This window comes from Perognathus longimembris, chromosome 16 (genome assembly GCF_023159225.1).
Source record: "Perognathus longimembris pacificus isolate PPM17 chromosome 16, ASM2315922v1, whole genome shotgun sequence".
In the NCBI taxonomy this organism is placed as follows: Eukaryota; Metazoa; Chordata; class Mammalia; order Rodentia; family Heteromyidae; genus Perognathus; species Perognathus longimembris.
In genome coordinates this window covers 34,787,450-34,859,538 of record NC_063176.1, presented here as the reverse complement: position 1 = coordinate 34,859,538, position 72,089 = coordinate 34,787,450, and the positions used below count along the sequence as shown (strand labels likewise).

The following is a 72,089-nucleotide window of genomic DNA, read 5'->3' as shown; positions in this document are numbered from 1 at the left end:
GGTGTATGTTGTTGTTACTTGAACTTTTCCACTCAAACAAGAAATAGGGGTAGCTGGGCACTGGTGGCTCAAGCCTGAAATCCTAAACTCGGGAGGCTGAGATCTATGGACCAAGTGTCAAAGCAGCCCTGGCAGAAAAGTCCATGATACTCTTACCTCCAATTAACCACCAAAAAGCCAGAATGAAGAAGAGATGTGACTCAAGTGGTAGAGCACCAGCCTTGATGGACAAAAGCTGAGAGAGTGCCTTGGACCTAAGTTCAAGCCACAGTACCAGCAAACACACACACACACACACACACACACACACACACACACACACACACACACACACACACACACACACACTCTCTCTCTCTCTCTCTCTCACTCACTCAAATATGGTGGCTGGTTGATTGGTTGGCTTTGAGATTGGGATCTTCCTATGTTGCAGAATCTCTGCTGGTAGCCTCCAGCAGGTGTTAGATCCACAAAGTATGTGTGTATAATTCAGTTCAGTATGTGTAATTCTGGTGTGTTCCTTCCAATGCATTCTAGGTAATCATTAAATGTTTTTATTGGTAAACTCTTTTTCAGCATTTGGTAACATTGACGTCTCCTTTTGTATCTGAACGAAAACTGTTTTATCTTGCAGGACATTGTTTAATGAACTGAGGATTGTTGTTGAACACATAATAATGAAACCTGCCTGTCCACTATTCGTGAGAAGACTCTGTCTCCAGAGCATTGCCTTCATAAGCAGACTGGCACCAACAGTTGCGTAGTTGTTACATCTAGTTAAGCAGTGTAGCTCTGTACATAATATAAGCATTATTAGCAGCTGGTACTTCTGCTAGGGGTCACAAATTCCAGGTGGTTATACTGACCTCAGTGGAGTTTACAGAAATGCATCTCAATGGAAAAATAATTATTTTCCTGTTGTGTTAAATCACTCCTTTACGAAAGGGTCTAGGAAAAATTCTGCGTTCTTTTATTAATGATTAAGTTTGTATCTAGTGACAAATGTACCGAATCTTTTTAGATGCTGGTGTGCCTATATCATGAAGTATTTCACATTAATTTCTTTTAAAAAGAGTACTGAAATTTCTTTCAACCTGGGTTTTTGGCATGAGTTTGTGATAGAAGAAATAACATGTGAATTTAATATATTTTGAGACAGTATTCTTTTGGGCTCATGATTTTTTTTATTTTTTTCTCAATTATGGGGCTGAACTCAGGGCCTGGGAGCTGTCCCTGAGTTCTTTTTGCTCAAGGCTTGTGCTCTACAGCTTCGAGCCACTTCAAGCCACAGTTTCACTTCCAGTTTTCTGGTGATTAACTGGAGATAAGAGTCTTATGGCCTTTCTTGCCCAGGCTGGCTTTCAACTGCAACCCGCAGATCTCAGCCTCCAGAGTAACTAAGATTACAGGAGTGAGCCACCAGCTTGATGATTTGATTTTTGTTTTTGTTTTTGTTTTTTGCCAGTCCTGGGGCTTGAACTCAGGGCCTGAGCACTGTCCCTGGCTTCTTTTTGCTCAAGACTAGCACTCTTACCACTTGAACCACAGCGCCACTGAGCTTGATGATTTGAACAGAAGCATTCCCACTGCAGTTTTATTTTAAATTGTTATTAGTTTTGTGCTGTTTTGCGAGGGCAGAGTTTGGATGGACCATTACAAGAGGAATTGCTTGTATCTAATGCCTTGACCCTCTAAAATTTATTTCCAAAAGTACTTCTGTGATTTTGAATATTTTTAAAAGGTTAACTATAAGCCTGTTGGAAAATTGGATAAATATTTGGGATCATATTACTATTTCACTTCAAAGTAGTGACACAGCTTTTTTTTTTTTCTCCTAGAAAACCATTGAGTACCCTGAAAAAATAAAAATGCTTTTTACAAATGTGGAGAGATAGGTTTATTAGTATAACTGTAGTTGTAGAACTACTAGTTCAGATTTTTGACTCCAGTTTTCTTGATTTCTTAGGCTTGAATTTTCCTAGACAATTGCAGCAGTTCAGATGCCTTTTGAAAGGATTGTAATTGAAGATGAGCATATGACTATACTCGTATCTGATCTGAAATAATAATGAAGAATATCCTGTAGATTACATATTTATCCATCAAATCTGATTTGAAAGGTTAAATAGGAAGGTTTATAGGTAAGATGATTGGGAACGGGGCTGGGATAGTTGTGGGGGAATTTCAGGCTCATAATGCATAGATAAATTTGAGGGAATTGGATGCTTTATGCAACTGTGATTGGGTTGTATATTATGTTAAATTTTGTGTATTGAGCTCCTATCAACTCTAAAATTCATTCTGATCCTTACTACTATTGCATGATTGGAAATGTTTAAAACATTGCACAATTTTAGTCTGTAATGGTTTTTGTAACCAATTTTCTTCTGTCCGCATGTAATTTGGATTTATCAAATACATTCATTAATAACTTACACGAAACATCAATTTTCTTTGTTCAAGTTCAGTATAGAAAGGTGATATTACGAGGGTAAATTATCAAAATAATTTTACTTGATAGCTTAACTGTAACACTATTTTTGTATTTTGTCATACTTGTCCACTAAGTTGAAAAAGCAACCTCCTGATATGCAGTTGATTTTTTTTTTTATGTGTGTGGATAGCCTCCTTACCACTATCTGTGTAAACTGATGGTTTTGAAAACAACTTTGTAGAGCAATAAAGTTGACTGTTATGTTAAGTAAACATGCTGACTTCCAATGTTCTAAAATAGTGTCTTGAATTATGTCAAGAAATTTTGGCATCTGAAGGCATATTTATTTCAAAGGAGTTTCTTTTTCCTATAATTATTTTTTATTTTGAGCTATTTTTAGATTTACAGAACAGCTTCAAAAACAGTGCTGAAAGTTCCATTATACTCTTTACTCAGCTTCCTCTTATGTTAACATCTTTTATAAATGGTAAAACATTTATCCAAAGTAAGAAATTAACTAAAATACAAAATTTATGTATGTGCATTGCTTTCTCTTATGTTTAAGTCTGTGTGTCTTGAGTTTTTCCTTTATTTTAAATATTGCTATTGGTCAATAAGACACTAGAAGAAATAATATGTTGGTTTTAACAAAAATAATTTTAAGTTTAAAACTATAATTTAAGTTAACTTGATTTTTTTTTTTTTTTTGGCCAGTCCTGGGGCTTGGACTCAGGGCCTGAGCACTGTCCCTGGCTTCTTTTTGCTCAAGGCTAGCACTCTGCCACTTGAGCCACAGCGCCACTTCTGGCCATTTTCTGTATATGTGGTGCTGGGGAATCAAACCCAGGGCCTCATGTATATGAGGCAGGCACTCTTGCCACTAGGCCATATCCCCAACCCCAAGTTAACTTGATTTTAAGTTGAGGCTTTTAATTACGTAGCATAATTATTATGTTTGATTTGCTATATTTGAATGAAAATACAGATTTGTTCTTAAAGGAAGGCAGTTTATGAGAAAGTAAATTTTATAACGTGAGCATTAATAGATGTTTAATTTGCATATGGATATATATGTACAAGGAGCTGACCTGTTATCTGCCTTTATAGTGTTACATGCACGCCTGTCAAAATAAGAAAATATAATAGCAATGCCTAAAATGAGTTCAGTAGAAGTTATCTCTTACTGCATAACTGAACTTATTTTTTCTTACAGGTTTTAAAGGAGTTGATTTAACATCCAGAATATCTAATTCTTTAATAAATGGTATAGGACCATTGTTAATTAAGCCCTCTTGGGCAGGTGGAAATATCATAGAAAACTTACTTTATTCTAGCAAGCATTCCATATTCCTTTCTATACTTGATTCCTCATTAATTTCAGACACTTAACATCATTCAAAGACAAATTTTCTAAACACAGTCTGCATTTAAATTTCTTGAAATATGATTTACCAAGGTAGATGACCTGGAAGAAAGCAAGAAAACAAGGTAACTTTAGAAATTAAGTCTGGATTTAAGAATATCCCTTAAAGAAAGAGAACATCTAAACCAGAAGTTATGAAATATTAATGGTTCTATAAAGAAAGAATTGCAAATACTCCTTCCTTCCTAAATGCCATAGTAAAAAATTCATATTAGGTTTGTAAGTTTAGGACAAGAATAGTATCCTGGAAAGAAAAATGATTATGTACATGTAATAAAGCAAGTAGAACTAGATTCTGAGCTTTTAAAACATGTTTCAGATGATAACAAGTAAAATTAATTTTGAAGGATTGTGGTAAATATTCTTAACTGAAGTTCTTTGGAAGTCCAATTTAGCTATTCTACAGCTCCCTCCTCTGTCATGCTCAGATCTTAGGATCTGCTAGCCTCAAAGTTATAACCCAAGTTTTGATCAGACAGTTATGTTTCTAATCAGTAGGCGTCACTCTTTCCTAAGGTAACCCCACCCCTTGTCCACATGCCACTGGACCATTAAATGCCATAAGTGCTAACTCACCATAAAACTAAGGGCCTGAATTCCATGACCCTTTCTTTATATGCATTAATTCCATATTGAAAGAACAAGTATTTTCTATGAGTACTTTGTTGTTGCTTGCTGTCAGCCTCATGCAAAACCATTGGGTGGCACTCCCTATCTGAATACATTATTAAAATATTGAGTTGTTCAAAAGAAGTCCCCTATCAGTATGTGCTCTCTAGGAAATCTGTTAGAGGCTACAATTAGGAGTGACATACAGATCATGGTTGCTTGGTGTTTGTGTTTTTTCTTGTATTGCTGAACTCACGAAAACACATCAGTTACAATACTGTTCTTTTTCCTCCATATTCAGATACATAGAGATATAGTACTTAGTTTCATCATTTAGAAGCACACTAGAAACAGCTAGTTGAACCTCTTAGAATTCAGATTTTTTCATAATAATATAAAAACATATTGACTCCCAGTGCTAGTAGCTTATGCCTGTAATCCTAGCTGCTGAGAAGCTAAGATCTAATGAGACTCCAGATCACTAAGAAGCCAGAAGTAGAGGTGTAGCTTTGGAAAAAGCTACTGGACAGCACTCAGGCCCAGAGTTGAAGCCTTAGTAACACACACACACACACACACACACACAGTATTTCAGGTATGGTAGCAGGAATGTGGTACCTAGATTTGAAAGTAAATGTGGGTTATATTCAGCAACTCATCCTCATTGGAATTACTGGCATTAGGAAAATCTCATAGAGGCTACATGATAGTATAGGTCAGCAAGAGTTCTTTTCAGTCTGTTTTAATGAGTTCTTTTATGTTCTGGTAGAAACAGCATTTTGTTTTAAGAAGAAAGGAATTGCTGAAAGTCTGGGAGATTGTCTGGTATTAACCTAGGAAATAGGTATATTCTAAGGTGAGGCTTAGGTGGATTATTTAGAAGGAATGTTTTCTAGGAGGGATTCCATCCATAGAGTACTCTTGCCCCTTTTGCTGTACATAGAGGAAAATTGACCTACAATGAGTTTTGAATTAATGTGGCAAGAGAAAATCCAGTACTCTTTTTCTAAAGCAGATTCTTTTTCTTAGAAAATGGTAGGAAAAAAAATTGCTATTTTTGCTAGTGTCTATTAGTTCATTTAGGAGAAAGAAGGGCCCAATAATCATTTTGCTTTCTGTCATAACCTTCTAAATACTTGTCTGAAAAACTCAACATTTTGAAACCTTTGTTTCTTGGTTCATGATAGTTTAATTCTAAACTTTTAGTATTTTTCTTTGTAACTTTTAAGCATAATTCCTTTTTGACATTCTTTTGTAATTTGAGACAAAGTAAAATCTTGGGCATATAACATTTACAACATGCATCTATTGGAACAAATGTTAAGGGGTCACAGTAGAAAAAGTCATAAAAACAGCTTGATTTATAAATACATTGCTGCTCTATATAATGCAATATATTGAGCACAAATGTATATACAGTATGTCAGCACTTCTTAGTAACTTCTTTTGAATCCATTTTTAATATCTAATATTGTACACATTGGGGAGTTATACTCAGGCTAATATTATCCAGACTGTATAAACTTATAAAATAAATTGAAAAACTCATCATTCCCCTGTATTCAAGACCAAAACACATAATGCTAATGTAGGGCTCAGAAGGGAAATATAGTTCTCCTGCATATTTGAGAAAATGTGAAGTGCTTTGAAGAAAATCTAATAAACATAATAATCATAGCCTGCTGACACTAAGGAAAAAGGAGCCCATTCGCTCTTTCTTTTATGCAGCGATTTACTGGTCCCTACTGATTTCCAAATTGGATCACTGTAGTAAATTATCCATGCTGGTACCTGTGAAAGTAAGCCCTGGGATCCATATTTGTTTTGTGTTCTGCTTAAATCAGCAAGAATGATAAATTTGATGGTGTGAAATTGGAAGTATCAAGGGTTTTCTTTGGTGATTGAGCAAAGTAATGTCTCCCCTTGTAATTTATTGTGACCCTTTTTCATTCTATGTGTTTTGTGTGCCTAATATTTATTTCAATACAAATTAAATTGTTCCTTTATACTGTTTCATCTGAGATTTTATTGATGTAAAAATCAAATTGTATAATAAAAATCTCTGGATTTAAGCAGGTTTAAAAATGTTATGTTGCAAAAAGTACAGTTATGTTTGGAATTCAGCTTTCCTTTGAGCTTAATTGCCTTACTGTTAGAATAAGGTGAATTTGAACACTTCATTTGTCTCAGCCTATTACAAAACATAGAAAATGCTGTGATGTTGAAGTCTAACATGAATCTGGAAAAATGTGCTTGAAAGGTGAAACTGGGAAAAAAGAAAATTACATTGGATGTCTCAATTCCTCTCTACACCTTTTTTGTCTAGCGAATTTAAAACCAGTGGAATTATTTATAACCCTAAAATGATTCACAGTATCCCAAGTCATCAGTCAACAGAGAGTAACATACTGAGGTATGTGTTTTATAGTTGGTGTCTAACAGCAAGTGTTAAATAATACAGTGTACAACTTGTACAAATTTTGCCTACATGGAGATTGTAATTTAAAAGGAGGAAGGCATCGTAGAAATTAGTTATATAAAAGCATTCTGAGCCAGGCACCAGTGGTTCATGCCTATAAATCCAAGCTACTCAACTGAGACCTGAGGAAGATAGTTTGAAGCTAGCCAGGCCAAGAAAGGCCCCGAGACTCCAACCAACCACCAAAAAGTTGGAAGTAGAGCTGTGGTTCAAGTGTTAAGAGTGGTAGCTTTGAGCAAGAAAAGCCCAGGACAGCACCAAGGTCCTAATTTCAAGCCCCAGGACTGGCAAAAGAAAAAAAGCTGTTATGATAGGTGAAAACTAGAGTTGTGTATGTAAGCAAAAAAGAAAAAAGCCATAGCTCAAGCAATCAAAGATTAGGATGCTGTGGGTGTAGTTCAGAGGTAGAGGTGTAGAGTACTTGCTTGCCTAGAATGTGCGCACCCTGGATCTGATCATCTGGTACCAAAGAACACCTATTTGTGCTTCCCTGTGCCACTGGCAATGACAGGTGCAAACCACTGTGCCCACCCCACTGGTTGAGATGAACTCTGGGGATCTTTTTGCCTGGGATGGCAAAAAGAATCTCTGCCTCCTAATAAGTAGCTAAGATTACAAGTTTGAGCAATTGTACCCAGCTTCGGCTAATTCTTTGAGGCAGGGCCTTGCTTTTTTAGTCCATACTGGGTTTGAAAACTGATCCTCCTATCTCTGCCTCTCTTATCTCAGATTATAGAGATGAACAACCATGCCCATTTTTAAGTGATTATTATAGATTAGTAATCAGTTTTCAAAGTGCCTGATTTAATGTTTTCCACTATATATGTTAAGTTTGAGATCTGATCTCAGTTTAAGACTGAAACCTCAAATTCCAGACAGGTTAGCAGAATTCCTAACTTAATGTGAAAGAAAAACTTGTCAGAATACAATCATCATTTAGACCATATGCCCTGAGTTGAGTGCATTTTTCTTTTTTTCACACAAAATGCCAGCTTTAGTATAAACAACAGGCCCATGCAGTTTCTTTGGGAGACCTTATATTTAGAGTATTCACATGGTTACCCTTTTTAGAATTTGTAGAATACATAGTTGAGGGAATGGGATATTTGCTGTTTTTAGAATAGGGGTTTTACACATTTTTTATTAATTACTGAATGATGGCTAAGGCTCTTTAAATAGCTGAGTCTTCTAGGTATTCCCTGTTAAGTTTTAAGCAGATGGAAGATACTTTTGTAAATGAACATTTTCAGCTGTTTTCTACTGTGTTTTAAAGGGATCATGCCAAGATAAAATACAGAATCAGTATGCCAGATACCTATTTATTTTAAAGTAATAAATTATTACACCAATAAAACTTTACAATGATTATTTTACTTAGATTTCTATATAATTTTTAACTTATAGGCTGAATTCACTCTGCATTGTTTAGTCTCACCATTAAATATATACATAAATTAAGGCGCAAAAATACATAGAATCTTTTGAGGATTTTTCAGAATTGCTTATTAGATGTTAATCAAGGCTCTTGTTAAAAAGAGAAAGAAAAAAAAAAAAACATGGCCAGATTTTACCCAAGTCAAGTAAACTCAAGAGTTAATATCACATAATGAATTTAAGAACTCTAGCAAATAGGTAAATTGGCCAATGATGGGACTGTTGGGAGTAGTAGAAAGATTGAATTGAGCTGGAGAGTACATGGTAAACACAAAGGCATTTAAATAAAAAAAAAAATCTGGGACTCAGGCACGTCTCAAGTGGTACAGCACCAGCCATGAGCAAGCAAGCAAATGAGCTTCTAGACCCTAGTACTGGCACATAAAATATCAAGCACTACCAGTCACATGCTGAAGACCTAATTTAGTAATCCAAATGTTAAAAACCTGCAAATACATATAAACATCAAAAGTGTAATGTCAGGAATTCTAAAAACAGTGGTGCTAATACTTGGAAGTTTTTTAATTCTCTGGGCTTCTGTTTACCCATTTGTAAAGAATGTGGCCTATTCAGAATTCCTATAGGGATTGAGATAGTGTATTTGTAAACAGCTTTACATTATGTTTCCTACTATACCTCTGGACTGTCTTCAGGGTCATATGGGTCAGTATTGGTCAACATCTTGGTTAATGGGACATATTTTAAGCCAACATCTGCCTGTGCAAAAATGAAACAGGAGGGAGTGTAGCTAAATGTTTTGGCATGTTTGAGACCCTGGCTTCTATCACTGGCACTGACCATTAAGAATAGAATGAAACATTCGAGGTGTGGCTCTAGTGGTAGAGCTTCAGTCTTGCAAGTGTGATGTTCTGAGTTCAAACACTAGTCTGACTAAAACAAATAAGAAATTTGGGCCCGTTATTTTGTCAGTTTTTGGTAGTGTTGGGGTTTGAACTCAGCTCTGCTCACTCAGTAGATGCTCTATAGCTCTCACCCCAGCCATTTTTTTTCTAATTAGGTTTTGAGATAATCTTGTTGCCTGAGGATTTCTAGAGTTCCATCTCCATATTTATGTTTCCTACCAGGCTGAGATGACAGGTTCATAATCACCATGTCTAGCTTTTTTTATGTTGAAATGGGGTTTGGGAAATTTCTTTTTGGTCAGTGCTGATGAGGATTCATGATCATCCCAATTTTAGCAAGGATGAAAAGGACCTCCCAGGTGGCAAGGATGACTGATACACCACCACACCCAGCTATTGTGGTTGTGAAGGGGTCTCGCCAACTTTTTTGCCCAGGCTGGCCTTTAACCTCCCATTCTCTACCCTCTGGATAAGTAGGATTATCTTTATGTCAACAGCTGACTTATTTTAGCATTCCAATTCCAGAACTTATGCAAGGGGACAGAAACTAAGTGCTAATACTTAGCCAAACCTGTTCCACCTCTCTTAAGTACACTTTCCAGAAATACATCTTCAAAATCAGCAAATGATTAAGTCTACTCCAAAATACACGCTTTCTAAACGATCCCAATTACAGGCAAGGATGCAAAAATAGTCTAAAAATGATCAAAACCCAATTTAACTGTAATATGTAGAATGTGGCCCAGAATTACAATTCTGTCTTCATTGGGGGATATGCCAGAAATGCAGTGATGTCTCATTCTAAGTGAAGCCCTTGGAAGTAGTGTTCATTCCTGACCTTGCTTCTAATATTTCATTTGACTTCTAGTCAAATAGTAGCCCAAACCATAAGCCTGTTGCCTGGAGAATGGTTTCCATTACAAGTAGTGCAGACCTTGGCTGGATGTAGGGTAAGCAAACAATTAGGAGCTTTATTTATTCATGGAAATAGAATAAGGATATGAGACCAATGTCAGAAAAAGTAGCAAGGATATACAATAATAATTGGGCTATTATTTCTGACTTAAGCAACTATGTCAGTGGAAAGCCCAGTTCCAATGGCATATTGAAGTCTTCACATCACATTACCATTCTTTATAATCTACCTTTTTTTTGCAAGTTGGAAGCATGTATTACTGTTAAATTAGACATTCAAGTTTAGAATTCACTGTCACATGGCACAGTCCACTTGCTGAAATAACACACAGGAGGTGTTACTGTGCAAGTTAATGATTCTTTTTTTGTACTCTGGCCTCTTGACTGCAATTCATTTGTTAAAAAACATGGGGATTTAGTAATAATTCTCTTAGCACTTTTTTTTTTAGCTTTTTAAAAAGCATTTTGTTCAGTTCTTTTCATTTATTCTTCCACCCAATTCAGTTCTTTGGAAAGTGTCATGGCTCTTATGCACAACAAAAGTTGTGCAGAACAATGTGAAATACTTCAATGAGTTTTTTTTTCTTCTTATTGTAACTAAGGCAATGCCATGGTCAGGCTGGTTAACCATTTTACAGGCCTACTTTCAGCCTGATACAAATCATACTTTGGACTCCTCCAAGGTCTGCTGATTCCAAACCAACAAACAACAAGGCCAAGATATTCTTTCCATTCCAATTTTTCTATTGCTGTTTATGTCCAAAAACATATCATAGAGCTAAAATTAATAGCATAACGGACTCAATCAACATTCTTTTTTGAAGGTAAGTGCCTAAAAGTGTAAAGCCCTGGATATTTCTAGAGTGGATAAATTTTCACAAAAATCTATTATATCTTGATATCAGACAAAATTATTTCCATTATGCTACCCAAAAGAAAGTGAGGTTAGGAAAAAGGACAGTGAAACTGATTGTAACAAAGAAATTGTACTGAGTGTGTCCATGATGTTGAAGTATACGGAAGATGGCTTATTAGGAGGCTGAGAAGAGAATAAGAACCTAGCTCTGTTTTATCATTTCGCCTTCCTATCTCCACTTGTATAGATGTTTGAGGTTAGAAGATGAAGAATACTGTCCCCTATCCCTTTCTCTCTGATTACCAATTTTGGTGCTAAAGTAGGGAAGTGACTTCAGACATGGACAACGCTAGCAGGTGAACAAAAACTAGCAAGATATATATATATATATATATATATATGGATTTAGGGTTAAAAAATACACATATACATGTGTTTATTGAAAGCTGGTGAGCACTACCTTTAATATGCAGTGTTCAATTGTCCTATCCTATCAATAGTGGTACTCAACATTTTGTTGGATGTAATTCTTTGTTGTGAGGGGTTGCCCTGCACATTGTAGGATGTTTATCAGCATCTCTGACCTTGGCCCACTAGTTGCCAGTGGTGTTAGTTATGACAAGCAAAAATGTCTCCAGATGTTGCCAAGATTGAGAAGCACTGCTGCAAAGGCCCTGTATGTACTTATAAATTGACATATTGAATTGAAACCCCTTTGTAGAATTTAGCTGGGCACTGGTCGCTCATGCCTGTAATCCTAGCTCCTCAGGAGGCTGAGATCTGAGGATTGTGGTTCAAAGCCAGATTGGGCAGGAAAGTCTGAGACTCATCCCTAATTTAAAAAAAAAGAGTTGGAAGTGGAGCTGTGTCTCAAGTGATAGAAAATGCTAGCCTTGAGCACAAAAGCTTGAGGACAGTGCCTAGGCACTAACCACTGACGAAACACATTAAGGACTTCATCATGACTATCCAAAGAAAGTGTGTGTGTGTGTATCCAACCAAGAACTTATTTCTAGAAAATATAAAAAGCTCATGCAAATAAGAAAAACAGAGATACTTAAAAGAAAGGTGAGCAAGAGCTAGTAATTCCATTTCTTTCCCTCAATCTTATTCACAAACCTTCAGGAAAGGGTAAAGTTTGACCAAAAATATGTATGAACACATAAATGAGTTTATACTAACCCTACCGTACTGAGTGAACTGCAGAAAGAAGTTTCAATGGGGAAGCTGAATAGGACCCAGGAATATCATTATCCTTCAAGAAATTCTTTTAGTTTTTGGAAATGGCAAAGAGTGAATGTAAATTTTATGGTAGTGGAGTATTATATGGTTATTTCATGTAGTAGCTGCAACCCAAGAACAACTTCATAGAGTAATATTGGGGAAAACCAGTAAGAACACTCACTCTTTGTCTTTGCCCTCCCCCATAACCCTCACTTAAGCATACAAATAGACTTGGAGTCCCAGAACCTGAGTTTGATTCCATGTTCTCTTGTATTCTTGATGAGTGGAGAAAAATCTCTTCTCTGAAAAATGAAAGTGAGAATTAGCAACTTTCTTTGAAACATTATTAACTCCATTGCCTATATATACAATGTGCCTGTGTGGACCCACTTCACTTTAACTTTACTTCTAACCATGGTTTAACAGCAGTGACACCTTGAGTATGCCAAATGATTCTCCTTTTTATCCATATGTAAGTCATTTCTTTAAAAAGTGTTGAAGTGGGCAAACTCCCATATCCCCTAATCCTGCAGACATAAAGAACATGACATCAACAAATACACCTGTGTTCAAAATTAAACTGTATTACACTCTTGGTAAGCCACCATCTGGATAAAGCCTCTCACATTATTTTGTAATGAATTAACTAGGTCAATTTTCCATATAAAACAGCCAAGTTTGTCTTGTGACCAGAATCATCACTTTCCCAAAGCTATAGAAAGGATGAAGAAAAAATACTCACTTCAAGTTTAGAAACAAATTTTTGAACAGTGTTGGAACTTTATAGGACAATCTTGAAGGGAAACTTCAGAGCATGAGTCATCAAATGATACCTCATGTCTTTCCTATTTCTATTTCCATCTATCTGAGATATTTCCCTAACCTGAGGCATTATATTTCAAATTCTCATGAAACTCATTTTAAAAGCATGTTGATCACAAAATGAAATAAAAAAAATCTGAGGAAATGCTCTCTACTTGTATGAGATACCTTAGTGTTATTCCTTTCTTCTATGAGACTTCACATTTTCTTCCATAGGACAGTACCCACTGATTGAAAAAGTATAGTGAGCTGGGTACTAGTGGCTCACACTTGTATTCCTTGCTACTAAGGAGCTGTTATCTGAGAATCAAGGTTCAAAGCCAGCCCAGGCAGACAAATCCCTATCTCCAATTAACCAGCACAAAGCCAGAGATGAAGGGATGTCTCAAGTGGTACAACACCAGCCTTGAGTGGAAAAAGCTAAGAGAGTATGAGGCCCTGTGTTCAGGCCCTAATAGTGGCATATTTAAAAAAAAAAAAAAAAGACAGTGAGTTGAGCATTGTTGGTTCTGTAAGGTTTAGCTGGAAGGAATCGGGCAGATGGTTCAGGCAGAAAAAGACTTTCTTTGGGGGAGAGCATAATGCCAGCCCACACTCCAGAAAGGGAAGGAGAGACGGGTGACTTCTGGCAGGATTGGGGTTGTGGGCTAGGAGGAGTGGCCAGACGGCTGCGGGTGGTGACCTCAGTTTGGGAAGCTCCCACAGTTCCAAGGAGGTGTGACCGGGGAGGTCCAGAATCTGACCTCAATGAAAGGGGCGGTATGGGCTGGGGATATGGCCTAGTGGCAAGAGTGCCTGCCTCATATACATGAGGCCCTGGGTTCGATTCCCCAGCACCACATATACAGAAAATGGCCAGAAAAGTGGCAGAGTGCTAGCCTTGAGCAAAAAGAAGCCAGGGACAGTGCTCAGGCCCTGAGTCCAAGCACCAGGACTGGCCAAAAAAAAAAAAAAAAAAAAAAAGGGGCGGTAATTTCTCCCTTGTACTCGGTCACCTGGATAACAAAGGTGCCAGCCGGAGACTTCCAGGGATGGGGAGGGGAGGGGGGGAGTCTACTTGCTGACTGGCACGGAGAAAAGCGCCCTTTTCCCCTCCTGGCAGACCTAACAATTTCACGCCTGTAATTCTAGTTTCTCAGGAGACTGAGATCTAGAGGACTGTTGTCCAAAGCTAGCCCAGACAGAAAAGTGTTAAACTATGCCTCCAAAACCAGCAAAAACCAGAGCCAGTGGAGTACTCAAACCAAATCAGCATGAGGGCCTTAGTTCAAACCTCAGTAAGAAAGAAACGAGTGGCACTTAAGAGATCCTTGTGCCTTGGTTTTTCTAATAGGATAATGGCCAGAAAACGAGTAAACAATGTCTGTTTAAATTCTGTTCCGTCCAAATAGAACAATCGGCTCTGTGATAAAATCCTGTTTAGTTCATGCTTGTAATCCGCGGCTGAGATCCGAGGATTAGGGTACAAAGCCAGTCTGGGCAGGAAAGTTCCTGAGTCTGTTATCTCCAATTAACCACCAAAAAAACCGGAAGTGGCCCTATGGCTCAACGTGGTAGAGCATTGGCCTTGAGTGAAAAGCTCAGGGTCAGTGGCCAGGCCGAGTTCAAGCCCCACGACTGACAAAAAAAAAAAAAAAAAGGAAAATCCATATATATAATTTGTTATCATATACGTTAACCTCGAGAAGTGAATATAGTTCGGGGTTGTTTTTCTGTTGGGAAGCACACTTTTAAAATCTATACATCTTCCCTTACACTACTATATCATGAATATGTAATACTTCTAATTTTATTATTAAAGACGAGAATCAGATGAGGTTATAGAGTATTACAGACGAGGTTCAGCAATCAGTAAGACAAAGAAGTGACACTTTAGTGTGTAATTGCCTTCATGGACAGGCGAAGCAAAGGTGCGGTAGGAGTGGCGAGTTCGAAGGGAACTGAGGCCTAGTTAACCTCGGATTGGGCTGGTCTCGGGGGAGAAAGGCTCAAAAAACCCGCTGTTTCCTAAACGATCATTTCCCCATTTCCAGCAGCGAGGCCCAAGCTTCGCGCCACATCTAGAAGTAGGCGGCGCCACCCAAAGCTGTCGCCCCTCAGTTTTCCTGGGGGCTAAGATGCAAACAACTTTCTTAGAGGTCCCACAGGCAATCACAAAGCTACAGGAACAGAAAGGAAAAGAGATTAAAAACAACAACAACAACAAAACCACAAGACAGCTAACACCGTACACCTGCAGTCACGCCTGGCACCTCCAAACTCGTAGGACCCATCATGAGAAGGTCCCGCGCGGGAGCTCTGTGACTGACGTCACTTCCGCCGCCTCCAACTCGGGCGCCGGTAAATGACGTTGTAGTTTCCGGGTCTCTGAGGTCGCGGCCCGCGGCGCCGATGTAGGTGCTCGCCGGTGTCCGGTCTATGGAGTCAGTTGGTGCGGGAGTCGGCGCGGAGGCAGGAGGTGGTGTCCGAGTTGGGGCCTCTGCGCCTCCAGGATGTTACCGGGCTTGGCCGCCGCCGCAGCCCACAGATGTAGCCGGTCTTCCCTGGGCCGGCTGCCTTTGCGCTGCTGGGCTGCGGCCCGTGGCTCGGGAGACCGCCAGGGTGAGTGTCCCGCGCCAGCCGCCGGCTTTGCGGAGTCCGGAGCGGTCGGGCCGGGCTCGGCGTCTCGGAGCCTGGTCCCGGGAGCTTGCCGGCTTGCCTCCTCCCACCCCACCCCCTTAGATTCCGCCTTTCTGGCCTCTGCCTGTATAGGTCAGCCTGTCCATCCCGTAGTGATACCTGACAGGTAGCCTGACCCTGAGAGCGACCCTAACGTGGACACCTTCTCCTTTGTCTCAAACGAGACGGACATGTTCCTCGCGGTGGCCGGTGATGCCCGCCCGCACAGCTGGAAATGGCAGGTTCTGCAAAGTTCTAGCGTCATTTGGGCTTCCGGACTCACTGTCATTTAGCACTTTGGGCCGAGGTATCAGCGTGTTGTCTCCCCTTTCCCCCCTCGTAATCCCTGTTTGGTTTGAATCTCCTGAAAAGTCGAGAGCATCACTAATCATCGACATTAAAAAATAAAAAACACAGCATATGAGCACATCCCAGAATCATTGAATGAGCTCTTTGGGACCGCAGAAGAAATCAACTCTATAAGTTCCATTGAACAGCAGTCTTTTTTGGTGAACTGAGTGTCTATTGGAACTCTAATCCAGAAAATAAAAGATGGTAGATGAGAATCTTCATCTTCTTCGACATTGTTTTCTGAACTCAGATTTATGTGGTCCACGGAGTTCCAGAATAGCATTGGACTTGAAAATTCTCCTGATTTTTACCTTCCACTTTGCTATTCATGTCCCCTAGCTTGTTGGGAATAGCTGAGTATCTACCCAAGCATTTCTCAAAAATTCATGTTTTCAAAACTTGTAGCATGTTTGCCACTTACCAACAGAAGTCTTAAGTTGCAGCAACTCATGGTTTTTAAGTGGCGCAGTTGTGGTAAACCCCTATGCTATGCAAGCCAAGTAGAGCATATCCACGTCTTCTGTGATAAATGTAAAAACTGGCTCTTAAAAATCTCAAACGAAAATTTTTTTTTTTTGGTAGAAGACCTGTTCTGAGGGGTTTGGGGCAGTGGTAGAAAAGTATAGCAGTTGTTATTCTTCCCATATCGGCAATATGCCAGATTGCCTTCTGAGCGAGTCAGTCATCTGGTTATGTCCTGTACTCTAAACTTCCTAAATAAATTATTTTTAACATAACTGCTTCTATTAACCAAGAAAATTTGACATTTTACACCAAAATTATAATGACTACTTAGTACAACTTGTCTTTCAAGTATTTATTTTTTAAAAAAGGAGTAGTGTAATTTGTAATCCATATTCTCCCAAACTCATCATGTCAAACATTATATGCAGTTTGTCTCATCTGTCTGTGAAACCAAGATAATAATTGATTACCTCAATAGTCAAAATGACTTTGAAAAGATCTTTGGAATGTTTATTACAACAAAAAATTATATCTCACACTTAGAATAGATTTTTTAAAAATAAACTTGTTTGTGGAATTTAGTATCAATATCTGAAACATTTTAAGAGCAATTTTAAACAGTAAACTTAAAAAAAATTAGAAAAAAGTGCCATTCAAGTTGCATGGATATGAAAAGACTAATGAAGTACTTTTAAACATTTTTTTTAATTAAACTTTTTTTCTTTACTGTCAAAGTGTGGTACAGAGGGGTTACAGATTCATATGTAAGGCAGTGAGTACATTTCTTGTTAAAAACATTTTTTCTTTAAAAATAAAATTTTAGTTTTGCATTTTAACATCCCCGTGTGTCTGGGAAAGTCTTCTAAAGAATAATGAGGGAGACCTGGATAAGGTGCAGACGCCATGTAGCTCCCTCTCTCGTGGGAACCATGGCACCACTAATAAACCTCCTTATGAACCTTAAAAAAAAAAAAGAATAATGAGGGAAAGAATGACATTGCTCTAAACAATAAATTATATTATTTTGCCTGGTATATTATTTCAGTATACATCATTAAAATTATTGAGCTATATTATCTTCCCTTTTTGTGTTGCCTTCAAAATTCAGTGTATATTTTGCACTTAGAGCACATTTTAGTTTGTATTAATCACACTCAATAATACAACATAGTGTAGGCACAGTTAGTATCCCACATTTACAAAGAATTTTTATGAACCAATGGACATTCCACTAGGAAAATAGACAAAGGCATGAATGAGAAGCCCACAAAAAAGTTCCAGTGGCCAATAAAAATACAAAAATGTTCTGTGCTAATGAAAAAGTATGGACATTTTACTACTGCCTATCTTGTATTGGCTTAACTTTTTGTAATGATCTTGTATCTTGGGGTGAGGGGGAGGAAAGCAGGAGTTATTACTGATTTCGAACATAGAGTTAGACAATATTTTGGGAGGTCATTCTTTGCCTTGCTTTTTTTTGTGTTTTTTGCATTGTTTCTATGAACCTGAACCATAGTGGTGGTAAGTGACACACTAGATAGGAGGGAGGGGAGAAGTAGTGATCAGTAGAAGTAATGGTCTTTAGAGCTACAGAGACCATAACAGAACATTAAAAGTAGACGTTTGTGTCTAGATTTGTAATTGTTGTGACTGATAAGTTACTAGCAAATCCACTATCTGATGGATCCACTATATTGATGGAGAACAGCTCTTACATATGCAGAAGTAAAAAATCCTTGCATAGGCTGGGCACAGGTAGCTTAAGCCTGCAATCCTAGCTACTCAGGAGGCTAAGATCTGAGGATTGCAGTTCAAAGCCAGCTCAGGCAGGAAAACCCATGAGACTCTTATTTCCAGTTAACCATCAGAAAACTGGAAGTGGCACTGTGACTCAAAAACAGTAGAGGGCTAGCCTTGATCTGAAGAGCTCAGAACAATAAGTGCCACACGAAAGACTAAGATCCTGTATATAGCTATATAGCTTATTATAGATGTCACTATAAAAAGTATTAATACTAGGTCATATTTTTACTATTTTCTGCCAGTGATTAATTACTGAATCAATCCAGTAATTTATTCAATAAAATGGTTGTTTCCACCACTGTGATTAGATACTATTTTTATGAAGCCAAATGTAGTCCTGTATAGAATATAGAATGTATTTGTGTAGAACATAAACAGTTTTAATCTTATATTAACTATAAATTTGTACTTTCAAAGTTTCTGTTACTTGAAGTCCTACTGAAGTTAAAAACTAAGAACATTTCAGATAGGCAGCCGAGGAGTTAAGACTACTAGGATAGTTCATAAGAATTCGAAGAGACCCCCAATTGGCCTAAAAATAGGACAGTTTGAGCATTACTCAGGATAGTGAATAAAATGAATTGAAATATACCAATTAATGTTTAAATCTATGAAATTTTAATGACAAAGTAAACATACAGGTGACTGCAATATGTATATAATGAGCTTAGCTTTTTGGAGAACTGGTAAATAAAAGGGAAGAAAAGCAGTTAGCTTTTATACTAGTTGGTCACAAATGAAGGGAATTTTCTCTTGTGATATTCTGAATAATAAATGAGGGGCTAAAACAAAGTATTTCTGTTGTGTAACTAGTTAGTGAATGAGTTATTTCCAGGCACTGAGCAACGATAGACATTACCATCACAAGTAATGCCGTGGAATGGGCAAGGAAATCAAACCTAGTCCTGGAAATCAAACTTAGAACATACTAGACAAGCATTTTTACCGCTGAGCTACATCTGAAGCCTGTAGTCTGTAGCTCTTGATAAGAAGCTTCACCTCCACTTAAGGGGTGTTAGAAGAGGGTGTTTTTCTCTGAACCTGAATTTAAATAATAACTTTACACTAATTGACCTATTGGATATTTGGAAGAGCAAAGCAATCCATACCATGGGAATTTAACCAACAAAATTTAAACTAAGAATCTACAGTGACAAAAATCCAAGACAAATAACCTTGCTTATTTAGTATTTTAAAATGCTGTGGTGTGTGGGGGGGTGGGGGTGGGCGGGGCGGGCGGGAAGCTGTGGCTCAAGTGATAGAGTGCTTGAGAAAAAAAGCTCAAAGACAGGCAGGACTGAAGAGAGAGAAAGATGACAAAAAGCGTACAGGTCACATACAAAATAAGGAATATGATATGTTTTATATATATGTGGGTATATATACATATATATCATATATACATATATGTATCTATCTGAATACATATATACATATATATCTGAATAGCTGACTGAATGCATGTATATTATATGCTTATATAAATATATAATCTATGTATTAAGATTTTCCAATTTACAAACTAGAGAAAAATTGAAATGTCTGTACTTTTTCTTTATAAAATTTGATCCCTATATAACTTAGATATCTTCAATGAAGAAGATGCCTAGTTAATTGTACACTTGGGAATCAGTTTGAAGTTAATCTTTCTTCTTTTAGGATTGCAGAATTTAGTGACATTTGGAAGCCTTTCATACATGGATCCCTATAGTCACCCACAAATTTGTACACTCAGTCAAGTAAAGTTGTATTCTACACATGTCCAGAAAGAAGGACAGGGATTACAAACTCTCAAAGTTGAAAAAATACCACCATTTGATGAAACAGGTATGTATAAATTTTCTTCCATCTTATTTTCCTATATACTGAAATAGTTTTTAAGATTATTTGTTCCTAGAGTGTGGACCTATCTGTTCTTTGTGGAGACTGTTATATTGCTGGTGTAATTTCTTTCAAATATCTTAGTTCTTTTTTTGTTTTTGTTTTTGTTTTTTGCTGGTCCTGGAACTTGAACCCAGGGCCTGGTCACTATCCCTGGCTAATACTACCACTTGAGCCACAGCACCACTTCCACATTTTTTCTGTATATGTGGTGCTGAGAAATTGAACCCAGGGCTTCATACATGCTAGATAAGTAGTCTACCACTAGGCCACATTCCCAGCTCCAGTCCTGTATTTTTTCCTAGGAATTTATACACTTAAAATTCTTATTTACTGTCATAAATTTTATAATATCCTACTTACTGTTAATGGTACATATATTTATACCATTTTTTATTCCTAATTAATGTTTGTCTTATTTAGATTTTTTTTCCCCTCAGCACTGGGCTTTGAACTCCAGTTACAGCACTTTCTAGGCTGACACTTTGATTTTTGCTGTTAGTTGAAGATAGAGTCTTCTGAACGTTTCTGTCCAAATTGGCCTTGAATCCCAATCTTTATACTATCAATCTCCCAAGTTAGGATTACAAGCATTACCAGCTTTTTGTTTAATTTTGCCAGGGCTTTTTTCTATTACTTTTCAGGTATTCTTTTTTGTCTTTTTTTTATTTGAGCCACACCATTAAAGTATATGTTTATTTCCTATTTTATTAATTTCTATGTGTTGAATATTAAATTTTTACTACAGAAGTATTTCTGACTACAAGAATAAAATTGAACAAATATGCACTTAATAGTTTTATTTCTGTCATCAGCAGTACATAAAACATACACTATCATAGACTGGCCTACAGGATTAAAATCTACTAAAACACATTTAATATTAATTATGACATCAGCGTCTCAGAAAGTTTTACCTCTCTCTCTCTCCCTCTCTCTCTCTCTCTATCTATATATACACACAATACATATTCAGCCATTTTCACATATTTCAGTACACACAGTTGCAGCTTTTAATAGTCATACATTTGAGTTGTTGCTCTTTGGGGTAATGTGAAAACTTTTACCTCCAAATTTAGTGTTATAAAATGTCTTCTGCTTACCAGAAATATTGTCAATAAAAATCAGTGCTCATAGCGAGGAACCAGTGGCTCATGCCTCTAATCTTAGCTACTCCTGAGACTGAGATCTGAAGATCTCAGTTCGAAGCCATGGAGGTAGAAAAGTCCCCACGAGAGGGCTGGGGATATGGCCTAGTGGCAAGAGTGCTCGCCTCGTATACATGAAGCCCTGGGTTTGATTTCTCAGCACCACATATACTGAAAATGGCCAGAAGTGCCGCTGCACTGTGGCTCAAATGGCAGAGTGCTAGCCTTGAGCAAAAAGAAGCCAGGGACAGTGCTCAGGCCCTGAGTCCAAGGCCCAGGACTGGCAAAAAAAAAAAAAAAAAAGTCCCCATGAGACTCTTGTCTGCAATTAACCACTCGAAAACCAGAAGTGGTGCCGTGGCTCAAGTGGTAGAGCCTTATTAGCCTTGAGCACAAAGAGGCTCAGCAACAGCACCAGGACCTGAGTTCAAATCCTACAACCAACAAAAAAGAATGTTCTGTTTAAAATAATTTATACTTTTAAGATTCTAATATGATCCAGTATACTGATGCCTGAACTATTAATTTTGTCTCTTTAATTTTTATTGCTTATAGTTTTGAATATATTCTTATTTCCATTTTGATTCTTTGACTTTTGAGTTATTGAAGTATGTTTTTACATTTTCAGATGAGTAGCTATCTTTCTGTACTAAACTTGATATTACTATTTCAAAATATGGTTTATTTGATTAAGTCATGACATTTGTTGAGCCTTATGTCTTAATTGGTCATTTGGTAGTTGTCCTATTTTTTCATTTTTCTTTTATTAAGATTTTAAAAATTAGCATACATAAGTGGTATAATGGCCCATAAGTGGTGCAATATGTGACTTTACACATATTCATACAATATACTCCATCAGACTTATTCCCTTCATCAGTATCCTTCCTCCTCCTAGTTTATTAGAGCAATTTCAATAGGTTTTGTTCTATTTTTATGTGCACATGTGAAGCACATCAATCATATTCACCTTACTCATCTTCTATATTCACCCTCTCTGTCCTGCTGGTAGAGCCTGTTTTTCTTTGCTGTCATTTTTTTTTTCAACGTGGTACTTTCCACATGTATATATTATATTTTAACTCAAATAACTCCCTCTGCTCCCCTGTTATCCAACATCTTTCAATTAGAGTCTTTATTCTGAATAATTCTCATGTGCTTTAGAGTAAAGTAATGTATATTTTTGATTAAGGAAACATATATATATATGTCCAGTCCAATTTTTAATTGTGTCATATAGCTCTAGATCCTTTTAAAAATAAATTATTGAAATAGAATGTATAGCTTCTATGCTTGTTTGGAAGTTATATTCAATGTCTATGATTCAAAGTCTAAAGATAGTTTAAGTTCCTTTTGAAAAATACAAACAACTTGAATGCTTCAATTCTGATTACCCCTCACAATTTACCATTTGTTGACTAGTATTTTGTATCTATTTTACTTTCTCTATTCTATAAAATCTACATTTTTAGTTTCTTTGATTTATTAAAAATCTTTGTTTACTACCCTTTTTTTATTTCTCTGATCTTTGTGTCTGATATGCATCCTGTACCTGTAGAAGGTTCTTTAAGGGAAGTTGTATGAGGATATTTTCATGGAAAGTCACATTTAAGATGCTATTCCAAGCTAGACAGGTGGCTCATGTTTGTTATCTTATTTACTTGCAAAGCTAAGATGAGAAAGATTGTGGTTCAAAGCCAGCCTGGGCATTCATGTAGGACTCCTTTCTCATCCATAGATAGGGGTGTGTGTATGATTGTCATAAAAGGCTGATATTAGGAGGATCATTGTTTCCACAGCCTGGGGAAAAATTTGTGAGACTTTGAGCTATGGTATGAAGTCTAAAATAGGTAGATCATTATTCAAGTGTACATCTGGGCAGTGCTAAAAAGGGTTGGAGGCTTAGCTTAGTGATAGAGTGCCTTCCTAGCAAATACCATACCTTCAGTTCAAATGCCAGAACTATCAAAAGGAAAAAGAAAAAAAGATGTCTTCTAACTTCCATTGTTGTTGCCAAGTGTTATATCTTTTTATCTGTCTTTTAAAATTTGATTAACTATTTTGAATATAAATAGAAATTTTACTACTAGGAAGTTTCTATACAAGTATTTCTTTGTATTTATTCTGCTTGAGATTTGTGAGTTTTCCTACCATTTTGGAATTCTATAATTCTCTATCATCTCTCAGGTATTATTTCTTCATATTTATCTGTTATCTCTTTCTGGAAATCTAATTAGAAATATGTTAGGTCTTTTTAAGGGCCTATCACATGCTTCATTTTCAATATCCCTAAATATTGTTACTATATTTCCTATTTCTTTGTCTTCCTGGTCTGCATACTGGATTATTTATTTCAACAGGCCTACTTCATTCACTAATTTTCTCCTTTAGTTGGTTATACTCTTACTGGTTGGTTATGATTTTTTTATTTTCATCATATAACATTTCAGTACATGAAAAATTTCCATTATGTTGTATATGTCTTATACATGTACATTGTCTATATGTCTTCCTTGCTTGTATTTTTCAAACTTCTTGTTTATTACTTTAGATACATTAAGCATAGCTGTTTTGTCTTTTGTGAATGAAAATTCTTTTTTTTAATTTTTTTTATTATCAAGCTGAATTACAGAGAGGCTACAGTTTCATACATTAGGCATTGGATACATTTCTTGTACTGTTTGTTGTTATGTTACCCCTTTCCTCCCTTTATTGCTGTTATTTATTTATTTATTTATTTTTGGCCAGTCCTGGAGCCTCGGACTCAGGGCCTGAGCACTGTCCCTGGCTTCTCTTTGCTCAAGGCTAGCACTCTCCACTTGAGCCACAGAGCCACTTCTGGCCGTTTTCTGTATATGTGGTACTGAGGAATCGAACCCAGGGCTTCATGTATACGAGGCGAGCACTCTTGCCACTAGGCCATATCCCCAGTCCCCTTTATTGCTGTTATTAACAATGCCATAGCTAAGTTTTGTAACTGAATCGATCAATTTTCATGTAGTTTTTGTATCTTATAAGAATTTGAGGTTTATATATATTGAAGTTGCTCTCACCTAGAGCTTTTATTTGCTTTCTTTAAGCTGGGACAAAACTTTGTGCTTTAAAAAAAAAAAGTTGATGCTGGAGCTTGAACCTAGAGCATTGCACATGCTAGGCAAGTACTGCTTCCCAAGCCCTCTGCTTTAAATTCATTTAGATCATGTTATTGCATGAACTGAAACTGCACATTTAGGTGAAGGGAGCTGACTTGTCAAAAGATATCAGGGGTACTCCCCCATTACTTACAATCTAAGTACAGATAGGTGTTTTCCTTATTGTGTGTATTATTTACTTCTAGTTCCCAGTTCTAGTTAAGTACAGATAGGTGTTTTCCTTATTGTGTGTATTATTTACTTCTAGTTCCCAATTCTAGTTCCCTACAATGTGTGTAGTTTTTTATGTGGTGTCTTTTATTAGACTCTATCTTGAGCAGGGTGTCCTGCTTATTCTCTGTAGTTCTACTCAAAGAATACGAAGTTCAACAGAAATAAGCCAAAGAAAAGCTGGGTTTGCTGTGCTCATTTATTTTGTAGAGGTCTTCATCTCAGTTATTTTTGTCTTCAAATCAGTTTTTGAGTAGATTAAGGATACAATTATTTGTTTGTTCTTTTGGTGATATTAAGTTTGAACTTGGACTCTACCATTTGAGTGATGCTTTCAGCCCTTTTTCTTCTCCTTATTTTTGAGAAAAGGTCTCACTTATCCAGGTTAGCCTGGACCATGATCTTCCCAAGAAATAATCTCCCTAATAGGACAGGCATGAATCACTACACCCAGCTTTTTCTGTTGAGCACAATTCTCCACTTTCATTTCCCACCTAGCTGGGATTACAGGTCTGAACCACTACATTTAGCTTGTTTGTTGAGATAAATTTTCATTAACTTTTGCCAGGCTGGCCTTAAACTACAATCCTGTCTTGTCCACTTCCCTCTCTGCTGAGCAGAGGTGTTTTTTAAATCCCTCAATCGAAAGTAGCCATTGGTCTTTAATGTTATCCTAATTTAAATTTCTTCATAGGTAATAGTCCTTATATTTTCAGTGTTTTATTTGTTCTATCTTCTACTTGAAAATCTCGTGACAACAGGAATCCTAATGCTAATGATTTGCATACAGTAGCTTAATTTAGGAATTTTAAGCTTCACAGAGATTATACTTGAAGTTATGAATATGTTTCAGACAATATAGAGAGTAAATTAGAACAAGGAGATAAGATATCCAGGTACAAAATTTCCCAAATCAGTAAGGATTCACTTCAGCTTGCAAAGCAGAGTTAGAGTTATTGTGGCTAAATAAACATCAAGTAGTAAATGGTATCAGATAAGAGTACTTGAATAATAATAAACATTCCAAAACTAGCTTTCCTTAAGTCAGATGTCCTTTACAGCAGATTTTCTTGATTCCTTGAGAAACTTTATTCATGTTAATGATACCTGTTTTTCATCCTCTCTTTGGGCTCAACTGTAGTCAATTTCTTCTAGGATAAGTAACTAGGATATTATAGGAGGAAGGAATGGAGTGTAATAAGTCTCTACATTCCAGAATTAAACATGTCTTTAAAGCATTATAAAGGAAAAAGAAACTTGATGAAGTAATATTATGGACAAAAATGTGTTATAATGTTTTTCTCAAGCAAAAATATTGATTGTTGATTTGACTATACAAAATTTTTTAAATTGACTTGCATGATTGAATCTCTTCTTGTTTGCTGACTGGAATAAAAACGTTAATTTTCTTATATTAGAAATACATTGTTATACTGACAGTTTTATTTTGGGCTCTATTTTTCAAGATTTGCCTATGTCAAATTAGACCTTGTTAGCCATCAGATAGACATCAAGTAATTGCTTGATTGAAAGATATTTTGTATTCTTTAAGGGTTTGAGGTTGATTTTTGAATAATTCAAGTCACATAATAAAGTCAGAAACAGCTAATTAAGAAGCAGAATCATCCTTAAATTGCTAAGGCATCCTTAAATTTTTAAGGAGTATTCATCTGTTTTAAATTTTAGTAAAATTAGTTTTAATTTTGTTAATGACACCAGATGTATGGCAAACAGCCAGGATTTGCACTTAAAACAAATGTCTAGAGCTAGTCATGGTTGGAATATCTGATTATTTGTTAAAATTATTTGTACTGGAGCAATGTAATGTGAATTTATTAAGCTGTTGATTTGTGCAAAATAAGTATTCATACACGTGTTTGAGCCATTTACTCACCTTGTTTATGCGTTGTAACACTGTATATTTAGTAACTCTAGACAGTGCATGATGAGAAGAACATTCAGAAGTTAACATCTTAGAGCAACTCATTTTATGTGATTTGCTTAAACAATCATTGTGGAAAGGGGCTTTTTCTTAGAACTTTTAACAGTTGATTTCAGTCATTTAGACTCTAGGTAAGTGTTGAAAACTTGCTGTTTTACTTTGTTCTTTCTCTTTTCTCTTCTCTGCTTTCTGATCTTCAACACAAAGACTTAAACATCAATAAGTAGATTTTGGGGAGAACATGATTCTTTTATTTGTTTATTTTATTTTTGTAGCCTAGGATGGCAGCAAATTTATATCCTCTTGCTTCCTCATAAGTGAAGATAATGGTATCTATATTAGGTTAGATTGGTTTTGTGGGTATTAATATATATAAAGCATGTAGAATAATGAACAGCACGTTTAAGTGCCAAATAAATATTAGTTATGGTTGCCTGTACTTAAGCTTAAATTTTTTATTGACTGATGATACAGAATTTAATAAGGCAAAGTGTTGATAAGGGTGACATTTTTATTACACAGCATATGATATATATATATATGCATTGCAATGCAATATTCTTGTGTATTTTAGAAAAAAAATTAGTTCCTGAGAATTTATTATTTAGCCCAAAACCTTCTCTACTTGATCTCCTTCTCTTCACATTTCCATTTCCCGTGTACCCATGTTATCCTATCCATTGGTTAAATAAAAAAGGGGGAATAGATGCAGGTAGCAGTATATGTTTAATTGACTCTCAATTTATTTCGACTGGTTTTGAACTTTGTTGTGATAACTTGTATGTATTTTTTGTGATTTACTTTTTTCATTCAATTTTGTTACTAAGATTTCAATTGGTATATGTATCTGTTCATTTTTAGGCTGTTTTGTGTAAGTTAATTCATATAAAATGCTTGGAATTGTGCTTGGCACATAGTTAGAGCTCAGAAAATATAGCCATGCCATGTTTACTATTCACTACAGTATAAAATGATGAATGAATATAACACAATTTGTTTATACACTCCCTTGTTGATGGGCATTTGGGTTGCTTCCATTATGTAAACAACAGAGTAGAATGTGGCTCTGAATATCTATGTGCCTCTTTTGTGTCCTTGTGCAAGGCTTTCTTAGTCACATTGTGGGGTTATAAATTCCATATTAGATAGTGCCAACTTTTCTTTTTTAATTTATTTTATTGTTATTATAGAGGTGCTATACAGAAGGGTTACATTTACATGCATCAGGTAATAAGTAGTGTCATCTGTTCCCTCATTCTCTCCCATTCCCTCCACCCCATCTTCACCCATGAGTTGTATAGTTTACTTTAATCAATGCCCAGCTCTACTGCTGTACTGTTTCACCCTTTTCCTTGAATTCTGTGCCCTCCCCACCACCCTCCCACAGATATGGCCATGAGTACACTTATATAAGGTAAGGAATACCAGATCATCAGAAAAAGAAAAAACAAATTTTTATAAAAGTGCTTTGTTTCCAGCCAACTTCTTTTTTTTTTTTTTTGGCCAGTCCTGGGGCTTGGACTCAGGGCCTGTGCACTGTCCCTGGCTTCTTCTTGCTCAAGGCTAGCACTCTGCCACTTGAGCCACAGTGCCACTTCTGGCCATTTTCTGTATATGTGGTGCTGGGGAATCGAACCCAGGGCCTCATGTATAGGAGGCAAGCACTCTTGCCACTAGGCCATATCCCCAGCCCCCAACTTCTTTTTAAATGCATCTTTTTTAAACCAAGTTAGTTAGCTTGTTTAAATTTTCAACAGCATTGTATGCATTTCCATTGCTGTGTACTCTTGTCAATATAAGGTATTCTCATATTTGCACTTTTTCCTAATTTAGTGGTTCTAAAATGACTTTTATTTTTCATTTTTTTGTTTTATTTGGGTTCTATTAATAGTGAATTATTGATAAAATGTTCATGTTATTTATATTTCTTTTTCTATCCACTTGTTTGTACACTGTATTTTATTGGTTTGGAAGCATTCATTAGTCTTGATACCAATCCTTTGTTGATTTTGTTTGTTGAATTATCTTCTTCCAGTTTGAGATTTTTTCTTTTTATTAGACCCTTTTGTGACCACGTATTTTGAATTTATTTATTTTTAATTTTTTATTGTTATTATAAGATGATATATAAAGGGGTTACAGTGATATAAGTCAGGTATAAGTACATTTCTTTTTCGACAATGTCCCCCCTTTGAATTTTAATTTATCAGAAATTACCCTTTGTGTGTGTGTGTGTTCATATTTTGCTTAAGAACTCTTTTTTTTTTTTTTGGTTAGAGGTGGTGACATACAACTGTAGTCCCAGCAGCACTCTGGAGGAAGATAGTGAGCTCAATCTAGTGTGGGCTACTTAGTGAGATCCTAAGAGAAAGAGAGAGAGACAGAGATAGAGACAGAGAGAGGGAGAGAGAAAAAGGAAGCTCTTTCTTTCCTACAGAAATATTCTAAAGTATTCAATTTGTCCTATGTTGTCTATTGTGAGGCATATGCACACATTAATATCTAAGCAAGGATTGTATTTTGGTGAGTAGATTGCTGTATAGTTGTTTCCTTAGCACTTACAATCATCCTTCCTTTTTTGAGTAGTGTTTCTAGAACAGTTTTAAGTAGGAAAAACCTGCATCCTTGTTTTCATGTTTTAAAGGAATATACCTAAACTCTCACCACTGAGTGCAATGTTTGTTATGAGTTTATTTGTCTGAACGGAAGTTTCTCTTTATCATAGCTTTGCATGGATTTGATTTTATTCAGTTCTTTTTCTTTAGTTCCTGAAATGATTCTATGATTTTGTTCTTTAATTAGTTAAAAGGCAGTAAACAGCTTCTAGAATGATCTACTTGCTTTTGTAATATTTACTACTTTAAGACACTTGGGATTGACCCAAAATGATCTGGGATATATTATTATGTCCAAGATACACATTTTATACATTGCTAGTTTAAGTTGTTATAGATTTGTATGAAAGCAGCCCTATTTTATGTAAACTTGTTTTTCTATACTTTCCAGCAGAAAATATAGGTGCAGAACTCAAAGCTCCACTTAAGCAAGAACCTCTCCAAGTAAGAGGTAAGTATATTTTATAATATCTTTTTATTATATTGGCACCATATATACATATACAGATACACTCACAGAGACACCTATGCACTCACATACCTATAGAGGTGTCTACCTCTATAGATACCTCTCATATAAAGGGAGCACTCTTTGTAGTTATATTAGTGTAAGGATATACTTCTATTTGGCTTTTATTTAATAGATTAACTATAAGGATATATTTTATTTATAAGCTGTTTTTCTACAACTGCTTTTTTAAGAAAAGTAAGGTGATTGCCAAAGGTCCTCCTGTATTATCTTATACAGCTTGTTCAAATTCAGGTTGTATGGGCCATACCTGTCTGACTTGGATTTCTAGGAGTAACTGAATACTCAAAGTACACAGGAATACTAAGAGTAACAAAGTACTCAAAGCTGTTATGTGTTTCCAACATAGCTGTTTTTATTGATGTGATAGCTCATTGTAATTAATTAGCAGCACTGTGGTCTTGATGTCAAACAGAATTAGATTCAGTTTGTAGTTCTTGAGATTATTATTAGTTGTTTAACCTTTCACACTTTATGTAACTTTTCTGAGCTCTAGTTTTCTGCTGTTCTGTGAAATGGAAGAAAATGAGGACCCTTTTCTAAGCTACCTTTGGAAGTAACATATAGCACACAGTTATATTTAAAACAATCAATATTAAGCAGCATGTAGTGGCATACAGGTGTAATTCTAGCATTCTGGAGGCTGAGAAGTGAGGATCTCAAGTTCAAGGCCATCCTGGGCCTCCAAAAATAAAGGATTACAAATACGGAATTAGCCATTATTATCATCAGTAATCTGTGTCAGGGCAGGCCAGTACAATATTCAGCTACTTTAAAGAAATTGCTTTAATATTTTTTGGTAAGGCACTAATATTTTTAAGGAGAGATGCAATTCTTCTTTTAGTTCCAGAAAGTAATACCTGGATTTTGGTTTTAGGGTTCTTAGAATAAGGCAGGTTTGAGGTATGAAGCACATGTTTGCTTTTGCAGATTTCTTTTTGAAATCTAAAATTATTCTATAATGGGCTATTTTTCAGATGTTTTGATTTTTATATTGAACTTTATTTTCTGAAATATTCTTAATTAATTAATTAATATGGATTTGAAAATATTTTATAGGAATACTTTTTGGTTGCTGAAATGATTTTAGGTTTAGCATTGCTTTTCAACTTTGAAGTAGAACAGAAAATAAGAATTAAATAAGCATAAAAACAGGTGGATAGGTGACAATTTTAAACAGAATACTTGAGTTTTTATTGTCTGGCTCTTACTATGTCTGCTTAAGTTATTTATCTCTATCATCTCACTAAAGATTTTACATTGTAATGATTTACAAACAGAATAATGTATAATTTTTTAACATCTATAAGTGAGGCCAAATTAGTATTGAGTTTTTGGTATTTTGGTTAATTTTTACATTTTATGAGCAGCTTAGCATTAGACAGTAGTGAAATCGTTTAGTAGAAAACAATATTTACCTATGTGCAAACTTCCTATAATTTTTTATTATAAAAATTGTTCCTATTTATTTCAGTTTTGTTAACATTAAATATAATAGTCCAGTAGCTTTAAACTTTTTAAACTTCTGTCCCCCCCAAAATACTACTTAATGACTTAAAAGACTTGTAGATTATATATATGACTTAATAAAAAACTAACAGAAGTACTTACCCTTACTTTTATTCAGTATCCTTTGATTATTTTCTGTTTTGACTTTTAAGAAAATGCTGGTTTTACCACACAGTTTGAAAAGCATTGAACTAACTTGTAATTTTTTTTATTGAAACTTTTTACATTTAGACCCAAGCAACTTGAATTATCTTACTGATTTAGGTAGCAGGAATACCTATACAAAGTGCTCATTAGGTTCACATTTCAGCTGTAATTTTAGATGAACTATGGAGATAAAATGTAGATGGCTAGAAATTACTTGGAAAGATAAATTTTCTGTGAAATTATGAACCCATTTTAAGTATCAACATGTATTCGTTTTCAAATATGACTTTCAATGTGTTTCCTTACATGTTTTCTATGTTATTGGTTTAGTCAAAGCAGTCCTTAAGAAAAGAGAGTATGGATCAAAATATACTCAGAATAATTTCATCACTGGAGTGAGAGCAATAAATGAGTTCTGCCTTAAATCCAGGTATAGTAGCTTAAAAAAATATAGTAGTATATTCTATGTAAGTAATCTAGCCATTCATTTCTTTTTTTTTTTTTTTTTTTTTTGGCCAGTCCTGGGCCTTGGACTCAGGGCCTGAGCACTGTCCCTGGCTTCTTCCCGCTCAAGGCTAGCACTCTGCCACTTGAGCCACAGCGCCACTTCTGGCCGTTTTCTGTATATGTGGTGCTGGGGAATCGAACCTAGGGCCTCGTGTATCCGAGGCAGGAACTCTTGCCACTAGGCTATATCCCCAGCCCGCCATTCATTTCTTAGATGTGTTGCCTACTGCCATCCATATGTAGAAAAATTTCCACTGACTTTTAGGAAGAAGAATTTTTATTCAATTGAAAATGTTAGCATTGTTAGTTGACTGAACTGAACTTTGTCCTAACATGAACAGGTCTAGTCTTTCTCTGTTTCTTGAATACACGAAGTTACATTTTCTAAGACCTCTGTATATGGTGAATTATATTTATGTTCAAACTTGCAACTGTAGTTTCTGTTGAGTATAATTTTTTGAAATTACTTTTTGGTATCTTAATTTTCTAATATAAATTATGTGTTGAAAGTATACTTGTCCCAGATCTAAACTTTTCTCCCTTCTTTATAGATTAGAAAAAAATGAGTTACCTATCCTTCTTTCCCCCTCTCTAGTGGGAGGGGAAAAACACATCACCATGGTGTAATATAGGACATAAATATTTCTACAGTAAATTTTACAACTTTCTTAACTATTTAAACAATTGATTATGACATTAATCTAAAACTACATTCTCTTTTATGTAGAGTATTTCATAGCAGATAAACCATAAGCAACATTGATGGAACTGAATTTTTAAATACTGTCATGGCGTCTATATTGAACATCAGAACTTACTTCCTTTTTTCCAGATTTTGTATTCAAAAGTGGAATCTTTAAACTGGCTTTAAAGAGGTATACTGGTAAATTATTTTAAGATGAGGATCAATGTAGTTGCTTTTATCTACACTTAGTTATCTTTTTTAATTTATAAATTGAATGAATTATAATATTGTTAAACCATGATTTGAATAAATTCAACATGTTTCTGTAGTGATCTAGATCAGCTTCGGAAAATCAGACGACGAAGTCCCCATGAAGATACTGAGTCCTTTACTGTGTACTTGAGATCAGATGTGGAGGCAAAGTAAGAACATAGTTTTTGGTTTTTTCAATAATAAAAGTATAAGCCAAATTTAGGATGAATGAAAACACATTTTTTTTTACAGATTCCATGTAAAATGACATATTTTTAAAAAGCAGAATTGCATATTTGTAAACCTGTTTATCAATATTAGTATATGGTAGTTAACTAACTATAAGTAATAATTTATAAGAACGTTTGCAGTTGAATTTATTCTTGCTGTTTCAATTTAATTTAGAAAAATTCTTTAAGTGCTTTATACTTCTCTGAAAGGACCTTATGCTTTAAGATTCTCATATAGCTAATTTACATTAAAATTTAATTATAACAAAGTCATTCAAAATGATTATTGGTTATGGCCATGTGTGCATACACAGGTCTTTGGAAGTTTGGGGAAGCCCTGAAGCTCTTGCCAGAGAGAAGAAACTCCGTAAGGAGGCAGAAATTGAATATAGAGAACGTAAGTACATCCATCTTAAAGCAGCATGTAAGAACTATGCCTATAATAAGTATATATTCTGTATTGCTCACATGGTTTGGCTCTGTTGGTTCAGAAAATAACAGTTTTCATTTGGGATTTATTTTATTAAAAATAGGTTCTGCTTTTTTGTTGTTTACTTTGATAACTTTTTATTTTTGTTGTGTTTTTTTTTCTTGTGCTGGGGGATTAAACACACTGCCTTGCTCATGCAAGAGAAGTGCTGTATTACTGAGTTATGTCTCCATTCCTTGGTTTTTTTAAGGCAACTCACCATCCTCCTGCCTCTGCCTTTCAAGTGCTGTGATTATAGCCCTGTATTGTCATGCTGGCCTCTTTGATAAATTTTGAAAGGTAATGATAAGGAGAGAAAAATTATAGTTTGTAGCTTCTGTAAAACATGTGACTATTAAAATTTATACAGCTTTCATATAAGAAAGTAATTACTGTCTCATAATTACTTTCATATATGAAAGCTGTATTCATTCAGCTACTACCTTAATTCATTCAGCAAGTATTTAGTAGGAATAAGAAGCTCTTTGGCATTTTGAGATATAGGTGAAAATAATACTCAGCTTAATTTGGCAGTTTAAAGTTTGACTTTGGATACTGAAATATATGTTTTCGATATTTTAATTATATAAGTATGTATTTATGATGTTTCATGCATACTTCCAATTAAAAAGAATATGAAGTTTAGGGAGCCAAAGGCTCACACTCATCAGTGTGAGCTACTCCTACCTACTCAGGAGGTAGCGATCTATAAGATTTCAGTTTGAAGCCAGTTCATGCAGAAAATTCCTCCAGATTCCATCCCTAAAATAACTAGCAAAAATCCAGGCTGGAAAGCATGACTCATATGGTTGAGTACCAGACACAGTAGCATGAGACTCTGAGTTCAACCCATGGTATTGGTTATACTACTACTACTACTACTTCTACTACTACTACATAGCTAGGTATGGTGCTCATTCCTGTCACCTTAGCTACTCTGGAAATGGTGATTGGGAGCACTGTAGTGGTTTGAGACCAGCCCAGGCAACAAGTTAACAAGATCCCATCTCAGCTCATAAAAACTGGTTGTGGTGGGGCACACCTGTCATCCTCTCTCCACAAAAGCATAAGAGACTAGTCCAGGCTGGCCCAGGCATTTAAAACAAACAGACAACTCTATTCCAAAATTAGTGGAAGAAGCTGGGCACCAGTGGCTCAGACCTGTAATCTTAGCCAATCAGGAGGCTGAGATCTGAGAACTGCAATTCGAAGCCAGCTAGGGTAGGAAAGTCCATGAGACTCTTATCTCCATTTAACCACCAGAAAACCAGAAGTAGCACTGTGGCTCAAAGTGGTTTAGTGCTAGCCTTGAGCATAAAAGTTCAGGGATAGCACCAAGGCCCTGAGTTCAAGCCCCACAACTGACAAAATAAATAATGAATGAAAAATAATGAAAGCAAAAGAAGATGGAGTTTGGCTCAGGTGGTAGAACATTTGCCTAGCAAGTGTTTCACTGATACCAACTACATAAATAAATGATTGGATGTATGTGTATGTACATACATAAAAAAATTATAACATGCTGATATCTCTAGCAAAAAGAATCCTGAGTTCAAGGATAGCCTGAGTGTGAGACCCTACCTTTATATGATGAATTATAATATGAAGAAATATGAAGAATCATAAGCCACCTTTAGTTTCATATAATACCGGTGTGTTTTTTTTCCCCTTCCTTGAGGGAACTTGGTTAATGATTTGTATCTCAGAATATTTTCAGTGTACTTTCAAACTTACATGCAGATTTTTTCACTTAATCATAAATGGGGTGACACCGTGCATATGTATGTACATCTTGCTCTTTATAAATACCAGTGTAATCATAACTTTTCCCATATCTATATATAGAAGTCTATGCCTGCCTCATTCTCCTTTCAAGACTGAGTTCTAGTGTTCAGATGTAGCAAAATTTATATTTTCTAGTTTTTTCTTTGTTACAAAGAATATGCTAATGATAATTTCCTTATATGGTTTTTCTTTATAACATGAAATTATTGTAACTTTATATCAAATGGTCAAATGGGATGGGCATTTTAAAATTTGATAGGTGCTGAAGAGTTATTCTCCAAAGGAGATAGGTAATAATATGTATCTACAGTGATAGTATATGAAGGTGGGTTTCTGCATACTCTTGCCAGTGCTGGATATTAACAGTGTTTCCACTTTTCTGTGTATGTGATGGGTAACAAATGGTAACATTATATTTTAATTTGTCCCATTACTATTGAGGTTATCCTCTAATACCTTACTGCCCTTTTCTTCTTTCTTTTCTGTAATGTTTTTTATATTTCTTATTCATTTGTTAGGATTGTTTGACTTTTACAATATGTTGAGAGGCAGGCAGTACTTAGTCTTGCTATGCAGACACTTTACCATTTCAGCCACAGCTCCACTTTTGGCTTTGTTTTGTTTTGGTGGTTAAATGGAGATAAGAGCCTCACAGACTTTCCTGGGTAGGCAGGCTTCAAACTGCAATCCTCAGATCTCAGCCTCCTGAGTAGCTATGATTACAGGCATGAGCCACTGACACCTGGCTAGATTGTTTTAAAATTTTTGTTTTAAGCTATGTGGTGGCTCACACCTATAATATTAGCTACTCAAGAGGCAGAGATTGAGAGGATCACAATTCAAGCGTAGCCAGGTAGTTCAGACTAGCCAGATTATTCAAAAAGTACCAAAAGTAGGAAAGGCTGGGGGTAGAACACCAGTGGTAGAGCACCTGTTTACCTTAGTGCAAGGGCCTGAGTTCAGACCCCAGTGTTTCCACAAACAAGAAGCAAATGAATTAATTTCTATGAGTTTTGGTGGATTTTAGCACATGTTTTTTTTTGTCTGAACTATGTTATAATATTATCTTCTATCTATCTATCTATCTATCTATCTATCTATCTATCTATCTATCTATCTATCTATCTATCTATTCTTAGCAGTACTGGGGCTTGAACTCAGGGCCTGGGCACTTTCCCTGAGCTTTTGCTCAAAGCCAGCACTCTAGAACTTGAGCCACAGTGCCACTTCCAGCCTTTTCTGTTTATGTGGTGCTAAGGAATTGACCCAGGGCTTCATGCATGCACTCTACCACTAAGCCACATTCCCAGCCCTATCTTCAATTTTTTTTAATTTTTTTTTCTCTCTTTATAGTGAGGTAATTTCAAACATACTCAGAAGTACAGCAGTATTTATCACCTCATTTTACAGTCGTCAACATACAGACAACCTTATTTCTCTCTCATCCTGGATAGTATTACTGGATTATTTAGAAACTACTCTCCAAAATTATATCATTTCCTCTGTGAATATTTCAGTATATACCTCCAGGATGTTTGTCTTTGTCAGTTCAGGTGACAGTGATGGCTGAACTAGCTTACAAAAGCTACTCACTCCTTGCAGTGAGCTGTCAGTCTTAATCCTTTCAGTTGACCCTTGGTTAAAGGTCTAAGATACTCTGACACAGCTTTAATTCTGGCAATGACAGTGAATAACCTTCTGCTGCTGATACCTCTTCAAAACAATTGAAAACATTTTGTCACTTTCTAGGTGGTCTAGTCAAGAAGAATAGGAATATACTTAAAATTTTTGTGACCTGGAATATATAATATTCACTTTTAACTATACATTAAAACAGTATAAAATCAAGTCTTTTAGGTTTGGCATTTATAAAAGTATGAAGGGATCAGCAAATCCTAGTGTGTAAGGGTTTTAGCCTCTTACAAGATGCAAATAATGTTGACTGTCTTTATCTACAGATATCCTTAAAAAAATTACACATATATGTATGAAGATATAGTATATATATATGTATGTATATGAAAATAACAACAAAACTCATTGAAAACTGTAAAAGAGGGAGAAGGATAAGAGAATAAGTTGCATTTGATCAAAGTACATTGTATGTATGTTTAGATACATCACAACAAACCCCTTTGCAAAAATTATCATATTCTAATAATAAAGATGAAAATTTTATTTGCATATACATTCTTTAAGCCAGACTTAATGTTTATTTTTGTAATGTATCAGTGTAAAATTATAAGGCATAATAGTACTTAAATAAAAAACTTATTCTGATTCCTTGTTTAAATTACCAGTAATGTCAATTACCTATGGTCTTCTTACAACATAAAAAGAAATCTTCATTGATTACATTTCAAAGCCCAAGCTGTAGTTCAAGAAATATTTCACAGGTTTTGTTAATGCAGAGAAAATATCCATATTTCAGCATCAGTTGATTTGTGTGGAGAAACTTCCACCAAACCTTTAATTAGAAATGATTAATATTCTATATTTTGACATGGTAAAGAGCAAATAGCAAAGATTTTAGTGAAATTCTATAAATGTTTTCTGTTTAGTGAATGCACTAATTTAAATTATGTGCTTTTAAAAAGAGCTTCTATCACAAGTGGCACATATAGGACAACTCAATTGGTTTTTTGTGCAGAATCACATCAAAAGCTTTCAGAAGCATTAGTTTTTGGTAGTTGGGCAGCTGGCGATTGTTATAATTATAATAAGTAAACTTTATGTTTATGAGTTAATACAAGTATTTAGTACCTGTCTATTCAAATACGAACTGTTCTTGAGAAGATATAAAATATTAATATTCAAATGTGAACTATTGGAATGTAAAATACAATCAAGTGTAAAATATATGTTAAATATATTTACTATTTTATAGTGAGTATGTGAAATACATAATTAATGAAGTAATAAAATACACAAAAATCAGATTTTTATATATAAAATAAATATATCTGTACATATTTGAATATTTAATATGAAGTATGTAAAACCTCAATTATCATTAACATGTACTTTTACAATCAATTTTGGTAGTGAAGAATATTGACTTACCTGTAAGTTTTTGGGTTTTTTGAAGGGGGAGATTGGCTTTTTGGCTTCAGTAAAGACTTAGAACATGTGAAGCATGTGCTCTACCCCAGAGCTATATCCCTAGCCTCAGAACACTTATTTTGAATCCCACTTAACACTTACTTTGAATCCCACTTAAGCAAAATGTCTCACCATCCATCTCATTAGTAGACCTTATATTACAATATTACCAACAATTGTGTTCATATCCTTTTATTTTGTTTTACCAAAAAATTGTGGAAATTATTATCCATGTTGTGTGGTATGTGAGCTATATGACAAGAGTTTCTTCTTTTTTAACACTAAATATTACATTGTATGTGCATGCCACATTCTCTTTATCAATCCATCCATTCATGGACTTTTGGATTGCTTCTCCTCTCGACACTTAGGTAGTTGGGTGCTCTCGTGAACATGGGTGTACAAATAGCTCTTTGAAGCCCTGATGAATATTTTTTAGATACACACTTAAGGGTGGGGTTGTTGTTTTATGCAGTAATTCTATTTTTAAATTATTTGAGGCACTTTTATATTTTAAGAACACTTAGCACTATTTTTCATTCCCATCAACAATATGGTTTTAGAATCTCCATGTCTTTATCAGTACTTACTTTCTCTCTGTGTGTGTGTGTGTGTGTGTGTGTGTGTGTGTGTGTGTCCTTTTAAATTTTTTTGTTTTTCAAGTAGTAGCTAACTTGATGGATGTATGGTTATGGTTTTCATTTGTGTTTTTCTGTGACCTTTAAGTATCTTTCCGTATGATTATAGGCTGTTTATGTATCATCCTTCTTTCTTATTTTGATGGCACTGGGGCTTGATTTCAGGGTCTTATGTTTGCTAAGCTAGTGTTCTACCACTTCAGTTTTGTGTATTGTCTTTGAGAAATGTTTACCTAAGTTCTTCACCCAAATTTTAGTCAAGTTGCAAAATCCAGATTTTTTTTACAGTACCTTAGTATTTTTCCTGGTTGAACAAATTTAACATAATCTTCAAGAGAATGGTTTAGGGACAGGCATTGTTGCTTGTGCCTGTCATCCCAGCTCCCTGGGAGGACTGTGGGGCCAAGCAAGGTGTGAGGCCATCCAAACAAACAGGTAAGACCCCATCTCAACAAATAAACCGGTCGTAGTGATTCATACCTGTAACTTCAAAATGAGGGAGGTATAGCATAGGTGAAAAAAAGTGACTTTCTTAGAGTGCTTTCTAGACCCTGAATTCAAACCCCAGTAGCATGAAGGAAAATTGTATTAATCTAAACTGACTGGCATGAATGTAACTTAAACTTATTTTCTAATTCTTGTAGGGCTGTTTAGAAATCAAAAAATATTGAAAGAATATAGAGATTTCTTGGGAAACACTAAGGTAAGGATATCTTTGTAATAATGCTTATGTGGGTTGCCCAACAAAATCCTAACATCAATCCATTATAAAATTTTAGCATGTTAATTCAAGATTTTGAACACACTATAATTAGTAGAATTTACTGTCTATTCATTCTTGCCTGATTTTCTTGAAATAAAAAAGTCAACTTTGAATATTGTTTCTATTTCTCTATTCTGCAGCCTATAGACAGAGAGGAAACTATTAGCAAGCATTTGTATCTCTCATGTGCATGTTGATTTTCTTTATCTTCACTTCTAACTCTTAACTCTGGCCAAACATTCCAACTATTAGCTCCTGTTTTCATTGCGGAAGTGTAGCTCTTGAAAGAAAATTACACAGCCAATTTGGTATCTCTTTAATACATTTGCATCTAATATGTCTACTATCTTGTGCCTCCTCTCAGGATCCTAATTCTATGACTTTCTTAGGATAATTCTTTAGTAGTCTCTTTATCTTAGCCTAAAATATTTATCAGCTTAATAGCATTTTCTTGAAATGAACCAATAAACTACTGTTCCTGAATCTATAATTTTCTATACTTGTCTCAAAAGTTAAAGAAACTTTTAAATTGTTAAACATTTTCAGATATATACAAAAGTAGATATTGTATATTTAGTTTCAGTAATTGCCACTGTGATCTATGAAAAGATACAATTCTTTAACTGCATTTCTTATGGAATCTTGGTTAGTTTTTACAGGTTGCTTCTCATGACTATTAGGTATCTTGGCTCCCTGTGTTCTCTTTTGTTTTGTTTTGTTTTTTTGCCCCTCAGTGTTGCACTGAAAGTGCTTACTGCAGGCAGTAGATCCCTTTTTTCCAGGCTTTCTCTTCTTACTTTCTTGTGGAACTTACCATGGTTTCTGATCCAGTTAATGCCAACTTATCTTCTTTTCTAGTCTTTATCCAATTAATGCCAACATATCTTTTTTTCTATCTTTATCAAAGTGATTGGGAAAGAATGGACAAAACTTATTTTACAGTAGAATGTAATAGTATTTCAGGGAGGGGAAAAGCATAAGAAAAAAGAACTAGGAAGTATATATCCAGAAATAGCAAAAGAAAATCTCTCAAGAAAATATTTTTCTCTGATGTTTCTTCACCTTGTTTTGTTCCCTTTCTTTTCTGGAATCAACCACATTATTTTCATGTAAAGTATTTTGTCTTGAGAGAACAGTCAGGACTTAAATGAGAGCCATGAACTTGTTAGCTTTAACTCTTCCTTTTTTACTATTTAAGTTATTATAGCTTTTGCTTTTTTAAATATCAAGCTATAGCTCAAGATGTAGCTCACCGAGGAAAGAACTATGTATGCAACTTGTGGGTGGAGATGGGAGGGAGGCACTGGGAGAGAGGAAAAAAAAAAAGATATAGCTCAAGATACAGAAAATTTTAGTACATATATTTTAGTTCAAGTTTTTTTGCTTTCTACTTTACTACTTTCTACTACCTTACTTCCTTTCTGGAAGCAAGCAGCACATCAATTACAAAGAAACAAGGTTTTGAAGAGTATCAAGATGCAGTTTTAATTTCTATCTGCTTGCTTTTGAGAAAGGGAATGCTGGAGAAAAGGAAATGAGTAAGCTGTTTGTTCAGAGGTTTTTGTTGTTTTTTGGGGTGGGGTGGGGTGGGGGGATTTGTTGGTTGTGGGGCTTGAAGTCAGGGCCTGGATGCTGTTCCTGAGCTCTTTGCTCAAGGCTAGTGCTCTACCGCTTGAGCCATAGTGCCACTTCCAGTTTTTGAGAAGTTAACTGGAAATAAATAAGTCTCACGGAGACTTTTCTGTTCAGGCTGGCTTTGAACTGTGATCCTCAGATCTCAGCCTCCTGATTATAGATGTGAGCTACCAGCACCCAGCTGCGTTTAGAGATTTTGAAAGGAGAAATGAGTCAGTGGTTCTCTGAAAGATTTTACAAGTTACTTTCATGTTTATTTTATAGCCACGTTCGAGAACATCAGTGTTTCTTAAGGGACCAGGAAAAGTAGTGATGGTTGCCATTTGTATGTAAGTACTGAAAAATAAGCATTTGAAGATAGAAATATTCTCTTTTTAATGTGTATACCCTTGAGTATGTAAAATTTATGACTTGGTTGCTAGCTGTAGTTAGAGGTTTACATTGTTTTAAGAGGAAGTTGAATAATTCTACGTTGTTACTTACTCAGAAGGCTGAGATCCAAAGAAAGAGGTTTGAAGCCAGCCATGCAGGAAAATAAATGAGAATTGTATCTCTGATTAAGCCACAAAAATGTCAGTAGTAGTAGAACAGCTCAAGTGGTAGAGCACCAGCCTTGAGCAAAAGAGCCAGGAGAGAGCACAAGGCCCTGAGTTCTAACCCCAGTATGGGGACAAAAAGAAAAGAAATACTTTGAAGATATAGTTCAAGACAGTGTCCATTGTTCTGGCATGGACAATTAAATATTGCACCATTCACTGAGAAGAACATGGAAACAGGAAGCCAAGAAAGTAAATTCATTTTTTTTTTAGTTGTTATGGGATACCTAGCTACAGATGGCCAACAAAATTTGTTCTTTTCACCAGTAAAATAATTAATTATAATTTTTCCCATTGGAGAAATGTATATAATCTTTGTAAACTGGTAAACATAGTACCTCGTATATAACGTATTATATAACGTATATAATGTATTATTGTTAATAAATATTGGTCTGAAGCTCAAGTCAGAGATTCAAGTTAGTGACAGAGTCACAAATTATTTTTACATGTGATAATTTAAAGCTGTAGAAATAGTTAAGATAACCTAGGGAATAGTAACAGTATGTGAAGAAGAAAAAACTCTCAACACTTAGCATTGCCTCTTCATTTGAGTACTTAACATTACCATATTCTATATTTTTATATTTTTATTTGAACAGTAATAAAGTCCCTTTAAATTTACTTTTAATAGGATCTAATGCAGAGACATATAAAGTTGATTAAGTTTTTTTAATCCATATCTATATCATATTTTTCTCTTTTTCTCCTAGCAATGGTTTAAACTGTTTCTTTAAATTTCTTGCTTGGATTTATACGGGTTCAGCAAGTATGTTCTCAGAAGCTATACACTCATTATCAGATACTTGTAATCAGGTGAGGAGTAAAGGGGATTTTAATTATTATTTAAAGTAGTTTTTTTAGGCTGTAGTGTAAAAGTTGATCTATTCAGAGTAAATGATTGCTGTAGTTGGCTTATGGAAGAAAATAAGCTGCTTTACTTCTGAGCCATTAAGCACAGTTGGCCTTGTCAATACACAGACTATGCATCTGTGGTCCACATTGAACCAACAGTGGGTACCAAATACTCAGAAAAGCATGGTTGCACTGAATATGTACATATTTTTCCCTTGACATTCTTTCAACAAAACAGTTTTAAGATTATATGTTTACTATGTAAATTGTATTTTCATTGAGTATTTGTATGTTTTTAGATCATATGCAACTACTGTACTATTTTATACAAACACTTGAGCAGCCAAGAACTTCAGGTAGTTATAGAACTAATCCCTCAGTGATACTGAGACACAGCTCTACATGGGAATATGATCATTGTGTGCATATGCATCACACACACAAATGTTTGGGGGGTTTTGTTGTTGTTCCTGAGTTTGAACTCAAGGCCTCAAGCTCACTCAATTTGTTTGGTTGGCTGACTCTGTACTACTCATGCCATGCCTCCAGCCCAGATCTTGTTGGTTATTTTAGAGGTGGAATCTCTCAGATTTTTATGTCATATCTGCTGTAAATCTGATCTTCCAGGTGTCAGCCTCCTTAAAGTAGCTAGAATTAGAGACCTGAGTTACCAGACCTGGGCTTATGGTCATAGTTTAAAACAAAATTTTATGCTTTAATACTTGGTTACAAGCTTTTTTTTTTTTGGCCAGTCCTGCCCGGGGCTTGGACTCAGGGCCTGAGCACTGTCCCTGGCTTCTTTTTGCTCTAGGCTAGCACTCTGCCACTTGAGCCACAGCGCCACTTCTTGCCATTTTCTGTATATGTGGTGCAGGGGAATTGAACCCAGGGCCTCATGTATACGAGGCAAGCACTCTTACCACTAGGCCATATCCCCAGCCCCGGTTACAAGCTTTTGTGAAAAAAATGTTACATTGAGTTTAAATTTTCTTTATATGTGTATACTTAATAACTTACAACTAATAAATTTAAGATCTTTGGATAAAGATATAAAATAAGTATGCTGTGTCTTAAAATATGTTTTCATTAGACTAATGACTTGAATTACTTTCCTTGAATTTGCAAATGAAGAATTTAAAAATATTGAAGTATCTTTTAATCTCCTTTAGCTAAAATTATGAGTATAAAAAAACCCAAACCTTTGAAAGTAATTCTACATCAGCTGGGCACTGGTAGTTTATGCCTGTAATTCTACTCAGGAGTCTGAGATCTGAGGATCATGGTTCAAAGCAGCCCCAGCAAGTCCATGAGACCCTTATCTCCAGTTCACCAACAGAAAACTGGAAGTGGCACTGTGGTTCAAAGTAGTAGAGCAGTAGCCATGGGCAAAAGAGCTTAGGGACAACACCCAGGCCCAGAGTTCAAGCCACACAATAATTTTTTTAAAATACTATAAAAACATTTTGCTTGTGTATCTGTTTGGTATATTAAGAGAATAACTTTTCAGTGTTTACATATAATCAAGCCTATTACATTGGGGCAAGTTTGGGAGAATATAAAATGAAAGATAGGGTTATAAGACTATTTAAGGCTGGTCAATAGCTTACTAGCATCTGGGAGTTCCATGTTCACATGGATTGGATGTCATAGGTTTAATTTGTGAAATTTCTCTAAATTGATCAACCAAACAAAGTTTAAGATTAAAGGCATGAGCCATTGTTCTTGGGTAGGTTTCTAAATTCATATCAAGTAACAGTGGAAAGAGCTTACTGAGAACAAGCATACAAATATCAAGAAATTCCAGGGGATAACTCTTATAATAAGGATAAAATAAAATTTAGAAATTAAAGAAAGGATGAAAACATGAAGGCAAGTGAGTGAATAGGAAGAGTCTGTAGATCTGGTAATTAAATTAAGTTGCCAGATTAAATAATTAATGTCTATTGTTAACATATGTTGACAATTTGCTCTGTTTATTTTAGAGATTTTTTTCCCCAAGAAACAAAGTTTTTGTGGGTTTTTTTGGGAGGAGGAGGGCATGCTTAGGGAACAAGCCTAGGTCTTTGGGAATAATAGGCAGCACTCAACCATCTGAGCTATATTTACCACAACCCCTCCCTCCCAGCAGAGAAAGAAAAGCTTAGTTACAACTTTTTCATTTTTTGTTTCTCCCCTTCCAATTTTTTCTATATACATTGACATATGTACTTGTACACGTTTTTGTAGTTTTACTAAAATGTATGTATCTACAAACAGCACATAGTTTCAGACCTTTCCTTTTTTTGTTTGCACAGCTATGTTATTCTTATGAAACATCAAATATTATAGGCCACCCTAATTAGATTTATCTCCTGAGTTATAAACTTAGTTAAAAAGTCTATTCCTTCAGATTTTCTCTTGTTCCTTATATTGTAGGTACATTAAAAAAAACTAAAAAACATGAGTTCATATATATATATGCACATATATATTATACATACTGTTTTAACTTGCTTTTTCCTTGTGTTTCATTTACTGATAACCTAGAAACTTTCTTTGTCAGTAAAGTGCTATAGAAGTAATTGATGGTTCTTTACTCGTTTTGCATTTTTCAACTGATGGAATTTTAAAGTGCTTTATGCGCTTCATCTTTATTTTTGAAAAATGTTGTTTGGAACTCTGTTTAGTTCATCTTTATTCTCTTTAATACTGGAAACCAGAACTGCTGGGCCACTGAACATGGGTATGTTAAATGTTTATTATTGTCACTGTGCACCCACCAAACTGCCTTACTCATATTATCCATCTGCTAATGTTTATTTACCTTTTCCCCTTCTTCTCCATAGGGTTTACTAGCATTGGGCATCAGTAAGTCTGTTCAAACACCAGATCCTACACATCCGTAAGGATATTGTCTTTATTTTGTTTTTGTTCGTTTTGTCATTGAAATAAAAGCAACCAAATTTTAGAAATCTCCTGCAATTTATATCTCTGCCATTTGTGAAAAATCTGAGAATTTTCTTCCACTGTAGTATCTAAAGTGCAGGATTCACCTTTGTGTCAAAGTGTATTAAAGGGATAATTTAAAAAGGGAGTTTAAAGTATTTTTATGTCAATATAGCATACAGATATTTTCTTCTCCATATGATAATTAGTAACAGTATATATTTTGATCTGAGTTCTCTCTTATTTTGATCCAAAGGAATATATATTTCATATCTATTCTGATAGGCTATCAACTCAACTTTTGATGATAGCTTTCATTTAATATATACTTATTTAATGCTATTATTACATTGTGAACTAATTATAAAATACATGTGCTTTTTGAATACATTATTCTGCTTGGGGCACCAGCAGCTCACACTTGTAATCCTAACTACATGGGAGGCTGGGAACAGAAGGATCAGTTTCATACCAGCCTGGCCAGAAAAGTCCATGAGACTTTATCCAACAGGAGAAGCTAGATATCTCAATAGTAGAAGCTGGACATCGTGTGGGTACCTGTTATTGCAGCTGTTATAGGAAGCCTAAAAGTAAATGGACCATGGTCCAATCATATTCCTGGGCAGGAAGTGAGACTTGTTGCAAAAATAACTAGTACTCCTTAATATCATGTGCCAGGATATGACAAGGACACCTGCATGTCCATGTTCATTGCCACACTATTCACAATAGTTCATACACGGAAACAGCCCCGATGTGCCATAATAGACAAGTGGATGCAAAAAATGTGGTACCTATACACAGTGGAATTTTACACAGTCATTAGAAAGAATAAATACTGTCATTTGCTAGGCAGTGATGGCTCATGCCTGTAATTCTAGCTACTCAGGAGGCTAAGGAGGTTTGAAGCTAGCCTGGGCAAGAAAGTCCCCATGAGACTCATATTTCTAATTAATCACTTCAAAACTGGAAGTGGTGTTATGGCTCAAGTGGTAGAGCACTAGCCTTGAGCACAGAAAGGCTCAGATATAGTGCTCAGGCCCTGAATTTAACCCTACAACCAAAGGGGAAAAAAAAAGTCATTTGCAGGGAGGTGGATGGAACTAGAACAAATTATTGAGGTAGGCCAAGCTCAGAGAGACAAACAGCACATGTTCTCTCTGATATGCGGAAATTAGATCTAAAATGCACTGGCATATAGTAATTTATACAGGATTCTAGATACAATGAGACCCAATGAGGATACTCTTAGGAGAGAAACACAAGGGCAAAATGCCCAAGTACTTTTTCATATTTATATAAAATAATATGCATACTGAAATGAATTCCAAAATGTGAAAACAGGAGACCTCTTTTTTTCCCCCTCCTCTTTATTTTTAGTTTTTGATAATTTTGTGTACATCATCTGGAGGGTTGGGGAGAGGGTCCAGAACTCAAAGGGAAAAGCGTGAAAAAGTACAGCAGTAGAGCTCACTGAACACAGATGAAAGTGAATTATACAACTCGTGGGTGTAGGCAGGAGGGAAGGACTGGGAAGAGAGTGAGGGAACAGAAGACACTGCAGACAGGAAATGTATTCATTACCTGACTCGTGTCATTGTAATCCCTCCGTACATCACCTCTATAATAATAATAAAATAAATTAATAAAATAAGGAAAAGAAAATAACTAGTGCAAAAATGGGCTAATGACATGGCTCAGTGGTAGAGCACCTAAGAGCCAAGCCTGAGACCTGGATACAACAGTACTATTGCAAAAAGACATACTAATTTGAATCATATCAATTATCTCTTACAGATATTTATGATTGTTCTATTATAACTATCTAAAATGTCTGAAATCTGCATGTATCATGACTTCAATTAACTTCATTAATAGAACTTGGCCAACCTTAAGACTCATTTCATTTCTGTGGGGTATCCAACGTGATGCTTTCTAAGTACCTTTCCTAACTTGCAAGCAGGGTGCTCTTGTTATAAGTAGTAACATACTTTGAATGTCTTGTAATCTCAACAAGCTAGTGAAGAGATACATTCCTTTTCTAATTTACTAATTATGCCTAACTAGTTTTATATATCAAAGATTTAAAATTAGAGGGTAAAAAATTCTTCATGGGGCTTCTGAACTGTGGACATGTGGCTGTTGTGACTGAATACATTTTAGACTATATTTTCTTATAACTGAATACAAATAGCTACATATAGCTAGTGACAGCATATTTGACAGTACAGATCTAATTTTTTTCAATAACCAACAAATACTTCAAGAACCTCATAATACCTCATAATTTAGATATTAATTTACTTTAGCCTAAATATATGCCCAATACTTCTTTAGGGAAAAGGTTAAGAAATTTGTTTTTAAGTTAAGCTGGTAAAACATTTTCACATCTAAAAGTCTGTGACAAGTCTACATCCTTGTCAAAACATAAATAAATAAGTAAATAAAGGAATTTAAAAAATAGTTAATAGTAAGAATTCTTGTTTGATCGGTATCAAACAAGACATAGATAGTGTTTTGGGCTTGGGGATAAATTTTCCAGGAATTGTGTTAATGAATAAATGATTCTTTTTTTTTAAATTTTTAATTGCATTAATGATACTATATTTGTACTTAAATGGTTCTTTTTGACTAAAGATGATTATGAAAATTTGTTGAGATTTTGTTTTGGCCATCTTAGTGAAAATTGACAGTTGCTACTTGTTAAATTATTCTGAACCAGCAATAACTTATATGTGCTTAACTGTTTACTATTAAATACCAAATCCTAGGTAGTATAAATCATAGATGGGCTACACCACAAGACCAAAAATACTCAGGAGCTGCAATAAGAGGAAATTTAAATCTTATCCCATTCATTAAACATCTTAATGTAGTTTTTTAAAAGATTAATTTTACCTATATATGGAACATAATAGAAAAATAGCTTTACTAAATCAAATTAAGCCATTCATAAAAGGGATTAAAATACTTGAATTAAATATTTGGTTAAGTTTTTTTTATTTTTAAATAACTGGCAGTTTTTTCTACTTTGCTTCTCTGATTACATTTGAACTTAGCACTTGCATTTTATTTAAATATAAATCTGTCTTCATAGTCCTAGAATTTTGTTTGTTTTTCCTAGATTGATTAAGCATATTATAAAAGTAACCATTTTATTCTATAAACTGTTACCTTCTTTTAATTTTTCAGGTATGGATTTTCAAATATGCGGTATATTTCTTCACTCATTAGTGGTGTTGGTATTTTCATGATGGGTGCAGGACTGTCTTGGTACCATGGAGTCATGGGACTACTTCACCCTCAGCCAATGGAATCACTTCTATGGGTGATCCTCTTGTTTTCTTTTCCCTTGGTTTTGATATAATATGACCTGATTGTGTCCAGTATTGGTACTAGAGAGCATTAGAAATATGCCTTCCCAACTGTGTAACATAGGGTTGTATATTTGTAGTTATTGTTTTTTTTGTTTTTGTTTTTGTTTTTGTTTTTGTTTTGTCCAGTCCTGGGCCTTGGACTCAGGGCCTGAGCACTGTCCCTGGCTTCTTTTTGCTCAAGGCTAGCACTCTGCCACTTGAGCCACAGCACCACTTCTGGCCATTTTCTATATATGTGGTTCTGGGGAATTGAACCCAGGGCTTCATGTATTCAAGGCAAGCACTCTTGCCACTAGGCCATATTCCCAGCCCCTTGTAGTTATTCTTGTTTAGAACATAACTGGACATGAGCTCTTGATTCATGTAATTCAATGATATAGGAAGATCTCTATAAGTACAATTCTTTTTTTTTGCCAGTCCTGGGGCTTGGGTTTCAGGGCCTGAGCACAGTTCCTTCTTTTTGCTCAAAGCTAGTGCTCTACCTCTAGAGCCACAGTGACACTTCCAGCTTTTTCTGTTTATGTGGTACTGAGGAATCGAACCCAGGGCTTCATGCGTGCTAGGCAAACACTCTATCGCTAAGCCACATTCCCAGCCCTATAAGTACAATTCTTAAGCACAACCTACTTGATTCAAATGTTGCATTGTCTTAAGAATTTCTTCAACTGCTTTTGGAAAACAGCAAGACTTCTCTGTCAGCTGCCAGTGGCTCACACCTGTAATCCTAGCTACTCAGGAGGCTGAGATCCAAGGATCACTGTTGGAAGCCAACCTGGGCAGGAAAATCCATGAGACTCTTATCTCTAATCATGGAACAAGCCAGAAGTGGACCTGTGGCACTCACTATTCTTCAGCAAAAAGAGCTCAAGGACAGTACCCAGGCCCAGAGTTCTATTCTATCCCCAGGACTGGCAAAAAAAAAAAAAAAAAAAAAGACCCCTGTTCAATTTTAATTTCCAAAAGTAGTCTCATTCCAGTAAGTACAGTATCTAGTCCTGTGTCATTAGTCTAGGTTGGAACCACTTTTAAAGTGAAAGCTTCTTCTCATTTGAGGCCTCCTTTGTATAGGAAGTCTGCACTGGGGGGATGGGAATAGGGGAGAAGGGTCATCATGTTTTGTTGTGTCCAAGACTTCCAGTTTTCTACCTTGTGTCCTTGGTTTGGATAGAAGAGAAAAAAGTACTAATTCACACTTTTATTTTGCATTGGTTTCCACTGGTCTTTGAAGATGTTTGAAGCTGTCGTTTCCTTTCACGGGCATTTCTTGAAGATTACACGGCCTTACTGCTCTGATTAGCTCTTTTTTTTTTCTTTTTTCTTTTGGCCAGTCCTGGGGCTTGGACTCAGGGCCTGAGCACTGTCCCTGGCTCCTTTTTGCTAGCACTCTGCCACTTGAGCCACAGCGCCACTTCTGCATATGTGGTGCTGGAAAATTGAACCAGGGCCTCATGTATACGAGACAAGGACTCTTGCCACTAGGCCATATCCCCAGCCCCTGATTAGCTCTTTTAACAATTACTTTTACAGTAGCTCTTGTCAACTTCTGTATCTCAGACACATTTGGCAAGAATGCTTTTTTTTTGGACTATTGATTTCTTTCCAAAAGAGTCCTCATTCAAGACTCCATGTCTGGGTCTTGTGTTCCCAAAAACAAAGGGACACAGCCAACATCAGTGGCATTTCCTGCATCAGACTCTGTTTCTGAGCAGTTTTGAGAGATCCACCAAAAAATGTGTACTTTGGGTTACCTTGACCTCCGCTTTCTCTTCAATGTTCTCCTGGGTGCAATGTTAGGGCGAGTGGATAGAGGTGCCAGGCTGGGGCCATCTTCACTGGAAAGCTTTAACAGCCATCATAACACGCCATTTTGCAATGTGAGGATACTTGTATTTTTTTTTCTTATTTTGATTCATAGGAAAGAATCGGTGTAATTTTAGCATCCTGTTATGTAACTATATAATATCAAGCCTATTAAACTAGGCTTATCGCATTTTTTTGTTTGTTTGTTTCTGAGACAGGTCTCACTACATAGCCCAGAGCGGACTCAAAACCCTCTTGCCTCGGCCTCATGAGTGCCATTATTACACCCATGTCTCACCACACCTGGATTTTACTTCTGTTTTTGTTCTGTTGAGACAAGACACTATATAGTCCAGGCTTGTCTTGCACTCACTGTCTTCTCTCAGCCTCCCAGCATGGCACACAACTCTTGGTCTAGTTTCCTATATTTTTATTTTTGTTTTATTTTGTTTTGTTTTGTCAGACATGGGATTTGAACTCTGAGCATGAGCATTGTCCCTCAGCTCTTCAGCTCAAGGTAGTGCTCTACCACTTGAGCCACAGTGCCACTTCCAGCTTTTTCTGTTTATGTGGTACTGAGAAATCAAACCTAAGACTTCATGCTGCTAGGCAAGCACTCTACCACTAAGCTACATTTCCAGCCCCTAGATTCCTATAGTTTTTGTTGGCTAATTTCATATTATTAAAACAAACTATTCCCTGTATTCTGAAAAGGCTCAGTTCCTTTATAGTTCTAGCACTCACCTAATTTTTACATCGCATTACAGAGGCAGAATAGTCCCTGAAGTTAGATTAAATAGTTAAATTATCTATCATGTGTAAGTTTTAAAACTTTAAAGAGCTCTTGCATCTTTTAGAAACAGAGTTCCATTAGATGTGCTCCCCTTTGTTAAATAAATAATAGGCTCAACACACCATAACCTAATTTATGTTTATTAGATATTACTTTGGAATTCATTGAGTGATAAGTGTATCTTAAATCAAGAACACTGTGAAAGGATTAAAGAGTTATTGAGAACTTTAGCTTCTATGTTAAATAATTAATTGGTTTCAGGTTAGCTATAAGATTACATGGAGACAGCCTAGTACTGAGAGTGAAAGCTTGTATTCTGCTGTTGCTCTTCTGTCAGTTGTGTATATTAGTCAAATCACTTAACTTGCAAGACCTCCCAAACAGAAAATTTCAAATCTCTTGCTTCAGGAAAGACTATGATTACAAAAAAAAAGTATTGAAAATTTTATAGATGTTTGTGTGAATTTCTCTAAACATGTTAAGAATTAGCCTGGGACTACAACTTAATCCCAGCATCAGGAGGAGGCTAAAACAGGAGGATCTGGAGTTCAAGACCTACCTAGTCTATGTAGAGACTTCAGGACATCTGAGTTACATAGTGAGACCCTTTGTATACCCATTTGGACTAAAGTTTCATTTGCCATTTTTGTCTAAGTGTCCTGAAAATGTAAGAAATTGGTGATACTAAAGTCACTATATGTATTCCTGGTTACTTTTCTGAATCTGGATTCTCTTGCTGCTGGAAATCCAAACAAAATTCAGAAGCTGCTTGAGTATGGGTATACATCTTCATTGCCATGGCCACAGCCACAGATCTCAAATATTTTGGCTCATATCTCATTGTCTTCATTTGAGCACTTTCCCATTAATTCTTATTATCTAAGATTTGGACTTAGATTTATGTTTCTGTCTCAGATAGTAACAACCTATGTATAAGCAATTTTGATTCTTTAGTAAAATACTTTTCTCATGCTTTATTTTGATGTTTATTTTCTAGGCTTATTGCATATTAGCAGGGTCATTGGTATCTGAAGGAGGTACGTACTGTCACAAAGTCTCTATTCTCAGTTAAGTGCTGTATATTCAGTTATCCATTAATTATGGTTTGCTAACTTCTATTAGGAAAAAAACAACTGTGGAGCAGCTGGGTACATATGGTTTGCATGCCTGTAATTCCATCACTCAGGAGGTAGAGGCAGGAGGATTGTGAATTTGAGGCCAGTGTAGGCCTACATAGTGAGATTCAAGCCAAAAAAAAAAAAGAAAAGAAAAGGAAAGACAAAGAGAAAAAAGAAGGAAGTGGAGAGAAAAAGGAAAGGATTTATGTTTAGGGAGAAAAGTCTTTGTATAATGTGCTGTGACAGATGAGGACAAGAGAAAAGGCATGTTTTGTTCTTGAGTATCATAACGCTAAGAACACGGAATTAGAGCATAAAAGCATAACTATATTGAGTTTTTTAAAGTCTGGTTTTCAAAATAAGCCTATTTCTGTTTACATTAAGATTTTTTTAAGTTTCTGAAATATATAGTTATAGCAATACTATGCCATAATTGCTAATATTAATATGAAACTGCCTAATTCATTTTTTTATATAGTCTGTACCCTGAAACATTGCTGTTTTCTATGCATGGTATTCCTTTCTTTACATTAAATTTTTAATATAATTTTTAAATTGACAGATTGTGATTGTATATATTTATGGAGTCCTTCATCTTTGATAGACTAAAATGGTGGTAACCCTACCTGCATCAAAAGGTTAGGAAGGTCAAAATGTTTGGGTTTAGTGAGGTACCTGCCTAATAGTGACTGCTTAATAAATTAAGACTCATTTTATTAAATGACTAATTAGAATTTTAATATTAGCAACTAATATAGAACTTGTCCTTATACCAATGCTGGCATTAAAGTGTTAAGCTTATTATGTTTTGACAGGCCACCTTTACAGTTTGTATGCGTGAACTTTTTCCCTTGTTGATAATTGTTTTTTTTTTCAGCAACACTTCTTGTTGCCATAAATGAACTTCGTAGGAGTGCTCAGGCCAAAGGACTGTCATTTTATAAGTATGGTATGTATTTTAGAAGTCACATGCTAATCTTCCTTCTTATTTGCTTAAAATATTCTATTGCTATTGCTTTGTTACTAAGAGAGGAGTGCAAAAATATATCTTCCCCATATGAGTCTAATAAATCAACCCCTTTAAAAAGAGAAATACAGGGGCCAGAATGTGGCTGAGTTGTCGGGGGTGCTTGCCTAGCATGCATGAAGCCCTGGGTTCAATTCTTCAATACCACATAAACAGAAAAAGGCAGAAGTACTTTTGTGGCTCAAGAGGTAGAGTGCTAACCTTGAGCAGAAGAATCTCTGGGATAGTACCCAGGCCTTGAGTTCAAGCCCCAGAACTGGCAAAAAAAAAAAAAAAAAGAAAGAAAGAAAGAAAATGAGTGTGAGAGAGAAATGTAGTAGTAGTACACCTGAGCTTATGGATAGATGATATTAGAATTTCACTTATGTAAACTACTCTGTTTCTACATATGCCTATATAACTTGAGAAAGTAATTTGGGTTTCTCTAGCAGTTATTGCTGACATTTGATTTAAAAATTACATCAAAGAAGGTTAAAATATTATGATATGTCATTTTTGCCTTATAGTTTGATTTCACATACTTATTAGAATATCTTCTGATAGTATCAAGTTTTCAGATTTTTTTTTTTAATCTCTTCCCCAACTATTAAGTAATGGAGAGTCGAGATCCTAGTACAAATGTTGTGTTATTGGAGGACACAGCAGCAGTCTTGGGAGTAATAATAGCAGCTTCTTGCATGGGCCTTACTTCTGTAACAGGTAACTACTTCCTACCTTACAGATGATTTGTTTGCATTGTTCTCTAATATATGGACTTTTTGTCTTTGGTTATTGAATCAACGTAACTATTAATTCCAAAAGTGTTCATATTTCTCTGAATTAGAAATTTATCTAGACTTACAAATAAAGGTATTAGTGAAATATTTCTGTAATGTTCTATACCTTTCTAGCTATGACTTAAAATGTGTAATTCTGAACTTTTAAGATTATATTTAGCCTAGTAACTTCATATGTTTATTATAATAATATGAGAGAACTTTTGAGCTTTAATGAGTGAACTTCAGTTGAACTTTTATAGTAAAACCTTGTCTCAAAAAGCACCTATCACTTCCCTCTAAAACAGAAAAGAAAAAAAAATCAAGTATAATATTGTTAACAAATGTGATAGTGATATGTCTGAAAGAAACTGAAATTTCTGTTATACCATTATGTTACATGATACGTCTAACCTGAAAATGCTGTAATCCTTATCTATGTAAAAACCAGATAGAAGAATTAAGTTGCATAACAAACTTAGATAATGTAAAGCAAGTTGTATTCATTTCCATTTGCTAGTATAGTAAATCTGTTAGAGTCATTAAAGAAAGTAAATGAATTGGGAATATACCTCAAATCTCTTGTTTTCTAAAAGTTCAACTTCTGAGTGCTTTCTAGAACTCATTGAAATAATAGAAAATGTTAGTTCACTGACTCCCTGTGTGTTTTATTTAGGCAATCCACTGTATGACAGCCTAGGTTCTTTGGGTGTCGGCACCTTGTTAGGCGTGGTCTCAGCATTCCTCATCTACACTAACACAGAAGCACTTTTGGGACGATCCATCCAACCAGAACAAGTACAGTGTCTTACTGAATTCCTGGAGAATGACCCATCAGTAAGGTCAGTCTTACTCCAGGATTACAAAAACTTAGTTGAAATTTTGGATTTCTCACCATTGAACCTCCATATGTTTCAAAATTCTTACTTTGAAAGAAAGCAAGTTTAGGAGCTCCTTATTAGTTCCCTTTTAAATTTTGTATAACTTTTATAAGACATAGCCAGATGATATACTGAGACAGGAGTTTATAATATAGTTGGCTATTTAAGATGGATCATTTAATATTGAATCTATTTCCCTTCTATTTGTATCACAATTAGAAATTAATAAAGCATAAAAATTTTTATATATGGAGAAATTATTTCAAAGTTAATACAATTTATATATTTTTGAAAATAGATTCAGTTTTAGTTGTGTTTGGGTACGTGTGCACATGTGCGCACGAATTTTGGGGCTTGAATTGAGCACCTGAGTATGGTCCCTGAGGTTTTTACTCAAGGCTAGCACTCTACCACTTGAGCCATAGGTCTGCTTCTGGCTTTTGGGTGGTTAATTTGAGCTAAGAGTCTCACAGGCTTTCTTCCCCGGTGTGGCTTCAAACTGTGATTCTCAGATCTCACCCTCCTGAGTAGCTAGGATTACAAGTGTGAGCCACTAGTGCCTAACCTACTTTACCTAAGTTTTTGATGTACAGATGTTCACAGTATTGCTTTGCTTTAACATCCCTATGTGTGCCTATGCACACGCTTACACCAACACTGGGGCTTGAAGTCAGAGTCTTATGCTCTTGCTTGCTTTTTTTTGCTTAACTCTACCACTTGGGCACACCCTATATTTTTGCTTTTTGATGATTGATTGGCAATAACCATCTCAGGGATTTTTCTGCCCAGGTTGGCTTTGAAATGTGATCCTCAAATCTTAGCTATCTCAGTAACTAGGATTACCCACAACTGGCCATGTGGCTCTGGCAACTTCCTTCCTTCCTTCCTTCCTTCCTTCCTTCCTTCCGCGCGCTCTCCCTTAGCTTTTTCTACTCAAGACTAGTGCTCTGCCACTTTGAGCCACAGTGTCACTTCCAAGGGGCAAATATTTTAATAGTATTTGGAGTCTACTTAACCTTGTTCTTTCAGTATGTCTCTATGCTCTCCGGATTCAGTGATTTATTATTTTTTTTCTTATATATCCTTTAAGGAAAGATGATATATTGGTAATCATAGGAAAGGAGAAATTTTCAAGTTTTCTTAGAGTTGTATTCTTGAGAGTTAAGGAGTAGGGGCAAAAAGCAGGTATATGTGAGCATCTGTCGTTCTGGGAAGCAGAGTAATAGAAAAGATTCCAAGGCTTGGGTGTCTGAAGATCTAGGGTGGGAATAGAGCTAGGATGTCTAGTAGTAGCTGAACAAATCTGTGTACTAGCTTGAGCAAATCATTCATTCTTCCTTGGCACTGTCTTTATCATCTGTAAAATATATTATGAAAGCACTTATTAAATATTTACCTTATAGTTGGTATGATATTAAGCATTTTATGTATGTTAGTTCATTAGTCCCCTCATCAATCCTATGTGCTAGTTGTTTTTAACCCCCATTGTAAGAGTGTTTTGCAGTTATATGAAGATTTTAGATGCTAATGAATATACATGTTGTGAGAGTACTTGCCTGGTAGGCAGGAACCCCTCTGTTCAATCCTAAGAACTAAAGGGAAAAAAAAGTGATTAGTATACTCTAAAACAACAAATTTTGGCAAACAGTATTTAGAAAATTGATTAACAGCTATTTGAGGCAAATGTTTGTGAGAGGACATGAAACATTTTGTGATAGAAATTTAGTTACTATCTTTTCTGTACATGCCACTATTACTTATGTATATATTACCATATTTGGTAAATTCACATTTTCCTATGGCATTATATAGAAAATCCTAAATGGACAGTGAACCTTTGCCATTTACTGGCTTCACCATCATAGTCCATATTCATCACTGGCGGGGGGGAAAAAGAATTCTAGACCCTGTGCCTTAGATGGTATATATGTATGTATGTATGTGCATATAATTTTTATATGCATTGTCACTGATTGCAGGGCAATCCATGATGTTAAAGCCACAGATATGGGATTAGGCAAAGTAAGATTTAAGGCAGAAGTTGATTTTGATGGACGAGTTGTTACAAGATCCTATTTGGAAAAACAAGATTTTGACCAGTTGCTGCAAGTAAGTTTGTATATTTACCATCTTTCTTCTGTAGCCAATGGCTGTGCATGCTCAAGTTGTGAAATCTATGCAAATATTCTAAAATCTGAATTCCACTGTCAAAGGTCTAACGTTTTTATCTTCCATTAAATTTCATGATCTAAATTTTTTAAAAAATTGTCAGTGTGCCACTGTGATTTTTCAAATTTTTATTTTATTTTCTGCTTTTATTTTTCTTTGTAGGAAATTCAAGAAGTGAAAACTCCTGAAGAACTAGAGACTTTTATGCTTAAACATGGAGAAAATATTATTGATACTTTAGGAGCTGAAGTGGATAGACTTGAGAAGGAATTGAAAGTAAGCTGCATTCATAATAATGTGATAATGGCAATTAATTTTTGAGTGCTTAATTTGCTTTAGGCACTGTGTTAATGTATTAGTGCACACATACTCATATACCTTAGTAGACCAAAAAAGACTGGATTAGGGAGTTTAGATAACTTATTCAGTAAAGTTGTGGAATCATGATTTGAACTTCTTCAGTTCTAAATTCTATAGTGTGTGTGTATGCAAGCACACACACATGTGCATGTGCACTGATCCTGGGGCTTAAACTCAGGATATGCCTGAACTTGCTCAGGATTAGCACTTTACCACTTGAGCCACAGCTCCACTTCTGGGGATTTTTTTTTTTTTTGTAGTTTAGTAGAGATAAGCGCCTCGTGGACTTTTCTACCTTGACTGGCTTTGAGCTGCAATCCTTAGATCTCAGCCTCCTGAGTAGGTAGGATTATAGGCATTAGCCACCAGTGCCTGGTTAAATTATCAGTTTATCTGCTTAGTTTCTAAAAGAGTTAAGGGTTTTTGTTTCTAAATAAGTATTTTGAAGTATAAATAAGTATACAGAAAGTGAAGGCAACTAGACACTAGCCATAAGTTACGAAACCTAGAATGTATATATATATATATATATATATATATATACAGATATATATGTATATATATATTCTTGCTTTTAGTCCACTTGACATTATATTTTAGTTCTGTTTTTAATATAATTTTATTATTATGGTGTTATACAGAGGGGCTATCATTTCATAAGTCAAGTATTGAGTACATTTCTTTTTTGGATAATGTCACCCCTTCTTTTTGTTTTCCTCCAGTTTCTGCCTCCCATTATTTTCCACATAGGATAACTGAATACCATGGTTGCATTTGTTCACTTTTAACCCTCCTTTGTCTCCCCTAACACCCCCCCCAACAAAAAGACCAAAAGAGAACATCAAAAACAAACACCATCACAACCACTACTGAAAAAAAAGTTTCCATTTTCTGTAATTCATTTCGATAAATGGTATTTAAAATTTTTTATTAAAAAAAAGGAATATCTGAAAAACTCTAAAAAATTTTTTTATTCAGTTAGTTATTATTGCAATTTATGCTACTGAAATATTAATGATGATGGGGCTGGGAATGTGGCCTTCTGGTAGAGTGCTTGCCTAGCCTGCATGAAGCCCTGGGTTTGATTTCTCAGCACCACATATATAGAAAAAGCCAGAAATGACGCTGTAGCTCAAGTGGTAGAGTGCTAGCTTTGAGCAAAAAGAAGCCAGGGGCAGTGCTCAGGCCCTGAGTTCAAGCACCAGGACTGGCAAAAAAAAATATTTTTAATTTAAAAAATAAATAAAATGAAATATTAATGATGAAATTGCCTTAAAAATGTCTGATTACTCTCAAATTGCTGTTTAATGACTTTTAAGCTTGGTTTGTTTGCATGAAGCCTATAAATTTTCTTTAACATCTTTTGTGTGTTGAAAGTAGTATACTTTTCTTTAGCAGATGTTGATCATTCCTTAATTTGTTAAATATTCAAGGCACAACAATGGAACTACTCAATGACATTTTCTTTAAGAACCTAGATATCTGGTCAATTAATAGAAGTACTTCAAATAATGATTTTATTCATGTTGATATTACAGTTCAAAACTTTCCATTTTTATAACTTATAATGGAAATTAATAAATGAGTGCAAAATTGTGAAATACCTTATTTGAAAGACGTTCAATCTTGTAACTTCAATTTTTTTTCATATCATTGTGGTGGTAGACCCTTCTGTCACTCCATGAAGGTTTTTGTGTTTGAAATGAATTATATTGGAATTAATTCAGTGGAAAACTGACATAACACTCACAAATTCCTTATAAGTAAAAAGGCTTACCCAGTAGTTTTGATTCCATGTTCACATCTTCCTAATTGCATCTTCTTAATCTCAATCTGCAGCATTGTAAAGTAAGTCAGATCATTTGGTTTTTAATCTTTGTATAAGTGTTGGAATAAAACTTCCTGTGGTAGGTATAATAGTCCAGTTTTCAGGGCATTAGACATAGTATATCCCCAAAATATTCATTGAATAATTAGATGAAAATAATTGATTTTTCTGTTCTATATGACAAAATTATTAGATATAAACATTGAGTTTTTATTTAATTTACTTTTTAAATTAGTATCAATTAGTTGTACAGAGGGGTTTCATGTTGACATGTTCACATATGCATGGGTGTGTCTATCACACTCACCCTTCTGTCATTCTCTAGCATCCTTTAGCTCTTTCCAAAACCATTCTCAGCAAATATTTTGACCATATTCATATTCTCTTACCCTCTTGGTTTTCATTCTCTCCCCTACCACAAGTATTTTCACCCTTGACAAGACCTGTTTGATGTTCTTGTCTTTTGTTTTGGTTGGTTGGTCATGAGGCTTGAACTCTGGGCCTGAACGCTGTCCCTGAACTCATCTCAAGGCTAATGCTCTGGCACTTTGAGCCACAGTACCACTTCCAGTTTTCTGATAGTTAATTCGAGATAAGAGTCTCAGGGATTTTCCTGTCTGGGCTGGCTTTGAACTATGATCCTCAGATCTCAGACTCCTGAGTAGCTAGGATTACTGGCGTGAGCCACTGGTGCCTAGCTATTTTTTTAAAGTATATGCTAATTGTTGAAAAGAGATTCACAATGCTATTTCACATGTGCTTACTCTCATGTTTCCCTCCCTGGCCTTTCTATCCCACTGCTTTGAGTGAGTTTTATTAAGTCATCTTAAATGATGCAGTGCATTTCAATATTTAAACATTGACTTTTAAGGACATTGTTATGGGGTCTGGGGGAGGGCGTTCCACGCCCCTCCAGGAGTTCAACACAGAGACAGTCTCAAACAAAAAGATGGATTTATTGGGGAAGTAAAAAATGAACTGACTGGTCAGGGATGCAGCACAGACTTGGGAACTGTAACTGTGACCCCCAACAGTCCTCGAGCTGGGGTTTATATAGGTAGAAACTGCATTCTACAGAAGGTGGTCACGTAGCACTGAAGCAGGGGGTTAACACAGGGAGTAGGGCAAGTCACAAATGGGTTAAGCAAGCCGTTTACAGACACAGAATTTTGTGGTCAGGCTGACCCAGTACTGACTTTATTTTAACAATTGCTACCATGTTTCCCTATTATCACTAAGCAAGCATGAGTGGGCTAAAACAATCCAGTAATCAATCATAAGTAAACCAACCCGACAGTTACCATGGCATTCCTATAACTACTATTATGATTATTTCTATAGTCTATGACTATGATCATTTTTTTTTTTACTGTCTGTTACCATGGTTGCTACCAAGGTACAGAGAGGAACAAGGGCTCCCTATATTTTTAAATGTCAAACTACAAGGAACTAGTCTCACGGGTGGGGGGTGCAGCCCTCTAGCATGGAGTCATCACCAGGGTTTAGAAGCTGCTATAATTTTAACACTATAACTTACTGTATTTCAAACTCTAAAACTCCAGGCACTTAGTTCTAAGAAACATAGGGATCCAGGCTCACCATGTTCACACTTGTTTTCCTTTCTGTGGGTGGGGTGGGGACTTAGCACATTCAAGTCAGCTCTGCTCCCCCCCTACAGACATCAATCCGATTTATTTAATTCACTAAACAGACTTGTGGTATACTTTGCATTATGCACATATGTTTTACAAATTTGATTAGATATCTCTTTGAAATTTTGATTTTAGAAATTAGGAAAGCAGGGTACCAAAGAGTGGCTAATGACTATAATCCTAGCTGTTAAGGAGGCTGAGTTTGGAGAATCATGATTCAAAGCAAGCCTGGGCAGAAAAGTCCTGAGACTCCAGCTCCAACTAACCAGAAAAATACTGGACTTTGGAGGTGTGATTCAGGTGGTAGAGTACCACCCTGAGCAAGCAAGCCATGGTACTCGAACTAAACTAAGCAAAACTAGAAGAGCCAAAGAGCCAAGCACTGCTCACACCTGTAATCCCAACTATTTAGCAGGTAGAGATTAGGAGGGTGATGAAAAAAACGTGAGACCCTTTCTGAAAAATAACTAAACCTAAAAGGGCTGAAGGCATGGTTTATGTGGTAGATGAGGCACAAGGCCCTGAGTTTGAACCCCAGTACCCACCAACCCCCCAAAGCAGTAAATTCACTTTTGAGATTTTTATTAGCATACATTATTTGTATAGAGAAAGTAGTTCCTTTATGGTGATTACATACATGACCATGTTCACTCTTAACTTTTTTTGCAAAATACTTTTGAATGGGTTTTATGAAGACTTATTCATTCATATATTTGGTGTACTTTGTTTTCTGCCCCCAACTGTCTTTTTCCCTTCCTACCTCTGGCTCTTCCTCCAAATAGTTTCCTCTTGACATTTTTAAAAAACATAGTTCACCCTGCTGTTTTCATATCCAAAGCTCCCCTTTTTATGTCCCTAGCTACTTCTTTCTTTCTTTAGATTTTGAGTCCACATATACATGAAAATGTATAGTATTTATCTTAGTCTGGCTTATTTCACTTAATATGAAGGAAAAATGACATACCATTTTTATTTATGGCTGTAAAAGTCTCCATTGTATGCATATGTGTGTATATACACTTTTTTGTGGGGGGGGGGCAGCAGCTCTGTGGCTTGAACTCAGGAGCTGGGCACTGTCCCTGAGCTTCTTTTGCTTAAGGCTAGCTAGCGCCTTACCACTTGAGCCAACAGTGACACTTCTGGCTTTTTTTTTTGTTTATCTGGTAGTGAGGAATTGAACCCAGGGCTTCATGCATGCTAGGCAAGCACTCTACCACTAAGCCACATTCTCAACTTATATACACATTTTTTACTCATTTATCTGTTAACAGATGGACAGTTGGGCTGATTCCATAATTTGGCTATTATAAATAGTGCTACAGTAATAATGTGCAGTTATCCCCATTGTATCCTGACTTACATTCTTTTTTTTTTCCAAAATTCAATACCAAATTTTTGTATGTGTATGTGTTAAATATTTTTTCTGAATATTTATTGTCAAAGTGATGTACAGAGGGGTTATAGTTTCATATGTAAGGCAGTAGGTACATTTCTTGTACAGTTTTTTACCTCCTCCCTCATTTCTCCCCCTTCCCCCTCCCCCCTTTCCCTCTCCCCCATGAGTTGTTCAGTTGGTTTACACCAAATGGTTTTGTAAGTATTGCTTTTGGAGTCATTTGTCTTTTTATCCTTTGTCTCTCGATTTTGATATTCCCTTTCCCTTCCCTAGTTCTAATACATGTATATACCTCATTGTTTGTTTATTGTTTTAGTCTCCATTTTATGGGCTGAATATTATTTTTTCTCCCTACTAAGTTGAGGTTTAGGTTTGTCACACTCTTGTTTTCTAAGAGTTTTGTTCATTAGGTTATTTATTTGAGATCTGTTTTCTTAGTGTAGGTATCGTAAACTTTATTTTTAGAATGATCTTTGCTGCATCCCACAGGTTCTGATGTTATATTTTCATTTGACTCTTAAGAATTTTAGATTTTCTCTGTGATTTCTTCAGTGACCCACTGATTGATCAAGAGCATTTCCATGTATTTGTGTAGTTTCTGTACTTTCTCTTGTGATTGAGGTTCAGTTTTATTCCACTGTAATCTGATAAGCTGTAAGAAATCATTTCTGTTTCCTTGGACTTGTTAAGACTTGTTTTATGGCCTTGAATGTGATCTATTTTGGAGAAAGTTACCTGAGACTACTGAGAAGAATACATGTTCTCTATCTTTTGGATGGAATCGTCTGTAGGTATCTTTTAAGTCCATTTGCTCGATGGTACAGTTTAACTCCAAAATGTTATTTTTTTTTTGTCTAAATATTTTATGTATTGATGTGAGGTGGGGCCAAGTTACCTGCTATTGTTTCTGGACCTACCTGTCCCTTCATTTCAATTAGTATTTGTTTTGTGAAATTGAGTACACCAATGTTTAGTACATACAAATTCACAGTTGTTTTGTTTTCTTGATGAGTTTTTCTATGTATTAATATATTAAGACCTTATATGTTCTAGTTTTGGCTTGAGGCCTACTTTGCTAAATATAAGTATAGCTACTCCTGCTTGCTTTCAGTTTCCACTTGCTTGGAAGTCATTTTCCATCCTTTCACTGTGTATCTTTGTCAGTGAGTTTGTCTTGCAGAAAAGATATAGTTGGGTCTTTTTAATCCAGTCATCCCATCTGCATCTTGGGAAATCAAAGTCATTATTCTCAGGGTTATTAGGGTTATTATTGAGAGCTATTTGCTGGTTTCTATAATTTCATTGCTTTTATTTTTACTTTCATTTATTTCTAACTTTTTTCTGGCAGATTCAAGTTCTTTTTTTATCCTTCCTCATTTTCTGTTCTCTTCTTTCATAGAGGAGCTTACTGGTTTTCCTTCTCATTTATCTAGTTCTCTTCTGGAATGTATTTTTTTTTTGGCTGAACTATTATATTTTTGACTCTTCTTTCTCATCTGTGTGTAGGGCTCCTTCAAGTATCTTCTGCAGTGCTTTCTTAGTGATCATGAGTTGCTTTTATTTGTGCAATTTTAAGGGATAACTTTCCTGGATACAATAATCTCAGTTGGCAGTTACTTACCTCCATACCTTGAACTATGTCATTCCATGCTTTCTTAGCTTATAAGGTTCCTATTTTGCAGTCTGATGTAATTCTGATGCATTTGCCCTTATAAGTAAGTTAGTGGTTTTCTTTTGCCATTTTCAGTATTCTTTCTTCTGTAGTTTTAGCATTTTGGCTATAATAGGGGAAGAGGGTCTCTTCTAATTATGTTTATTTAAGGTTCTGTATGCCTCCTTTATTTGGATTTCTTGTTTTTCCCTAGAGTTGGGAATTTTCCTGCTACAAGTTTCTTTGTTTGTTTAGTTACTGGGGATTGAACCTGGAGCCTTGCACATGCTGAGCAAGTGCTCTACCAAGTGAGTTGTGCTCTGAACCCTGTCATTTCCTTGAATGGTCAGTCCCTTCGGGCTGAGTCTTATTTAATAATCGTAGCTTTATATAGCACAGTGCCTTCCCCAAGACTATATGGATTTTTACTAAAACATACCAATGAGTTAGGAATTTTTTATTTTGGGTTAGTATTGTTTTGCAGAGATTTTCTTTTCATTTCAAAAGAGTATATTTCCAGTGATTAGCGTGTATTAGGTTCTTAAAGCACTGTTGTTTCGAGGGGTTGCCTTTTTTTTTTTTTTTTTTGGCAGTACTGGGGTTTAAACTCTGCCTAGTGCTTGAACTACTCCTTCTGTCTCTTAATCATTTTTGTATTATATCCAAGTAAACTCGGGGAGTGGGCTTTGTATTTACTGATTCCTTTTTCTTAAGCAGATATGTCTCTTGCTACTGTGCAGTGTGAAATAGTTTGACCATATATTTTTGGTGACTCTATTGATAAAAAGAAATAAAAAGAAAGGCAAAATTTTGTTTTGTTATATATGAATTATAAGGGGATTTTTTTTTTCTTCTAGAAACGAAATCCTGAAATTCGGCATGTAGATTTGGAAATACTATGAATCACCTCGGTGGGCTCTAGAGACACACTCATGGAGCCACTTCCTACTTCTTTCCACACTGAAGGAGAGTCAGCACCATTGGGAAGTCTTTTTTTTCAAGATGGAGGAAATATTTTATGTAACAAGCAGTTGAATAGGCCACAGAACTAAAACTCTTCTTCTAATCATGTTTCTATGCTTCAATAGAGAACATTTTGGTTGAATTGTTCACAATTTCTTGTTTAACAAGTGTATATTCTAACTTGCAATCGTGTTTCCTTTCTTTATAGTGGTAGAAGTACGTGGATTCCACAGAACTACAACATTTAAATTTTGTTTCTATTAAAGATTTCACTGTACAGGCTTTGCCAGTAATCTTAACTATTCTGGCTACATTTTGGTATATGGTTTTTAAATAGTCAATGTGTTTTTTAGGTCTGGCCTGCCTTATCCAATGTGGAAATTATTTCTGCCTACTATGTAATTTTGGCCTGAGCACTGAAAGTTGTACTTTCCTATCCAAATGTTCATTCCAGAAATGGCTTAGTTACTGAATTGAGTGAAGATGTTTCATTATCCTCTTTTCTTCTAAATCACAGTAGTTACCGTTTTGTAATTTTTTTTCTCTTTTTTCCCCTCTTATTTGGTTCATTTTTCTAATGGTAAGAGACATAAAGTAACCTTGGATATTTCTGTGGGTCAGTGCAACATCTGACCCTTCTTTCCTCCTCTTCCTTTTTTCTTCCTTATTCCCTCCCTCCCTCCTCTTCCTTTTTTCTTCCTACTTCCCTCCCTTCCCCTTCCCTCCCTCCATCTCTCCATCTCTCCCTCTCTCCCTCCTTCCCTTCCTTCCTTCCCACCCAGCTAGCTGGCTTCATTACCATAATATTTACTTACTAGGAGGTAAGCATTTTAACCTTCTGCAAGATGGACTCGAAATATTTATAATTTTGCAGGCAGCAGCATTTTATTTTTAATTTATTTAAGAGGAAGCACTACTTATGTAAATCTGAACCATGGGGTGTTTTGTTTTGTTTGAGAGAAGTAAATCTCTTACACGGAAACTTGTGTTGTGGTTTTGTAATGTCATGGTCAATTGTGTGTTTGTGAGTTTCGTGTAGTTACAAATGGGCATTTAGCATAACATCTTTGCTCCTACATATTATGTAAATAGCTTTGTAATGACTATAAGGGATCAAAGTGAAAAACATTCAATTAAATAATTTGAAAATTTAGTGGAAAACTGCACTTGTTTCCATTAAAACTCTTATGCACTTTAAAGTGTCCGAAGCAATGAGCATTATTCTGTAAGAGTAGTGGCTGCCATTTTTCTCTGCTGCGTGTGCCTGGTACACACGAAGGAGCACAGTGTCTTCAACCTGATGATATGGAAGTTTGAATTGATAGCAAATTGTAATGATAGAAACACAATACTAAATAGTTGTTTGAAGGATTTGCTATGGTCATTTTTGATCTAGCGATGTCATTTACTGGAAAATTGTGAAAATTAATATTGTGCTTTTTTTTTTAACCTACAGAAAATACTTTGCTGCTGAAGTCGTTTGTTTATGTTTTGAGACAGGATCTTAGAAAGGTGACCAGGCTGGTGTGGAACTCACCATGAAGTCCAGGGTGGTACTGAACCCACAATTCTCCTTGCAAGTTTTGCATCTTAAGTAAAGTACCGTTCCAGTTTTATTTTTTAAGATGTAAAAGTGCTAAGCTAAACTAGGCAGTTGTGACTCACTCCTGTAAGACAAGCTATTCAGGAGACTGAGTTCTGAGGATCACAATTCCATCCTAGCTGAGGCAGGAAAGTCCATGAGTCTCTTACTTCTAATGAATGCATCAAAAATTAAAAAGCTGGAAGTAGAGCTGTGGTTCATGTGGTATAGCACTAGCCTTGAGGAAAAAAGGCAAAAGCTCAAGAACGGCACCCAAGCTCAGAATTCAAGACTCAGGACCAACCAAAAAACAAAACAACAAACCTTTACAATTGCCTGTCCTGGATCTCTATATGGGTCCTGCCCTTTCCTTCTCTCCCCATCCCACTGGCTACTTGCTACTTCCTATGTGGTAACGTGAGGCAGCTAGCTCACATTATATCCAACTCCCCTTAAGTGAAATGACTCTTCAAAACTCACATCACCAGATAAGGACAACTAACTTATTTTTAAGACCTAAAAATTGATGTGTAGACATTATTCTAAATGGTATTCTTAAAATTTATTCCTCCCCAAATGGCCAATTCCTTATATTTCTTTGAATTTTCTAACCTTACTTTGGTTGAAATCATACCAATTTTAAATAATAATTGAAATTCCTTTGTTGCTGTCTTCTTTCCAATCCTCTGGGGCTTGAACTCAGGGATTGAACATAGACTATCCCTGGCTTCTTTTTGCTCAAGGCTAGCACTCTACCACTTGAGCCACAGCGCTACTTCTGGCTATTTTCTATATATGTGGTGCTGAGGAATCAAATCCAGGGCTTCATATATACGAGGTGAGCACTTTACCACTAGGCCATATTCCCAGCCCTATACATATAGTTTTGCATAGTACTGGGCATCGAATTCAAGACCTCATACTCATTCATGCTCTACCACATGAACCATGCCCTTAGTCCTTTAGTTTTTAGTTTTAATATTTTCAAGGAAAATATTCTTTGTTGGAAAATAACAAAAGTAATGTTGGAAAGAAAGGAAGACCAATCAAGAATCTATTACCCCTGCTTATCTATCCTAATCTAAAATCTAGCAACTATCAAAGGTGTGACGCCTATTTTTAGCTTTGGCTGAGAATAGCTCTCTAATAAATTATACATAGCAGCCCCAACTATAGAAGATGGTCCATCTTTTTGACTATGGCATTGAGGAGATAAGAATTAGAGAACTAGTAATTGAAATAATGTGATGGCCAGCAGCATCCAGTTTCCAAGAGACAGTCTCCTGAGCATACACTAAGCCCAGGAGATCCATACTGGAACATAATTTCAAATTTCTCCAAAAATAATCTGTACCACATCCCCCAAATTCATGTATATCCAAATCGCCTAAAATAACAAAATACTGTAAGACTTTAGATTTTTGGCATATAGTTTAAATATTGTCTTAATTACCTCATAATTTGAATAATGCTTATGCTAAAATCATACTATTAAATTTAAAATTGGATACCTTTTTGTAGTAGAATGCTGGGAACTGGAGAAAATTGCACAGGCATTTGGAACTTATATTATCTTCTTAGATTGCATTTGTCAAGCATTGGCAGCATTTCTTTTAAATGTGTTGACCCCCAATTTGCCAGACTGTCCGAAGTCAGTGAAGCAAAGAATTGAAGGTAAAATGATGATTCAAAGATTGTCTCCCTCAGTCCCTCATCTTATGTCTGAAATGGAACTTTGGAAGGCATTTATATTGAGGATTGTTCTGGCAGCCTTTATATTTGCATTTTATACTGGCATCCCTAGACTTTATGAAAAAAGAGAATTTTCATTTCTGTTACATTGTGTTTCACTAGCAAGTTAAGATGGCTCTGGTCCCTCAAGATGCTTTTTCCCTTAATAAATGTTATAAATACATAAGAGTAACTCATTAATTTGGGACTTTTGCCTCGGGTTAATTAATGTTTGTTGAACATACATTTTCTTTAGCAACTAAAGATGTACTAAAGATGAAATTGTATTTTGATACATTTTGATACATTTTCCCTAAATTTAGAGTCATGTCTGTATTTTTAAGTAGAGTTTGTCATTCATGTTGATATGCTTACTCATTTGTAAGGTTTTCCTGGTTTTACAAAAACAAATTGTAGTTATTAATAAGCTGTTAGAATATTACATGTTTGCTTAAATACAAATCTAAAAAGCTATATACCTTAAGAGATACTTTTGTACTATTGACAGAACTAAATTACTTAACATTTTAAATTGTGTGGTGTATATGTTATGTGTGTTGCTGGAGAGTGAATCCAGCCTCCACTGCAATTCAAGTTGAATTTTATACTAAGCTTGTAGGAATTACAATTTCTTCTTATAAAGATCTAGACCAAAGTAATTATTCAAAATAATTTGATATTTAGGAGGAGCATAATTCTTCCCATATTCAAAACCTATTGAAAATTAGAAACAGAAATGATATAGCAAAATATAAATGATTTAAAAATAGAGGCTTATAGAAGTTTAAAAATAGATCTAAAAGTAAAATCATCTGTATTAGAATCAATGTATTGTTTATATGTACTAAGAAATTAGTTCTGGCAAGCAAGCACTCTCTTTTTATCCCAAACCCATCAGGCCCTGCCCCTCTGCTGGCATTGGCTGAGCTCAACTTCACAACCTACAAAAGGGACAGGCTTAATAACAGGATTTAACTAAAATTCAAGGAGCTTCTAACAGGATGCCTTAAAGTGCAGCAGGAAAAGGAGATATTTATATATATAAAAACAAGGGCCATGCCACCTGGACAAAGCAAGAATAGTGATGCCTGCAAGAATGTCAATATGTTTTATTATAGTTCTATCTGATGTTAATCTGTTGTTAATCTTTCCATGCTCAATTTATAATTTAGATATTATCATAGAAGCAGCATGTACAAGGGTTGCTATGTTTCAGGATTTCACACATCAGCTGGGAGTCCTAGAACAGATATCTCACAGGCAAGGAGGATTACTGTGTAGTGTAGTCTTAGAAACATTTTTTTTTTGCAGAATACTTAATAATATTGGCAAATTGCTTACGATAGAGAAAAATCTAAGAGTCCATATCTAGGGGCTGAAATTGTTACTGGTCAGTTTGGGGAGGATGAGAGACCAAGAAATATTTTTATGAGAAAAGTATCTTAATTTGAAAATATGTTTGAGAATAAGTAAAAGGACCATTTTAAGTAAAAGTATAAAAACAAGGTAATCAGAATAATCCCAATTTTATATACATGGGAAAAATATTGAAAAGAAACACATTAAATATTAACAATGAGTATAAGTAAGTAATTTTTTCTAACATTTATAGATCTTCTAAGTGAACTTCATTTTTGTAAGTTAAGCTAAAAGGACATACAAGTCTTTGGTCAAGGTAATTAAGAACTTAAAGTGCCATAAAACTAGGATATGAAAATCCTTATTTAGAGCCCATTTTGTTGTTTGGTTTTGTTTTTCACCAGTCCTGGGGCTTGAACTCAGGGCCTGAGCACTGTCCCTGGCTTCTTTTTACTCAAGGCTAGCACTCTACCACTTGAGCCACAGCGCCACTTCTGGCCATTTTCTATATATGTGGTGCTGAGGAATTGAACCCAGGGCTTCATGTATACAAGGTGAGCACTTGTATGCCACTAGGCCATATTCCCAGGCCGAGAAGCCATTTTTTGAATCTCATTTCTTTTGGAGAAGAACCAAAATATTTAAGGGAAAAGACTGAAGAGAAAATTTAGTACCTCTCTAAAACTTTAAAAGTCTTCCATGGAGATTTCTAATGCTGCTAGTAAGGGCATATATTGGACATAGTTACTTACCTAATTCACTAGTTATATAAGGTATGGCCATCACAAAAACAAACAGATGTGAGACAAGGAATATTGTACTAGAAAATAAAAAACTGAAAAATGGAACATTTTAAAATGACCTTTGTATGGCATTCAACAATTTTTTTTTTAGTTCCTGTGTACTAGGCACAGAGAAAGAGATTGAGTGAAGTATGAAGGCCAAAGACAAGAGTATGTGCAAAATCATGACTATGCCTAATTAGGCAAATGCAGTCTTGCTCTTAACAGGAGTATGAGGATACATGTTTATTCTTGAGCATACTTGGCCTGTGTGTGAAATAAAACAAATTGTCTCTAGCCTTCAGGTGAATTCCATTCTGCTACCATTTTGTACTAGTATCTTAGTGCAAAGATGTACAAAGATCATTAACCACTTCATCTATCTTGCTTCCAGTAAAAAAAACAGTTGCCATTAAAAGACAAATGAAAATGTAAAAGAATATATATGCTTTAGTCCACTTGGCCATCTTTCCACTGGATCAGTGCATTTAACTTGTTTTCTCCGAAGTGTGGCTTCAAGATCCTGTCTCTTGCTGAAGTTCAAAATTGTGATTCATCCATTCGCAGGAGAGACAATATAAATATATCAGAAAATGTCAAAAACCCATTTTTATTGTAATCTTTCTTATTGAAGTTTAGATGTTGCTTTAAGATGATTTGGTAAGAGATGAAAAGAAACTCATACAGAAGCAATTTAAAATTTTACAGGCCGTTCTATTTGAAAGAGATTTTCTCAGTTTATTCTAACGTGGAAAAAGTTTGGATCTCCAAAAAGAAATAGATGTCACAGCTGCCTTCCACTTTATTTGTTCCACAGAATTCCATCACTGCCCCAGTCATTTGAGGCTCCTACCTGCACGTTTCTGAGGCTTGTTCTCCTGAAGACAGGCCTAGCTTTGCATCTAGACTGCCCCTCAGGGCTTGCTGGTGTCTTTGCTCAATTTTCTTCATTTC

The 72,089-nt window shown here is 35.5% G+C and overlaps 2 protein-coding genes and 1 long non-coding RNA gene across 6 annotated transcripts in view; 2 read left to right on the top strand and 1 right to left on the bottom strand.

The window, feature by feature from the left end:
• Tmem33 (transmembrane protein 33) overlaps positions 1 to 2,706 on the top strand; it is a 19,663-nt gene extending 16,957 nt beyond the window's left edge. For 2 of the 3 annotated variants that reach the window (XM_048363962.1, XM_048363964.1), the window contains exon 8: positions 635 to 952. In XM_048363962.1, coding sequence (XP_048219919.1) covers positions 635 to 764 — 130 coding nt within the window. In that variant the 3' untranslated portion in view covers positions 765 to 952. Of the gene's footprint in view, positions 1 to 634; positions 953 to 1,966 lie in introns of those variants that run through there. The other variant, XM_048363963.1, reaches the window with a different exon arrangement.
• A 9,557-nt stretch (positions 2,707 to 12,263) lies between these two features.
• LOC125364372 lies at positions 12,264 to 13,809 on the bottom strand. The gene is made up of 2 exons (XR_007213513.1): positions 12,673 to 13,809; positions 12,264 to 12,539 (listed from the first exon to the last, which is right to left on the bottom strand). It is a non-coding gene; the product is annotated as an uncharacterized LOC125364372 (long non-coding RNA).
• Positions 13,810 to 15,416: 1,607 nt separating this feature from the next.
• On the top strand, positions 15,417 to 66,356 carry Slc30a9 (solute carrier family 30 member 9). Of its 2 annotated transcripts, none has more exons than XM_048363849.1 (18): positions 15,417 to 15,660; positions 19,996 to 20,163; positions 29,679 to 29,735; positions 31,800 to 31,899; positions 32,991 to 33,083; positions 33,458 to 33,540; positions 39,782 to 39,840; positions 41,800 to 41,864; positions 42,845 to 42,947; positions 45,812 to 45,867; positions 49,104 to 49,239; positions 52,879 to 52,918; positions 53,877 to 53,948; positions 54,618 to 54,725; positions 55,458 to 55,623; positions 57,642 to 57,771; positions 57,994 to 58,107; positions 65,576 to 66,356. In XM_048363849.1, exons 1-18 carry the CDS (start codon positions 15,552 to 15,554, stop codon positions 65,618 to 65,620), a joined length of 1,704 nt encoding a protein of 567 aa, XP_048219806.1. In that variant the 5' UTR covers positions 15,417 to 15,551; the 3' UTR covers positions 65,621 to 66,356. The 2 variants fall into 2 exon arrangements, with proteins under 2 accessions (XP_048219806.1, XP_048219805.1); XM_048363848.1 differs by having other exon boundaries at positions 29,676 to 29,735.
• The last annotated feature ends 5,733 nt before the right edge of the window (positions 66,357 to 72,089 follow it).

Coding starts and splice junctions, on each gene's coding strand:
- Slc30a9 (XM_048363848.1), top strand. CDS start 15,552: ATGTTACCGGGCTTGGCCGCCGCCGCAGCCCACAGATGTAGCCGGTCT. Junction 29,736..31,799: donor AGAACCTCTCCAAGTAAGAG/GTAAGTATATTT, acceptor TTATTGGTTTAG/TCAAAGCAGTCCTTAAGAAA. Junction 39,841..41,799: donor ATTTCTTGGGAAACACTAAG/GTAAGGATATCT, acceptor TTTATTTTATAG/CCACGTTCGAGAACATCAGT.